This window comes from Sphaerodactylus townsendi, linkage group LG01 (genome assembly GCF_021028975.2).
Source record: "Sphaerodactylus townsendi isolate TG3544 linkage group LG01, MPM_Stown_v2.3, whole genome shotgun sequence".
Taxonomy (NCBI): Eukaryota; Metazoa; Chordata; class Lepidosauria; order Squamata; family Sphaerodactylidae; genus Sphaerodactylus; species Sphaerodactylus townsendi.
In genome coordinates, this window is record NC_059425.1 from 15,128,583 (window position 1) to 15,197,849 (window position 69,267).

At 55.0% G+C, this 69,267-nt stretch overlaps 3 protein-coding genes across 3 annotated transcripts in view; 2 read left to right on the forward strand and 1 right to left on the reverse strand.

The window, feature by feature from the left end:
• The first annotated feature begins 1,799 nt into the window (after nucleotides 1-1,799).
• On the forward strand, nucleotides 1,800-29,770 carry SDHC (succinate dehydrogenase complex subunit C). The gene is made up of 6 exons (XM_048511693.1): nucleotides 1,800-1,888; nucleotides 12,449-12,505; nucleotides 13,670-13,771; nucleotides 18,672-18,733; nucleotides 23,472-23,635; nucleotides 28,733-29,770. Exons 1-6 carry the CDS (start codon nucleotides 1,809-1,811, stop codon nucleotides 28,835-28,837), a joined length of 570 nt encoding a protein of 189 aa, XP_048367650.1. The 5' UTR covers nucleotides 1,800-1,808; the 3' UTR covers nucleotides 28,838-29,770.
• Nucleotides 29,771-33,829: 4,059 nt separating this feature from the next.
• CFAP126 (cilia and flagella associated protein 126) lies at nucleotides 33,830-42,137 on the reverse strand. The gene is made up of 5 exons (XM_048511681.1): nucleotides 42,065-42,137; nucleotides 41,214-41,276; nucleotides 39,921-40,001; nucleotides 38,078-38,254; nucleotides 33,830-34,961 (listed from the first exon to the last, which is right to left on the reverse strand). The coding sequence occupies exons 1-5, from the start codon at nucleotides 42,089-42,091 to the stop codon at nucleotides 34,323-34,325; spliced, it is 987 nt and encodes a 328-aa protein (XP_048367638.1). The 5' UTR covers nucleotides 42,092-42,137; the 3' UTR covers nucleotides 33,830-34,322.
• A 23,602-nt stretch (nucleotides 42,138-65,739) lies between these two features.
• The window catches only part of LOC125436696 (NACHT, LRR and PYD domains-containing protein 3-like), a 24,228-nt gene continuing 20,700 nt past the window's right edge, over nucleotides 65,740-69,267 (forward strand). Inside the window, exons 1-3 of the mRNA XM_048503919.1 lie at nucleotides 65,740-65,773; nucleotides 66,413-66,579; nucleotides 67,561-67,738. Coding sequence (XP_048359876.1) covers nucleotides 65,740-65,773; nucleotides 66,413-66,579; nucleotides 67,561-67,738 — 379 coding nt within the window. The remainder of the gene's footprint in view (nucleotides 65,774-66,412; nucleotides 66,580-67,560; nucleotides 67,739-69,267) is intronic.

A 69,267-nucleotide genomic window follows, 5' to 3' on the forward strand; every position in this document is an offset into this window, starting at 1 on the left:
ATAGCGCCCTTCTTTTTAAAAAAGTTTTTCCCCTTTCGGATGGGGTCGCAGTCTATAAATACCTCAGGGGCACTCGCTGGAATTTATGACGCGGACAGTCAATCTTTGGAACATGGGACTTTGTTCCCATAGAACTGACTGTTATGTGGCTTCTCTGCTAGGAATGAGTGGGAACCCAGTGAAAACTGCCATGATGCTTTTCGTGCTTGCTTGAAATTAAGCCCTCAATGCCATTGGCAGGGCTTTTTTTTAAAGAGTAAACACGTTTAGGCTGCAAGAGTGGGATAAACAGAAGTTAAAAAGGAAGAGATTTTCCCCCCAACTCTGAACGCCTGAACCTCTTGTTTTTACTAAAGACTTTCATAGTCCGTCTCAAGCTTATTTCATGGAGCAGCCATACGGCAACCGTCCAAATAAAGAAACAGTAATGCAGGCAGCAACCTTAAAAACTACTAATTGATTAGTTTAGATCAGTGGTGGCGAACCTATGGCACGGGTGCCAGAGGTGGCACTCAGAGCCCTCTCTGTGGGCACGCGCAAACAGAGTCGCCCCCCCCACCTCCCACACACACACATCTAGGCTGGCCTGGGCCACTGGGCTCGATTATTAGCATTAAACCTAAGACCTAGTTTTGGGGAAGCAGTGTAGGTAACCCTGTTAAGCGCTGTTAAACCCCACTGATTTTCATGCAAAGAACTAAAGTGCAATCCTTTACCTGGGAGTAAGCTTAGTTGCTGGCAGTGGGGCTTGCTTCTGAGTAAACCCTCCTAGGGTCATGATTCACCCGTTGGAAGAGTTGTACTGTTGCTTCAAAGCCAAGCCACTGACTACCACCAAGCTTACTCTCGAGTAACGCAGGCCTCGGAGCCGACCATTTTTTCTAAACTAAAACCTCAGTATTCAGGTTAAATTGCCGTGTTGGCACTTTGTGATAAATAAGAGGGTTTGGGGTTGCAATTTGGGCACTCGGTCTCGAAAAGGTTCGCCCTCACTGGTTTAGATGATTTACATACTGCCTTTCTGGATCTGCTCAGGGCTGAACTGGGAAGTGAAACTCCAGTGAGTATGCAAAAGGGAGGGGGGAGTCTGACGCCATCTGATATTTATATGGTTCCTGATTTAAACACTGGGGTATTGCGTTGGTTTTATATTGTGTTTTCAAGTTATGTTTTTATTGTTGTTGTTCACTGCCCTGAGTCCGGAGAGGGGAAGGGTGGTCTATAAATTTAATTAGATAGATTAGATTGATAGATAGATAAGATAGATTAGATTAGATAGATTAGATAGATAGGACTGCACAAAAAATCTCCCTGCAGTTTTAGAGAAGCTGCATAATAAAATAAAAATAAGTGGGAGCCTAGTGGCAGGGAGATAAATTGAAAGATTGATGGAGAGGGATTGATTGGAAAAGGGGGGAAACTAATCGGAAGTGTGACGGAACAGACACAATAGTTTTCAAAAGGGAAAAACCCCAGAAAAATAGGACTAAATGAAAAATCTCTAAATACTAAAAAAACAGAAAAATACGATTAAATTAAAAATCTGTTAGTACTCAGCTCCACCATAGGTGTGCCTACTTTAAAGAAGTGTGCATGCAAACGAAAGCTTCAACTAAGAGCAGCATTTTGTTGGTCTTCAAGGTGCCACTGGGTTCCCAGCTTTACTCTGCAACAAGCCCCGTAGACATCAACCGGCCTTTCTCCCCAGCAAGGACAAGCCCACCTGCAGCGTCCGCAGCACTGATGAATTCCCTCTCCGTTTCCCTTTTTCCGCCCTTAGCTGCTCCGGCGACGGAAGCGGCTTCTTGATGTCATTCTGTCGCGCCCTCCCCATTTCCGCTTGGGGGAAGGCGTGGATTCTTGGCAAGATGGCGGCGTCTTTGTTGAGGTGACTGGAGGGGACGAGCAAGGGGGACCGGGGGTGGAGAGGCGCAGGCTTCAGTCTGGGCAGGGCAGTGGGGTGAGGAGGGCGGCCCTGAGTGGGAAAGGTGCGCGCAGGGCTGACATTGACCGCCTTTTGCTGTGGGTCTGTTTCCGAGCCTGCAAGCAAGTCCACATTCGTGCATGCATTTGTGACCCTGAGGACGTGCAAGGGGTTTTGTGTGCGCCCCTGTGCCAGGCACACCCTTATGTGCAGAGGTGCGCAAACACCGAAGCGTGCATATGCAGAAACCAGGCATGTGTGTGTTGCATCTTTATAGTGCACACAGAAACGCGCACATGAGGTTTTTGGCACTGTGAAAGGGTGCATCCGTTATGTAGCCCGGTATTCAAGGTTTGTCTTCCCAATACATGGCGAAATGCTTACCCAGGCTTGTGGTATTGGCCAGTACGTGTGGGTGTGAAGTGCTGTCAAGTTCTTCTGACTCATGGCGACCTTATGAATCGATGCCTGCCAGAACATCCTGATCACTAATCCTTAAATATTTTCATAGATTTGTTCGTTTGTGTTGAGTGCCGTCAGACCACTTCTGTCGTATGACAACCATATGAATCAGTGCCCTCCAAAACCACCTGCCATTACCAGTCTTGCTCAGGTCTTGCAAACTGAGGCCATGGAGATTTGACTCTGCGTCTCCTGGATCCTAATCTTCCTAGTGGCTTAATGAAAATGTCAATCCAGTGTGTGGCAGCGGTGAAAGAAACTCCAGTGAAAGAACTCCATGCTGGGGATTAGTGGAAAAGGGATTGAGAATAAAGCATCCAGTATTTTAATTTCCACTTGTTGTGTGGCCTTATCTGGAACACTGTGCAGTTTTGGGCAACCAAGGTGGTTATGGGATTGGGATGCTTTTCTTGTGAGGAAAGGAAGAGATTAGAACTTGGGGGCACGCAATGAAATTGAGGGGCAATAAGCTCAGGACAAGCATACATGGCTTTAAGTGGGGATTAGATGGAAGACAGGTCATCAGTGGCTACTAGCCACTGTGATAGAGGGAACACACATATTCAGACGAAGAGTTTTGGATTTATACCCCACCTTTCTCTCCTGTTACAAGGCTCAAGGTGGCTTACAAGCTCCTTTCCCTTCCTCTCCCCACAACAGACACCTTGTGAAGTAGGTGGGGCTGAGAGAGGTCCAAAGAACTGTGACTAGCCCAAGGTCACCCAGCAGGAATGCAGGAGTGCGGAAACACATCTGGTTCACCAGATAAGCCTCTGCCACTCAGGTGGAGGAGTGGGGAATCAAACCCAGTTCTCCAGATTAGAATCCTCCTGCTCTTAACCACTGCACCACACTGGCTCTCCTCTGAATCCCAGTCATTGGAGGCAACATTGGGGAAGGGCTTGGCCTCCGTACTGTATGCGTTGTTCCTCATGGTAACTGGTTGACTTGCTGGATTAGATGGACTTTTGGTCTGATCCTGCAAGGCTCTTCTTACATTCTTTATTTACTTACTTTATATATTCCTTTAGTTTCTCCTAATGGGGGTCCAAAATGGCTTATATTTTTCTTCTCCATTTTATCCTCACAACAACCCCGTGAGGCTTAGATTGTTCACTGGCTCAAGGCCACCCAGCAGGCTCCCATGTCAGAGGATTGATTTAAGGCAGGGTCTCCCAAATCTTAGCCCTCCTCTAACCACTACAAACACTGCCTTTCTTATCTTTCTCTGTGTGAATGTAAGTTTCTGTTGCTGGGGGTGTGCATTGGTTTGTATATTTAGCCTGATGTGTTTTGTTTTCTCAGATACACATGCCAAAATGTGTATGTGGGTTCTGTACATTGCAGTCATGGATCTGTATTCATTGATTCATGTTTGTATGTGCAAACCAAGATATGTGCATAGGTTTCTGGCACTGTTATCACATCTTGTGTGTGCACATCATTGTGATGCAAATGTGCACAACATGAACGCATTCGTAGGTTTGTGGCAGCTGGGATTATGCATAAATTGGAATAAGCTCAGGAGCAGCAGCAGCAGCAGCAGCAGGCCATTGCTTTCACATCCTGCATGTGAGCTCCCAAAGGCACCTGGTGGGCCACTGCGAGTAGGAGAGTGCTGGACTAGATGGACTCTGGTTTGATCCAGCAGGCTCTTTCTTATGTTCTTAAGCTTGCTTACGTGCCTGTATATGAACCCTGTGTGCGAATGCACTCAGTCTGAAAGGTATTCTTAGGTTTGTAGTGGTCGGTGTGTGCTTAATGTCTGGGGCCTCTTTGGGTTTCTGAGTCTTCCTTTATTCCTTCGTACTTCCTTGCTTGCAATAGTGGATAACAGAGGCATGTCTGGCCTTCGCTGCGAAGGGAGGGGCAGTAGTGCTGTGATGTGTTTGTTCATCTCTTGTATGTAAGTGTAAGCTCAAATTCATATGTAGATTTGTATGGTGCATGAGCATTTTGGTGTGTGTTCATTCCCAAACAAATATATGTGGGACTGAGAATCAGTAACTCCATTTAAACATATGTTCTTGTGGGTGTGTATATATATACACACACAGAGAGATCCATGACTGCAATGTACGGAACCTACATAAATATTTTGGCTTGTGTGTGAGAATGCAAAATATATCAGGTTAAATACACAAACCAATGCACATCCCCAGCTTCAGAAACTTACATGCACACAGAGAAAGGGAAAGGCAGTGTGTTAGGTAGTGGTAGTGTGTTAGAGAGGAGAACTAAGATTTGGAGACCCTGGCTTAAAACATACTTTGTGCACACAGTGTGAAATGCAGACAGAGATTTGTTCCTGTATGTATACAGGTCAGTTTTCACAAGCATGTCTGTCATTTGTAGAATGTGTCATTTCAGCTAGAATGTGCAAGTGGGCCATACAGATATAACTCCATGGATTGAATTTGGAATGGTGGTTCAAAAGAAATTCATTGGTTATCCCCAAGTGTAGTGATATCCAGCCCTGACCTGAATAGCCTGGCTAGTTTGATCTTAGAAGAGCCAGCATGGGATAGTGGTTAAGAGCAGTGGTCTCTAATCTGGAGAACTGAATTCGATTCCCCACTCCTCCACGTGAGCAGCCGCTTCTTCTCTGGTTAACAAGATTTGTTTCTTCCACATGAAGCCTGCTGGGTGATCTTGGGCAAGTCCCAGTTCTCTCTGAACTCTCCTAGCCCCACTTACCTCACAAGGTGCCTGTTTTGGAGAGAGGAAGGGAAATGAGTTTGTCAACTGCTTTGCGACTCCTTATGAATGAGAAAAGCCGGGTATAAACCCGAACTCTTCTTCTTCAAATAGAGTTGGCCCTGGCTAGTGCTTGAATGGGAGACCACCAAGGAAGTTCGCGGTTGCTATGCACAGACAGGCAATGCCAAGCCACCGCTATCCCTCTCTTGCCTTGAAACCTCCAGCGGGTTGTAAAAGTCAGCTGCAACCAGAGATGTCGAATTGTGTTATGTGCCTGTGTGAATCAATCCCAAATTAGATCGATTCTGTTATTTTGGCACTGCCCTGATCTTGGCTTATCCTGATGCCTTGCTCTGATTTTGCATTTCATCTTCTGATTTAATTATGTTGTTTGTTCTATTTGTCCTTCTATTATGTTGTTTGTTCCTTCTATTAGGGCTGTTTTTATTCTATTATTTTATTATCTTCATAAGCTCGAGGTACAAATTCTTTGGAGAAATATATGTGCTGCAGAGAGTAAATTACCTTGTCAGGCTCATCGCTGTCAGCTGATATGTGTGTGGGGAGTCTGTGGCCCCCCCCCAAGGTGTGGGCAACCCCACGGCTTCAGCCTGAAGGTTCATGTGTGGGTAAAGTGAAGCCACATTGCAGTGGGCTTCTGGCAACCCCATTGGGTTTTCAAGGCAAGGGATGTTCGGAGGTGGTTTGCCATTGCCTGCCTCTGCGTCATGACCCTGGTATTCCTTGGTGGTCTCCCATCCACAGACTAACCAGGGTTAGCTGGCGAACCTTTGGCACTCCAGATGTTATGGACTACAATTCCCATCAGCCCCTGACAGCATGGCCAATTGGCTGATGCTGGCAGGGGCTGGCAGCCAATTGGCCATGCTGGCAGGGGCTGATGGGAATTGTAGTCCATAACATCTGGAGTGCCAAAGGTTCGCCACCACAGGCTTATGAGATCGGATTAGATCAGGCCAGCCTGGGCTATTAATTTCACAGTGCCTGAAGGTTTACCATCCAGGAAAAAAGAGTTCTGTTTGATTCTGTTGAATGTGTGGACTCTTATAGTCAAAAGCCAGCCACATCGTATGGCTTGTAAGTCATATCTTCCCAAATGCAGGTACCTCTCCTATGGGGAGTTTAAGAACTATTTATTGATTTCTTTACTGACAGGCTCCTTTCTGCATCAACAGGCCCAGGGGATAACATACAACAGCAAAATCAGCCATCATCCCAATAGGTTACATCACCAGGTTTCAGTGCCGTCACTAATAACTGCTGGGTGGGAGTCAGTCAGGAAGGAATAAGTGTAAAGTGACAAACATAATCAGTACCAGGAAAGAAAATTAAAAGGGACGGGGCAGGGAGAACCTATTGCTGCCCTCAACCATGTGGCGTAGTGGTTAAGAGCAGGTGCATTCTAATCTGGAGGAACTGGATTTGATTCCCCGCTCTGCCACTTGAGCTGTGGTGGCTTATCTGGGGAACCAGATTAGTTTGTGCACTCCAACACACGACAGCTGAGTGACCTTGGGTGACCTTTGGAGCTCTTTCAGCCCCACCCACCTCACAGGGTTTTTGTTGTGGGGGAAGGGCCCTTTGTGTCTCCTTACAGGAGAGAAAAGGGGGATATAAGTCCAAACTCTTCTTCTTCATGTGCCCTGTGGAACACCTCGGCTGAATTGAAGCAATCCTGCTGAATTGAAGCAATCCTGCAGGGCCCAACTGTATCCAGAGGTTGGCCCCCGATTCATGTTTGCAGGGGAGTTCACCAAGAAAGTCCACGGTCGCTAACAGAGGAAGGCTGTGGCAAACCACCTCTGTTCGCCTCTTGCCTTAAAAACCCACCGTTCAGTTGTGGCTTGACGGCATTTCCCACTACCGATCAAAGTGGAAGGCCCTGGCTTTTGAGTAAACATGCAGAAGCTCTTGGGTTGTCTTGGATGTGGCACTGATACAGAACTGTCTGCCCTCAACTGGGTGGTCCATAACTGGATGGTCCAGGGTAGCCTGACCGTGTCAAATTTCAAGCTAGGGCAGCCCTGGTTAATAGCTGACTGGGAGACCTCCCAAGAAATACCAGGGTCGCTATGGAGAGGAAGACAATTGCAAACCACCTCTGTTTCATCTGTGGTTTCAAAACTCTACGGCACAGGTGTCAGACTCGCGGCCCTCCAGATGTTATGGACTACAGTTCCCATCATCCCCTGCCAGCATGATGCTGGCAGGGGATGATGGGAACTGCAGTCCATAACATCTGGAGGGCCGTGAGTTTGACACCTATGCTGGGGTTGCCCTAAGTCAGCTGTGACTTGATAGTACTTATTGTATATAAATTATAGTCCAATGGTAAACAAGGCTCTGGAAGCCAAGCACAAGTGGTTTTCGCGATAAGAATTCCTCTTTCAAAGGATTTTTCTTCACTCCTCATTATACTTGACTCTCAGCGTCTTGTTTAAAATCATATTAGAATATCAAGAGAAGTTGTCTTGAATTGAGATGTGTTTTTCTCCCTGTGTTCAGAGTTCTATTGTAATTTATATATAATAGGTGATTATTGTTTTTATTGCACTGTGACACTTTATTATACATTTCATAAACATTTAGTGGTCGTCTTGTTGTATACAGCAGGGAGTGAATTGTATTTGTATTTCATTTGTACTTGCCGCTCCTCGGTTTGGTGTTTTCTTTACTTGATAGTGCTTCACGAACAGAGATAAAACTGCCTGGTGGAACGCTCTTTCTCCAGCTGTCCGGGCCCTGCGGGATCTTGGTGAGTTCTGCAGGGCCTGTAAGACCGAGCTGTTCTACCGGGCTTTTGGAGAGGCTGGCCGCTGATGTGGCACCCCCCTTTGGAGGTCCCCCCCTTGATGGTCCCCATAACATCTGTGGGACCTACCGTTCCCACCTTGGGAGGGTTTAGCTGTCGGACGCCATATATTATATTATATCATATATTGTTTATTGGGACTCTTTATATTTTAATGGGGCTTTTAGCTGTTTTAACCTTAATAGAGCCATACATATGTGTATTTATTTTTTGTAAATTGTTTATGTTTTTAGATTGTACTCTACTTATATATTTAAAATGGTGTGCACCGCCCAGAGCCCTTCGGGGGAGGATGGCATATTAGACAGACAGACAGACAGACAGACAGACAGACAGACAGACAGACAGACAGACAGACAGACAGACAGACAGACAGACAGACAGACAGACAGACAGACAGACAGACAGACAGACAGACAGACAGACAGACAGACAGACAGATAGATAGATAGATGGGAAGATAGATGGGAAGATAGATGGGAAGATAGATGGGAAGATAGATAGATGGGAAGATAGATGGGAAGATAGATAGATAGATGGGAAGATAGATGGGAAGATAGATGGGAAGATAGATAGAAAGATGGGAAGATAGATAGATAGATGGGAAGATAGATAGATAGATAGATGGGAAGATAGATAGATGGGAAGATAGATAGATGGGAAGATAGATAGATGGGAAGATAGATGGATAGATAGATGGATAGATAGACGGATAGACAGACGGACAGACAGACAGACAGACAGACAGACAGACAGACAGACAGACAGACAGACAGACAGACAGACAGACAGACAGACAGACAGACAGACAGACAGACAGATAGATAGATAGATAGATAGATAGATAGATAGATAGATAGATAGATAGATAGATAGATAGATAGATAGATAGATAGATAGATAGATAGATGGATGGGAAAATAGATAGATAGATGGATGGGAAAATAGATAGATAGATGGATGGGAAAATAGATAGATAGATGGGAAGATAGATAGATAGATGGGAAGATAGATAGATAGATGGGAAGATAGATGGGAAGATAGATAGATAGATGGGAAGATAGATAGATAGATGGGAAGATAGATAGATGGGAAGATAGATAGATAGATGGGAAGACAGACAGACGGGAAGACAGACAGACAGACAGACAGACAGACAGACAGACAGACAGACAGACAGACAGACAGACAGACAGACAGACAGACAGACAGACAGACAGACAGACAGACAGACAGATAGATAGATAGATAGATAGATAGATAGATAGATAGATAGATAGATAGATAGATAGATAGATAGATAGATAGATGGATGGGAAAATAGATAGATAGATGGATGGGAAAATAGATAGATAGATGGATGGGAAAATAGATAGATAGATGGATGGGAAAATAGATAGATAGATAGATAGATAGATAGATAGATAGATAGATAGATAGATAGATAGATAGATAGATAGATAGATAGATAGATAGATAGATAGATAGATAGATAGATAGATAGATAGATAGATAGATAGATGGGAAAATAGATGGGAAGATAGATAGATAGGTGTGAAGATAGATGGATGGATAGATGGATGGATAGATTCTCCTAGTTTCTCCTAGCTAGCGTTGTTTTGTCCCTGCACCATTGCTTTTTCCGTGCTCCTGTCTTTCCTTCCTGCTGAGAACCGAACCCGACTTGGAAGTTGCGGGTCTGGTCAGGAGGAGGGGCAGGTGGCTGGGAAATAATGCTTTGCTCTGTGCTGGCGATCCTCGGCCCCAACACGTTCTTCAGAAGAAGTAGATTCCAGCCCACATCTGCAAACTCTTTGAGCTTCGGCAGGCGGGCTTGTGAGTTTGTTGGGGAGTGTGGGTTTTTAAAAAAATCTCTTTCGTGCCGGCGGGTCACCTTTGAACGTGGACCTGAGAACTGCTTGACCCGATCTGCCTAGAGAGCCTGTGGGGACGTCTGCGTGTGAAACAAAAATTGAAACCCGTAATTTTCCTCTTCTCCACGCTGTGGGTTTGCGACTTAATGCGATGCTCTCTCAGCTGTGACAGTGACCTGCCATCTCGCCAGCGCTTAGCGGGTGACAAACGGCGGCGGCGGCGAAAGAGCGCAATAAAAGCAAGTTTGTTTTTGGATCCCCCCTCCCGCCCGCCACGATAGGAGAATTGCAGACTCTCCATTCTTCAGGCCTTCGGCTCCATCAGCATGAAATGACTGCTCTTTGCTTGGCTGGTTCCCCTTTAGAGGAAAACTTGACTACGTGGCCTCAATAGTTTGGTGTTCTGAAAGCATAAAGGGGGACATTTTCCTTTTACAGCAGAGATGGCTGACCTCTGTATTTTGGGGGAGGGTGTCGTGCGTAGCAGCAGTGGCATAGGAGGTTAAGAGCTCGTGTATCTAATCTGGAGGAACCGGGTTTGATTCCCAGCTCTGCCGCCTGAGCTGTGGAGGCTTATCTGGGGAATACAGATTAGCCTGTACACTCCCACACATGCCAGCTGGGTGACCTTGGGCTAGTCACAGCTTCTCGGAGCTCTCTCAGCCCCACCTACCTCACAGGGTGTTTGTTGTGAGGGGGGAAGGGCAAGGGGATTGTAAGCCCCTTTGAGTCTCCTGCAGGAGAGAAAGGGGGGATATAAATCCAAACTCTTCTTCTTCTTCTTCTGTAGAAGCTGGTGTAAGCCATAGTGGTTAAGAGCCGCAGATGCTAATTTGGAGAACAAGGTTCAGTCCATCCACATCAAGAAGAAGAGAAGAAGAAGAAGAGTTTGGATTCATACCCCACCTTTCTCTCCTGTAAGGAGACTCAAGGTGGATTACAAGCTCCTTTCCCTTTCTCTCCCCACGACAGACCCCTTGTGAGGTAGGTGAGGCTGAGAGAGTTCCAAAGAACTGTGACTAGCCCAAGATCACCCAGCAGGAATGTAGGAGTGTGGAACCACATCTGGTTCACCAGACAAGCCTCTGCCTCTCAGGGGGAGGAGTGGGGAATCAAACCCAGTTCTGCAGATTAGAATCCACCTGCTCTTAACCACTGGCTCTCGAGAGTAGCAGACGCAAATTTGGAGAACCAGGTTCAAGCCCTCCACATGAAGCCTGCTAGATTCTCACCAGACTTTCTCAGCCCATGTTCAGGTAGGCAATGGCGAACCACCACTGAACGTCTTCTGCCTTGAAAATCCTACAAGGTTATCATGTGACTCGACAGAAAAACCACACACGGTGTAAGGATAGGAACTGTCTGGATTCTCTTCCCTGAAGCGACCGGCTCAATAATGAAGTTGCTGATGCCTAAAAGTAAAAAAATGCAATGCTGGACAAATTCCCCAGAGGTCCTTTGGGGTTCCTCAGCTCTCTGTTTTTCCCAGGAAATGTGGAAGAAAAAAATACGGCAAAATCAATACGAATACCTTCCATATCTGTGAGATGTTTAATTAACCTGCACACCTGGATTATGTTTTTGGTAGGGTCAGATCTGAGCTGCCCCTTGCCTCTGTGCCAGGTTAGGCATCCTTGTTCTGCTGTCACGGTTCTATTTTTAGCAGTAGCATAGGTGGATAAACAGTCCAAGGGAGGGGCTGTGGCTCAATGGTGAAACATCTCTTTTGCAGGTAGAAGGTTGCAAGTTCAATTCCCGACATCTCCGGTTAGAACTGATCAGCTGGTTGGTGAGGGGGGCGACTTTTAACCTGAGGCCCTGGAGAGCTGTAGTCAGACTGAGCAAACAGTACTGATCTTGTCGAAGGCTTTCACGGCCGGATTCAACTGGTTGTGGTGGGTTTTCCGGGCTGTGTGGCCGTGGTCTGGTGGGTCTTGTTCCTAACGTTTCGCCTGCATCTGTGGCTGGCATCTTCAGAGGTGTATCACAGACACAGTGTGTAACGGACTTCCCTCTGTGATACACCTCTGAAGAGGCCAGCAACAGATGCAGGCGAAACGTTAGGAACAAGATCCACCAGACCACGGCCACACAGCCCGGAAAGCCCACCAGAACCAGTATTGGTCTTGTTGATCAATGGTCTGACTTGGTATAAGGCAGTTTTATGGGTCCTTTTTTTAAAAAAGTGTTCCCCCTTCCCAAAGAAATACAGCATACCTCTTGAAGGCCTGGAATGGAAATTTTATTTCTACCCTCCCCTCCCCTGGTGAATTGCGCTCAGGGTGGCTTATGTTAATATATGATACACATTTAATATAAAATTATAAAATGTAAAACCACCGTTTGCATTAAAACGCCACTAATGAATAATGCAGTCCCCTACAAACTGCTGCTTAATTCCAAAAGGTATCTCCTTTATAGCATTGGTGTGGGGGGAAGCACTTATGAAACATGGCTCTGCCTCCACACAGCCTCCGGCAGGACATGCTGCCCTCGGTGTTCACGATATAACTTTATTCAGTGTTTTCCAATGTGCTTTATGTGACAACAGCCCTGACAGGTAGGCCGCTACAATGGCTCACCCACCACGTTGGCGGCTGACTGCATGGATGAATATTCACCATCATGAATGGAACTGTTGCTTTTGTCTTTCAGGTTAGCTGGCCGGCGGTGCCTCTGCCTCCGTTTGGGCCCTGGATTCTCCATGCAACAGTAAGTTTCTGGACTGCGAAAGGATAATTAATTCCCCCCCACCCCAGTTGCTTCACGTAGAAAGTAATGATGTTGTGAATCAAGCAATATTTGCAACTGTAGCTTAGCTTTGAGCCCTTGCTGCTGCTGCCCTTGCTGCAACAGTGGCGCAGTGGTTAAGAGCAAGTGCATTCTAATCTGGAGGAACCGGGTTTGATTCCCCGCTCTGCCACTTGAGCTGTGGAGGCTTATCTGGGGAATTCAGATTAGCCTGTGCACTCCCACACATGCCAGCTGGGTGACCTTGGGCTAGTTACAGTTCTTTGGAGCTCTCTCAGCCCCACCCACCTCACAGGGTGTCTGTTGTGGGGTGGGGGAGAGAAAGAAGATCGTAAGCCCTTTTGAGTCTCCTTACAGGAGAGAAAGGGGGATATAAATCCAAACTCTTCTTCTTCTTTCCCCAAATTTCTGCATCGGTTCTGCAAGGCCACATTGTACCCCTTGCCTCATTTATTTTACTGGGCTTATATCTTGCCCTTTTCCATTCAAGGGCAGGCTCAGGGTGGCTTGTAATAAAAGACTACAAAAACGTACATTTAGAAGAAGTAGTAGTGTTTGGATTTCTACCCCACCTTTCTCTCCCATAAGGAGACTCAAGGCGGCTTCTTGATAGCAAAGCAACCTTTGTTGTATTTAAAATTAAAACAAAATCTTACATGCTTAGAGACAACCATTGAGATTAACAAATAAACACTTCGTAGATACGTTGATGGTTATAATGAACATAGATGGATTCCGCACAGTATATTTGTAACGCAGTCTTTATAAATGAACTTGTTTTCCCTTGGGAAAATCCACTGTAGACTTCCGACCTTTGGCCTAAAATGGGAGTTAGCGCCAGATCCATGCCCCATGGACAACGCTGTTCTGGGCAGCTTTGGGCTCGCTCCCTCTTTCAAGACAAGTTGGCAGAGGAGGCTCATTCTTATTGCCTCTCTCCTCCTGGGCTTCCCAGAAGGAATCTGACTGGCTGTCCTTGCAGGAACAAAGGGGTGCTAGAGCAGTCCGACCCTGCAGGGCCTTCTGTTCTTCTCAGAGGGGGCTGAGGCCTTCCTGCTTTGTTCTCTTCGCCCCTGCCTTGCTAGCAGCCCCTCTGACTCGGTCTCGCCTGTGTTTCTCTTCCAGCGTGGCCCCCATGGGGACAACGGCAAAGGAGGAGATGGCCCAGTTCTGGGACAAGAACACTCGCTCGAACCGCCCTCTGTCCCCCCACATCTCCATCTACAGGTCAGTTGCCGTGTTTTCGGGAGGCAGCAAGCGCAGGATGTGCGCATGGGGTGCAGTCAGCAGAACTGCCTTTTGTTTCTTTCACCTTTGAGGTCAGATTCCGCAGAGCCATTCCGCCAACAGCCGCAGTGGAGTCATAGAGGTGGAAGGGGCCATATAGGCTATATTGATCTGGGATTGCAAATGAGCTGAGATTGAGCTGAGATTGCAAAAGCAGAACAGGTGCTTGGGTGGGGGTGGGGGGAGCAGCAGCAGTAGTGTGCGGGGTGGGGGGAGGTGGTGGTGGTGGTTGCTTTCACCTGCATGTGAGCTCCCAAAGGCACCTGGTGCGCCAGTGCAAGTAGCAGAGTGCTGGACTAGATGAACTCTGGTCTGATTCAGCAGGCTCTTTCTTATGTTCTTATTGTCCAAACCCCCCCCCCCCCCCAGTTCGATGCGTCTGCCTAGAACGTCTTGGATGAGAGTTTGTCCAGCCACTGCTTAAAAACTGGGGGAGCTCACCTCCTCCCCAGGCAGCCAATTCCACTGCCGAATTATTGTGTCGCCCCTTACCTGGGTGCAAAGCGCCTTCACCAAATGCCGTACGCTTTTTGCACCAGGGGAAAGAACCACCATTCGCAAAATGCATCGGTGTGATCCAACCCCGTGAGTGTGTTCTGCCCCTCTGAGGAGCAGCTAGATTCAGATCCAGTCACACGAGACTTGGGGGGTATGAGCTTTCAAGCGTCAAAGCTCCCTTCATTAGATACAAGTGGGAATGTAGGTCCCTCAGCCCTTATTTCCTCCCACTTTCTGGCTGAGATGTAAGCGCTCTTCATTTCTACTTATATCTGATGAAGGGAGCTTTGACTCTCGAAAGCTCATGCACCATAAGAACATAAGAAAGAGCCTGCTGGATCAGACCAGAGTCCATCTAGTCCAGCACTCTGGTACTCGCAGTGGCCCACCAGGTGCCTTTGGGAGCTCACGTGCAGGAGGTGAAAGCAATGGCTTGCTGCTGCTGCTGCTGCTGCTCCAGAGCACCTGGTCTGCTAAGGCTTTTGCAATCTCAGATCAAGGAGGATCAAGATTGGTAGCCATAGATCGACTTCTCCTCCATAAATCTGTCAAAGCCCCTTTGAAAGCTATCCAGGTTAGTGGCCATCACCACCTCCTGTGGCAGCATATTCCAAAATATTTGAATCCTCACTCCTACACATGAAGCCTGCTGGATGACTTTGGGCTGGTCACAGTTCTCTCAGAACTCTCTCAGCCCCACCTACCTCACAAGGCATCTGTGGGAAGACGTGGTTCCTTTTGTCAATCCTGAGCGTACTGGGAATAAAATGTAGCCCTTCTGCTTTCCAGTGCAAAAATGAGCTCTTAAAGTCAAGATGGGATGTCTGACTGTGAACTTTCTGAATATATTTAATTGGGTACAAGACATATCATGTACAAATATTGACAAATAGTTCCCCAAAAAGCATAAATTCAGCCAAGTTTAATAATGCAGTAGCATTTTTGGTGCAAACCTGTTCAGACTAGTACTTAAAATGCACAATAAATTTTGTCATAAAATCAAACCATAAAAATGCCAAATTCTACATCTGGGATACATTTAATTTGAGAAATGATGTACATTCCCCAAAATGTGCCTTGACTGACATATTCTAGAGTCGATCATTTGGAGGCCAGTAGCTTCTAGTAGATTTTTAGCTTGTCCTTCTTCCAAGTCAGGTGATATACATGGATCTTTTTTCCCCTGTTCTGCCCTTGCAACAACCCTGTGAAAATCTCGTTGGTCTCTGAGGTGCTACTGGACTCGACTGTTGCTTTTCTACAGCAGACCAACGTGAAGAAGAAGAAGAGGAAGAGGAGGAGTTTGGATTTATATCCCCCCTTTCTCTCCTGTAGGAGACTCAAAGGGGTTTACAATCTCCTTGCCCTTCCCCCCTCACAACAAACACCCTGTGAGGCGGGTGGGGCTGAGAGAGCTCAGAAGAACTGTGACTAGCCCAAGGTCACCCAGCTGGCATGTGTGGGAGTGTACAGGCTAATCTGAATTCCCCAGATAAGCCTCCACAGCTCAGGCAGCAGAGCTGGGAATCAAACCTGGTTCCTCCAGATTAGAATGCACCTGCTCTTAACCACTACGCCACTGCTGCTGTCTTCCTGAAGCTATCTGAGAAAAGTTGCTGCGGGATCTCTTGTTTTATTCTTGCACTGTCCCGTCAGCCTAAGAGGTGTCAATGGGCCAAAAGTCACCTGACACGGGTTGCAGTTAAGCCAAAATATGTCCTCCCATTTTCCCAAAATCTGATCTCCCACCTCTGCTCTAAAACCAGCCCCTGGCCACTGTGGAATGTAAAACTTGCTGTCTGCGTGGCATTCCACAGGTCAAATGTAATGTTCTGGGAGAGATTTGGGCACCTTGATTGCGCTGCTGCGTAAGGGAGCCCAGTCGTTGCCAATCTCTGCTGCTTTCTCTTTAGCTCTGTGCCTTTTCCCCCCTTCCGCCGCCCTCCCGGGATTCCTGCTGTTGTGGTTGTGTCGTTCTTCAGCCGCCTCCGGAAATTCTTCGGGCCGTTCTTCTTCTCCTCTGGCTGGATTCCTTGCATAATTCTGAGCGCAGCAGCAGAACTCGCTGGGAACAGACCAGGGGCTGCTCCTGATCTCCTTCTGGAGTTTCTCATCACAAGCAGAGGGTCTGTGGGATGGATCCGGCAGCTCTTACGGCAGCTGCCTTCCCTGGTGCAAGGAGCTTTCCCCTAATGCAAGCAGAACCTTTTTGCCTAAGAGGAAAGTTCCCAGTAGCGGGGAAAGGCCACTGCCGATAGAAGGAATGGGCCTATGGCAGGGGTCTGCAACCTGCGGCTCTCCAGATGTTCATGGACTACAAATCCCATCAGCCCCCGCCATCATGGCCAATTGACCATGCTGGCAGGGGCTGATGGGAACTGTAGTCCCATGAACATCTGGAGAGCCGCAGGTTGCAGACTCCTGGCCTATGGAATCCTGCCTACTTTTGCAGGCTCTTCAGATCTTTCCCCAAACCTGCAGCTTGCTGTTCACAAAGTTACACGCCAGTTTAGCTCAGTGGCAGAGGCTGTGCCTCACTTGCAGGAGGCTCCAGGTGGCCCCTCTGGTTGAACCGTAGCCGGTGCTGGGAAAACCAGCGTGAGGTAGTGGTTAAGAGCAGGTGGACTCTTATCTGGAGAACCGGGTTTGATTCCCTGCTCTGCCGCTTGAGTTCTGGAGGCTTATCTGGTGAACCAGATTAGCCTGTGCACTCCCACACACGCCAGTTGGGTGACCTTGGGCTAGTCACAGCTTTTCGGAGCTCTCTCAGCCCCACCTATCTCACAGGGTGTTTGTTGGACACAGGGGAAGGGCAAGGAGATTGTAAACCCCTTTGAGTCTCCTTACAGGAGAGAAAGGGAGGATATAAATTCAAACTCCTCCTCTTCCTCCTCCTCTGGCGAGCTGGATTTGTTTCCCTGTTCCTGCACATGAAGCCTGCTGGGGTGGCCTTGGACCTGTCATAGTTCTCTCCGAATTCTCTCAGCCCCAACTCCCTCACATGACGTCTGTTGTGGGGAGAGGAAAGGAAAGTTGTCAGCCACTGTGACCCTTTTAGGAGAGGAAGAGGGGGAGGAGTATAAACGCAAACTCCTCCTCTTCCTCTTCCTCTTCGGCCTGTCAGAGCAGATAATATTGTATCCTTGAACACATGGAGAGCCACCTTACACTGGGCCAGGTTATCAAGAAGGCTGACAAAAGGCCCAGTAACAGGATGAATATTTACAAGTTTCATACGATAAATTATCCAAATGTATTAAAGTGACTGGTTGTCCTCAACGAGGGCCAGAGCCTTTTCAGCTCTGGCCCCAGCCTTGTGGAACACCAGCCATAGATGCGGGCAAAACACTGGGAGGTGAAACTACCAGAGCATCGTCACAGGACCCAGGAATCCCACAACAGCCAGTTGATTCCAGCTGCGAAAAACTTCAACCATACACAAAGCCGGCTCATTGTGAACAGACCGTCGGACTCTTGAGGTCAGCGTTGTGTACTCAGACTGGCAGCTGCTCTCCAGGGTCTCAGGCGGAGGTTTTTCACGTCACCACCTACCTGATCGTTTTACCTGGAGATGCTCGGATCTGAACCCGGGACCTGCAGTATGCAGAATACCGCAGGTTTTGGGAAGAACCTTTCTGCGCCGGATGATTTGGAGAGCTGCCGTGAGTCCCAAGGAGGAAGGGTGGGGCTAGTCGGCTCAGTAGGTTGACTCTTTCTGAGGCTGTTACCTTTTGTGCTCGTTGGGCCAGCACACTGGAAGGTGGGAAGAGGTTGACTTCCTGGCTTGGGTCTCTGTTCATTGGTGCATGCCTCCTTTGCAGAGAATCCCAAGTTCGTTCTAAAACAACTTCAGATGAAAGGGTCTGGGAAAGATGCCACGCCTCCCTCAGCTGATAGGCAGTGGTCCAGAACTGGGTTGGACCACCCACCTAAGATCAAATCATGAACTTTTTAAAATGAGAAGTTCAGTTTTTAAAAGGGCAAAGTAAGAGAAAGCAGAGCCCTGGAGAGGGGAGAAATTTCATTCATTCATTCATTCATTCATTCATTCATTCATTCATTCATTCATTCATTCATTCATTCATTCATTCATTCATTCATTCATTCATTCACATTTGTTCCCCACTCTTTACCACAGTTTCAGAGCGGATTGTTATTCAATTTAAAAACCACTCTCCCCCAACAATTGGGGCTCAGAGCGATGCACCAAAAAATAGATGTGCACAGTGAAAAATGGGGCCCCTGTTTGTCAGTTGTGGCTGGTGGACAATCAGGAAGGTGGTGAGGACTACAGTTTTGGGTCAGCTCCAAATATCATATTTTCCTGTTTTTTCCCTTTCAGGTGGTCTCTGCCTATGATGATGTCCATCACCCATCGTGGCACTGGGGTCGCAATGAGTTTAGGTACTTGCATTTTCTGTGTCGGTTCCATATGGTCCTGCAGTTAGGAGAAGCATCTGCGGGTCATCTGTTGACTCCATGTACTCTGTGCTTAAGGTGGCATTTTTCGTTGTGATCTCCATAGGCCATTTATGCCCTTACATCTTGCCGCGACGTTTGCCTTCAACTGAGCCGCAAGATTTTCCCCCACCGTCTGTGCTTTGAATTTTGCATTTCCCTTTCCTGCCTTTTGTTCTGAATCTGCTGCAATGCCTCCCTGTCATCTATTTTCTCCCCCCACCCCATTTCTGAATGGATTTCCCCTCTCCTTTGCATTAGTGAACAAACTTTAGGGCAAAAAAGCACATGCCGAACTGATTGTGTGCTCTTTGTCAATTTCGCCTAGTATTTGCTGGTGAAACTCTTAAGAAGAAGGAGTTTGGATTTATATCCCCCCTTTCTCTCCTGTAAGGAGACTCAAAGGGGCTTACAATCTCCTTTCCCTTCCCCTCACCCCCAACAAACACCCTGTGAGGTGGGTGGGGCTGAGAGAGCTCCAAAAAGCTATGACTAGCCCAAGGTCACCCAGCTGTTGTGTGTTGGAGTGCACAAGCTAATCTGGTTCACAAGATAAGCCTCCACAGCTCAAGTGGCAGAGTGGGGCATCAAACCCGGTTCTCCAGATTAGAGTACACCTGTTCTTAACCACCACACCACGCTGGCTCTAAGAAAGATATAATGTGTCTGCAGTTAACAAACATATCTTTGCCTTAGAGTTTCACTTGCAAATAGTCAGCAAAACAGGACGCACCATCAGCTTGACTTGTGTTTTGTTTTGGGTTTTTTTAGTCCTAAAGCTAGTTCACTAATTCAAAAGGAGGGGGGGGGGGATCATTTAAAAAACAGAGCCAGGGGCAGAGGGAGAAAATGGCCGATGAAGAGGGTTTTGTTCAGCCATAGTGTATGGAATAAATTCAGCTGCAGAGACCAGAGAGAAAACAACAGTGTGGGGGATGCAAAGGAAAGAGCCAAACGGGCACGGAGCAGGTGGATGAAATGGAGGAACGATCCCCTTCGTGGGTGGGAGGAGATGGGAGGGAGGGAAGACCATAACCCGAGGCGGGCATAGAACACTCTTTCTGCGTCACGTTCCTGGCAAAGCGAAGAAACCGGAAAAAACAAGTCAGGAAATGTGGCGGGACAGCGGCAGCCAAGACCAAATAAACCTGCCACCCAGTCTGCTACAATTCAATTTAGCGAAGGATCAATGCCAGCGCACAAAAAAGCTGCGAGCGGGGGAGTGCACAAAAGCGTAGCTGACACAGAGCAAACAGAACAGCAGCGCCGGAGTAGGAGAAGAAAACAAGCCCGGTGGCTGGAGAACAAAACGAAGTGTCCATCAAGGTAAATCCTTGCAGGAGTCTCCAGAGACTGTGCAAAGTGCAGAGTTCCGAGGATTACCCAGATGGGGCATTCCAGGTCTTCAGCCGCTAAGCAAAGCGGCGTCTGCTTCGTCGGTGGCAACGTCGTCGTCGGTACTGTGAAGCCGCCCACTGGTGGGAGTTCTGAGCCTTTATATGGAATAGGCTGAGACATAGGCCAGGTGTTCCTGGGGCTAGGCCTGTGGTGGCGAACCTTTGGCACTCCAGATGTTGTGGACTACAATTCCCATCAGCCCCTGCCAGCATGGCCAATTGGCAGGGGCTGATGGGAATTGTAGTCCATAACATCTGGAGTGCCAAAGGTTAGCCACCACTGGGCTAGGCAGTAAAGGGATTCTCAGGCCGCTCTGCAAAGCTTATCAAGGGCTGCTTAGCAAGAAGAGCGGTAACGGCAGAGAAGCTGACTCGAGCTACGGCTCGCCGACGGTTGTTGATCTCCCTGCGCAAAGCACAATCATGTAGAAAACTGGGAGAGCTTTAAGATATACCCATGGCTCTCCTGAGACAGAGGAAGAGGAGGAGGAAGAGGAGGAGGAAGAGGAGGAGGAGGAAGAGGAAGGAGGAGAAGGAGAAGGAGAAGAAGAAAAGAAGAAGAAAGGGAGAAGTAGTTTGGATTTATACCCCACCTTTCTCTCCAGAGGTGGAGCTACCGGTGGATCGGGGTGGGTTTTTTTGCACTGGGCGCTTGCCTGCGGGCCCCCCCCCCAGGAAAATCGCTCCTGCGGCACCCCCCTCTTGCACCCCCATGGCACGTTTCCCCCCACACTTACCTTAGTAAAACAGTGCAGTCTGAAGAAGCGGCCTGTTCCCTTCAGGCTGAAAACGGTCTGGTGAAACTTGCGAGCCCCACGGTCTCATGGGAAGTGTAGTTCCCACCAGACTGTTTTCAGCTTGAAGGGAACAGGCTAGTAAGATGGGGGGGGGCAGACACTGGCAGTGGGGGGCGGGTGGAAAACACAGAGTTCACGCCAGGCGCACTCTGGCCCAGCTCTGTTTCTCTCCTGTAAGGAGACTTAAGACATTTTATAAACTCCTTTCCCTTCCTCTCCCCGCAACAGACACCTTGTGAGGCAGGTGGGGCTGAGAGGGTTCTGGAGAACTGTGACTAGCCCAAGGTCACCCAGCAGGAATGTAGGAGTGCGGAAACACATCTGGTTCACCAGATAAGCCTCCGCCACTCAGGTGGGGGAGTGGGGAATGAAACCCGGTTTTCCAGATTAGAGTGTACCTGCTCTTAATCACTACACTACAGGGTGTGGGCATCCCCAACGTGACCCAGAGCATTCCTCGCTATCCTCTGTAGCAGCCTGCGGGTTCTGTGACATGGGAGCCAATACTGAAAGAGCTCCCAGAAAGTAGAAAACTTGCCAGCAAGTGCACTTGAGCAAACCTGAGCATATCTTTCCTACACAGCCCCAGGAACATTTGGGATATGTCTTAACCTATTGGCTTGATTGCTTTTAAGTTTCACCTGCACCGTCACATCAAAAGGCACTTCGCGCCAGGTGTCTTTCGCTTTCCCAACGTGCGTGTTAACGGCTGGCGGAACGACCCCACAGGATCCGACGCAAACGTTTCAACGACACAATCCAAGCACGGGGCTCTTCCGGTTGGAATGACGCAGGAAGCGCCGTCCCCTTTGGCCCTGGCTGCCTCCTCTCGCCAGATGGCTCTCGAACAGCCAAGCCCAGCGTAGGGCGAGCGAAACCCCTCCCTTCCGACCTCACGCACAGCCCCTGGTCAAGCTGGCAATTGCAGAGGGCGAGCGAAGCAGATGTCGAAGCGACGAACGCCGCAGCTGGGATGAAGGGCAGGCTTCTTTTCTGGCCGTGGTTGCAGGTGGAACCATCAGGGAGGGGGGCGCTGACCGAGTGGCCAGGCAGGGAGAAGGGATCAGTCCGGGTTGCCGCTTTGGGCAGCTCTGCTGTCGTTCCCGTTGCCTCCCCTGGCTGGCATCCTTTTGGGAAGCGCCATCTGGAGAAGCCTGGCAGCCTCCAAGTGACACGGAGAAGCGCTCTGGCAGCTCTCCTGGTCGGCACAGATGCTCGGGTCGAGCTGTCTCTACACGTGCCAGCTTCCCCCCCTCGTGGATGCCCGCCTGGCTCTGTGTCCGGCTCTTCTCTGTTTCGGGACTCTCCTCTTGCCCGATCGGTTGAAACGCCAGCGATGGTTTGTCCGGGAAAGAAAGCTTCCCTGAACGGGCAGAAGGAGAGGGCAAGATACCCACCGTGTCCTCTTGCTTGAAGCTCTTGGGGGGCCCTCCTCCAGGTAACGCTTCTCACAGCTGTGTCCTTGAAGTTGAGCTGGAAGATCTGCGGGGGCTGATCTAGTTTAATTTAAGATTAAAGCCTGGTTTTGAAATCCTGGTAGGCCGGTTTTGAAAGATGAAGTTGTGGTTTAGAGAGAGAGGAGGGCCAGTGAAAGTTAGCAAGAGAATGCCAAAAAACAAAGCCCAAGACAAGTGGCTGTTGTGGATTTTCTGGGCTGTGGGTCCGTGGTCTGATAGCGTATTGGCATAGTTGTTAAGAGCAGGCGTACTCTAATCTGGAGGAACTGGGTTTGATTCCCTGCTCTGCCGCTTGAGCTGTGGAGGCTTATCTGGGGTATTCAGATTAGCCCGTGCACCAGCTGGGTGAGCTTGGGCTAGTCACAAATTCTTTGGAGCTCTCCTGGAGCTCTCTCCGCCCCATCCAGGGTGTTTGTTGTGGGGTGGGGGAGAGAAAGAAGATCATAAGCCCTTTTGAATCTCCTTACAGGAGAGAAAGGGGGATATAAATCCAACTCTTCTTCTTAGCTCCTAATGTTTCACCCACACCTAGAAGAAGAAGAGTTTTGATTTATATCCCCCTTTTTCTCTCCTGCAAGGAGACTCCAAGGGGCTTACAATCTCTTTCCCCCACCCACAACAAACACCCTGTGAGGTGGGTGGGGCTGAGAGAGCTGGCATGTGTTGGAGTGCACAAACTAATCTGGTTCCCCAGATAAGCCTCCACCTCCAGTGGCAGAGCGGGGAATCGAACCCGGTTCCCCAGATTAGAGTGCACCTGCTCTTAACCACTATGCCACGCTGGCTCTCGTCTTCAGAGGCACTGTGACATGCCTCTAAAGATGTCAGCCATAGATGCGGGTGGAATATTAGGGGCCTTTGGATCTTTTGGACGAGGGGAAGGGGATTTTCATAGTGCTCCTCAGGTCCCTTGGAGCATTTCTTCATAACAGCAGGCGTGGCCATGCTTTGCAAGGACCTAAGAGAGTGTGAAGAATCTCAGGAGAAGAGGATGCTGGCTTGTCTCGTTTATCCTTTGTGGCTCTCTTTGCAGGTGTGTCTCTCTTTGGCTTGAGCGCCCTGGTTTTTCCAGGCCATTTCCCTGACTCTTTGGAGTTCATCAAGTCCCTTCACCTGCCGGCGGCACTCATCTACTCGGGCAAGTTTGCCTTGGCTTTCCCCCTGACCTACCACACCTGGAATGGACTCCGACACCTGGTAAGGGGGGACTGCGGGGGATGCAGGGGCCGGGTGGGCTGTTTGCATGAAGAGAATTCTGATCTGGGTCCCACAATGCCATTGTGCTAACGTTCATGCTGTCCCTGAGAGCCAGCGTGGCGCAGTGGTTAAGAGCAGGTGCTCTCTAATCTGGAGAACTGGGTTTGATTCTCTGCTCTGCCACTTGAGTTGTGGAGGCTTAGCTGGTGATCCAGAATAGCTTGTGCACTTCAGTACATTCCTGCCGGGTGACCTTGGGCTAGTCACAGTTCTTCAGAGCTCTCTCAGCCCCCACCCACCCCCTTCGTCACAAGGTGTCTGTTGTGGGGAGAGGAAGAGAAAGGAGATTGTAAGTCCCTTTGAGTCTCCTTACAGGAAAGGGACTATTTAAATCCAAATTCTTCTTCAAACTCTTCTTCTAAGTGCTTTGATGAGAACAGTGCCGTTAGAGCATAGGTGTCAAACTCGCGGCCCTCCAGATGTTATGCACTACAGTTCCCATCATCCCCTGTCAGCATGCTGGGAACTGTAGATCCACCTGCTAACATCCTGGAGAACGAGACCAACCCACTTGAGATTATTCTGACAAGGGAACCAATTCACGGGATCTAGCCTTCCACATTTGCAAAATTTTGCTCGAGCTGCCGTCGTTCAGTTCAGTTTCCTGCTTGCTGCTGGCAGACTTCCAGACTTAGGAGCGCATCCTGGCAGGGAGTCGGAGAAAGTAGTGATCCGCAAATCACTCCAGAAAATTGAGTCGTCTGCAGTGTTTTTCATTTATCCTCTTGCCCGGACGTGCTCGTGTTCAGCCATCGGGAACCTCGGGTGAAAAGAACCAGCTGCCTTCCTAACGCTTCCTCGCCCAGAGACAGTTTTCTTCCTGCTGCAAACAAGTGGCATTCACCAACCTGGCACAGCTCATCCGAATTGGCAGAAGACGAGGGATCAAAAGGTGCCAGGCTGGCCGTAGAGAGAGAACAGCCGGCCCAGAGGATTGGTTTTGCAGACCCAGAGAAGACCGAAAGGTGCCTGGGCCTTTGCTGAAAGGCAGAACTCCGGTTTCTCTTTTCACACCATGTGAACCGCCAACCGAAGGGCATTGTGGCTATTGTTACAGGTGGTAGATGTTGGCTTCTGCTAGAAAGGTGGGATTCGGGGCGGGGGCTGAACTAACAGAGGCCCCAGAGTTTGCAAGCCTGAGTTGTGTAGACTTAACAGGATGGAATAGGGCAGCCGGGGAAAGGAGGAGAAGCCATCTGAGAGGGGGGTTCCAAATGTAACATGGTGGAAGAGTGAAGCTACAGCGAGGATCTAGCCAGAAATAAACTCAGAGCTTTACAAAAAAAACCCTGGGAGTTTTACGCTGAGTGCCGCAGAGGAGAAAAAGCAGAGAGATGTGAACATGAAATTCCTTTACACCCTTTGTCCAACTATTTCAGCAGCCCTTTGGGATTTTGAGCACAGAAAGGCCTTTCTCAGCACCTGTGACTTAATATGCTTTAGGAGTGTAGTGGTTCAAAGCAGGTGCACTCTAATCTGGAGAACTGGGTTTGATTCCCCACTCTGCCACTTGAGCTGTGGAGGTTTATCTGGTGAGCTAGATTAGCTTGTGCACTCCAGTATATGCCAGCTGAGTGAGCAGCAGTGGCATAGGAGGTTAAGAGCTCGTGTATCTAATCTGGAGGAACCGGTTTGATTCCCAGCTCTGCCGCCTGAGCTGTGGAGGCTTATCTGGGGAATTCAGATTAGCCTGGGAACTCCCACACACGCCAGCTGGGTGACCTTGGGCTAGTCACAGCTTCTCGGAGCTCTCTCAGCCCCACCTACCTCACAGGGTGTTTGTCGTGAGCAGGGAAGGGCAAGGAGATTGTAAGCCCCTTTGAGTCTCCTGCAGGAGAGAAAGGGGGGATATAAATCCAAACTCCTCCTCCTCCTCCTCCTCTTCTTCTTCTTCTTCTACCTCTTCTTCCTCCTCCTCTTCCTCTTCTTCTACCTCTTCTTCCTCCTTCTCCTCTTCCTCCTCTTCTTCCTCCTCCTCTTCCTCCTCCTCTTCTTCTTCTACATCTTCCTCTTCTTCTTCCTCCTTCTCTTCCTCCTCTTCCTCTTCTTCTTCTTCTTCTTCTTCCTCTTCTTCTTCTTCTTCTTAATGCTGGGGACTGGGCCTTCTCTGCCTGGTGGTTGCTTATCATGGAGTCACCCCAAAAGCCATATTTTCCCAGTCCAGCCGCCCTTTAAACTGGAGATGCCAGGCACTTAACCTGGGACCTTTGGTGTGCCACGCATGTGCTCTGTTGCTGAGCCACGGCCACGGCCCCACACAGTTGGGATTGAGCCCTGTTGAACCCAGTGGGGCTTAGTGCTGATGATATAAAACAGACAGGGTGAGGCAACACGTCTTGAATAACCCATTTCCAGCTTTGCTGACGGTGACAGAAATATGGATTTGACTCTGTGCGCTCTTGTGGTTTTTTAAAAAAATCGACGCTAGTAGGCTTTCTCGACTGGAGATTATTAGTATTTTTTTTTTGCAGCAGGCGAAGTTTTCTGCAAAAGGTCAGGCTCGGGACCCAGGCAGACTCATCCCCCATTATCAGCATCCTTTCCTGTCGTTCCCTGTGCTGTGAGCTGGTGCTTCTCAAAGCGATTAAAACTGTCCGCCTTTTATATTTTGCTCGGAATAAACTGTTCCAAACGCTCCTTCGGGGACTCGGCAGCAGTCCCTTGAGAGGAGCTGCCTGTTTGGTGCTTGCCCTCGGCTGAGACTAGAGAAAAACACTATCCCCGGGAGAAGCGTCTGGTGCGTGAGCCCATTCCCCTCAGAAGCAAGACTGCAGGGACCAGGCGCGGACTCCGCAGCTGGGCTGATGGGCATTCCGGGCCTCCCCAGATAAACTTCTTGGCCTCTTTTTCGTCTCCAGACGAGGCTCCGGTTTCCTTCCCCCGCTGTGCTTTGTCTTAAAGAGGATTGCAAATGCCTTAACAGTCCAGGTGCTTGGGAGCAACAGCCGCAGAAGGCCATTGCTTTCACATCCTGCATGTGAGCTCCCAATGGCACCTGGTGGGCCACTGCGAGTAGCAGAGAGCTGGACTAGATGGACTCTGGTCTGATCCAGCTGGCTTGTTCTTATGTTCTTAAAGAATCTGGAAGCCCCGCTGGTTGAGAACGAGGCACAAACAGGTGTTCCTTCTGCCAGCGTGGCGTAGTGGTTAAGAGCAGGTGGATTCTAATCTGGAGAACTGGGTTCGATTCCCCACTCCTCCACCTGAGCAGAGGTCTCTTGTGTGGTGAACTGGATTTGTTCCCGCGCTCCCCCATGTGAAGCCTGCTGAGTGACCCCTCTCAGCCCCACCTGGGAGCCAGCGTGGTGCAGTGGTTAAGAGCAGGTGGATTCTAATCTGGAGAACCGGGTTTGATTCCCCACTCCTCCACAGGAGTGGCGGAGGCTTATCTGGTGATCCAGATGTGTTTCCGCACTCCTGCGTTCCTGCTGGGTGACCTTTTTCGAAACTCTCTCAGCCCCACCTGCCTCACAAGGTGTCTGTTGTGAGGAGAGGAAGGGAAAGGAGCTTGTAAGAGAAAGGGGGGATATAAATCCAAACTCTTCTGGGGGAGAGATGTATGCCAGTTGATGGGCACCAGTCTGGAAAAAATGGCCTTTCTTTGTGTGCATCAGGGTGCCCTTGGGCATTATTATTCAGAGGTAGACTGCCTCTGTATTTGGAGACTTTGTATAGCTGCCATGATCAAGGTCTATTCTTTGACAGTGGAATATGGTGTCTTGAAGGGGGGTGGAGTCTCCTTCTTTGGAGGTTTATAAACAGAGGCTGGATGAACATGTGTCAGGAGTGCTTTGATTGTATGTTCCAGTGTGGCAGGGGTCAGACTGATCTCTCCATACTCTATGATTCCTTCATGACGCTGTCACTTCTTATGATGCAGTTTGCCTGAATTGATCTGTGTGGCTTTCATGTTTTCATCATTTAATATAATTCAAGTCAATAACCTTTATTAGGCATACAGAATTTTAAAAAAGGTGTTGCAGTGAGTAAATATTAAACAGGTCATGTTCCCTTCTGTTTTAATATATAGGTGCTGATTTAGTTCAGTATCCACTGGGGGCAGCTGACTTCCCAATACCGGATCACCTTATGGTAGATGCCATAAATTGAACCCGGCACCTTCTGTGTGCCACGCATATGCTCTGGGGCTGAGCCGTGAATCCTCCAACCATTTTTATTCATTTATCTATTTATAATCATTTTTATATACCGCCCCTCCCCCAAAGGGCTCTGGGCGATGAACAACACAATAATAGCAATTCAACAATTCACATTAAAACCCCAATTAAAACGGATTAAACAAATTTATCGACATCCAGCATAAAACTTCAAAAGGCTTCATAAACTTCATAAAACTTCCTTGGGGCCTGTAAGGCCAGACTGTTCGCGGACCTTTAGAGGGACCGACTGGCTGATGCCCTTCTTGGCTCTTACATCCGGACGCAAGACCATCTGATGGGACTGCGCCCGATTCTCCCTTTGGGAAAGGATTTAATAATGGGTAGCTGGGCGCCACCTACATCTATAATTATCAGCATCACAGTTAGTCTTTCGCTGCTTTTATAGATTTTAATTAAATTATGATGGTTTTATGATTGTATTTATTATATGTTGTACACCGCCCGGAGCCCTTCGGGGATAGGGCGGTATAAAAGTCTAAAATATAATTAAATAAATAAAATAAAACTTCATAGGCCCACCCTGGAAAGAACAAACCCAGAGAGTTGGGCCCTGTAAAAGTTGAGGGTCCAGAGTGTAAAGGGGGGGGAAGAGGAGGGCATACATCAGCGGCCGGCCCCTCCAGCGGTGGAACAATTAGGTCTACAGGCCCCCTGCGGAACTCTCAAGATCCCACTTGAGACCCGGATCGCTGTAGTGGGATAGTGTTCCACCAGGCAGGGGCCAGGGCTGTAAAGGCCCTGGCCCGGGTAGAGGCCAGCTGCATCATTTGATCCCCCCCACCCTAAGAAGCCCCCAGGAGTGGGGATGGCCACAGTTCACACGCTTGCTGTAACTCCTCCCTGCTCTCTCTTGCAGGCTTGGGACATGGGCAAAGGATTCAAGATACCGCAGGTCTACCAGTCCGGCACCTTGGTCCTGACGCTGACTGTTTTGTCTTCCATCGGGATCGCAGCAATGTGAAGTCCAGAGGCAGGGGCCCCACCCTCGGAAGCCTTCTGCTCCTTCACTTCATGGACATTTTGATCAATTGGGGTCTCGTGGGAGAGAGCATGGGGGGAGGGAGAGGGGGTGCAGGGGGGGCAAGCTCTTCCACAGACGGACACGCACTTGTAAATCAAAACGAAGCCATTCTTCGCAGGATGATTGTCGACCCTCCTTTTGCCGTGTCCCACGCTCGAGGGCACCTTCCCCAAGATGGGATACCCCGGACACTCGACGGCTACGGATCCCCGTGTAGCGATTGGCTGAGAAGCCAGCCTACCCACAATGCGTGGCGAGCCACCGCTTCGCCTGCGGCTTCATGAAACCTGCGTCTCCCTCAGCCGCTGCCTCAGAGCGTGAGACAATACCAGGCTTTGTACCCAACCGGGGGAGGAGGGCGCTCCAGCAGTACAGCGTGTGAGCGAGCGTGTGGGTATATTTTTAAAAGGACAACTGTCCCCATTGATGGCTGGCAGCGGTGGCGGGGCCTCGCTTAACTGTCACCAATGCCTCTCAGAGCTTGGCGCTAATTCGGCCTTTGGCCCGCTTTCACTACATAGCTCTGCACCGTCGCCGCCAGCGTTGCCCTGACAACTTGCTGACACGATGCATTGCTTTCTTCGTAGGTGTGGATCTCTTGCCAGCCTTATGAAACACCAGCAGAGGGAAGGAAGTGATGTATTTTCGGGGTAGCGTATCGGGGCAACGCCTGTGCCGGCCCCAAATCTCTCTGGCGGAGTGGGGGGGGGGGGGCTGACCAGACAGGCCTACTTCAGATCTTTTTGAGGTTCCTCAGCTTCTGTCTGACAAGAGCCACCCTCTAAACCGTAGATGTCAAACTCGCGCCCCTCCAGATGCTATGGACTACAGTTCCCATCATCCCCTGCCAGCGCCGATGCTGGCGGGGATGATAAGAACACTCGAATCCTGTATCTGGAAGGAGCGGATTGTTACCTAATATCTGAACAGTCCTGGCCAAGCAGTGACCCGCTCTGTTAATGGATGCGCCTCCCTTAGGTGTCCGCCGTCAAAATACTAAAACTCTGTCTCCTTGAACCCGGTAACCTCCCTTCGGGGCTGCTGGGGCCATAGCTTTGGGACGCCATTTTGCAAAACGGTTGCCCTTTCTAATAATAAACTCGCCTCAGCTGCTCACGGGGCACGTAGAGGTGCTGACGTATTTTTTCATATGCTGACAAATAAAAACAGTTACAAAGTGGTGGAGTTTTATTGTTAATTTAAACAAAAACTGGCGTAGAATAGAGGTCAGGGCGTCTCTGACAGGTCTTTGATGAGGCTTGGAACTGTGTGGCGGGTTTTATTTAGAGCATTTTTTATACTGCCTTTACAACCAAGCAGGGCCTCCAAGGCCGCGAGCGTTTAAAAAACGACATTCGGACCCTTGGAAATGCGTTTAAAGTTATGAAATAATTCGGCGAAACACACAAACACCACCCCCGGTTTTTAAGAACACAGAGGCACAATTCCACCCCAGGGAAATAGCTGTTTCGAACTTGTGAGCAATTTCCGCAGCCGTGTTAACATCCTTCCTGTATTTCTGTAAGAAAAAGGCAATGCATATTCGATACTACAAATGAAACCGGGGATTAGGACCTGGCTAAATGTGGGGCTTGTATGAAGGGCTACCACCTTGCACGTGACCCATAAGAAATCTGCCATTGCTGTTGATGTCCAGACGACAGAGATCAGTTTCCTTGGAGGAAATGACTGCTTTGGAGAGTGGAGCCTCCATGTGACATCACACCTGGCTGATGTCCCTCCCCTCTCCAGATTTTCCAAATTTCCAGGTGTTGCTCAACTCAGGGTTCTTTTTATCACGATACATGTGTTGCATGTAACATGAGAATTAACAGACAAGTGTACATGGATAGTACTTGTGTTCACCAGAAACTTGTGAATAGGGCTAGTATTGTCGAAGGCTTTCAGATCCTCTGAAGATGCTCTGAAGATCCAGCCACAGATGCAGGCGAAACGTCAGGAGAGAATGCTGCTAGAACACGACCATGCAGCCCGGAAACCACACAGCACCCAAGGGCTAGTATTATTACCTTCAAGGGGAAAAAGACTTTTAACTGAGCGTCTGTGGAATGGCAACAGGTATGTGGTGGGTGTGTGTGTGTGTGTGTGTGAGAGAGAGAGGATGAGGTTCAGCAGCTGCAGTGAATGATGTATCTCTGCCAAACACTTAAAGTAAAAAGGTAAAGTTTCCCCTTCAGTTGTATCCGACCCTGGGGTACCCCTGCAAGCAGTGATTTCATAGGCAAGCTGCTTTTGTGGGGTAGTTTGCCATTGCTTTCCCCGGCTATTCTTTACCCCCTAGCTATGTTCTAGGACAGGTACTCATTTACCGACCAAAGAATGGCTGGCTGGCTGAGTTGACCATGAGCCAGCAGCCAGGATATCTGACCCACAGGGGGCTCGAACTTCTGACCGTGTGAGTGGCAGTACAAGCACTTAACCACTACGCCACATGGCTTCTGCCAAACACTTGCCCGATGTCTCAAGGTTGAAGGGCTGGGCAGGGGTTCCTCACAGGTTTGTAACATTCCCAGAGTTGCTCTTTTTGTGTGATCAAGAAATAAAACCCTGCAGGTAGGAGTAGGCTTGGTTCTGGGTAGTTCGGAACAGGTAAGCGGTTCAGCCCCACCTTCCAGGAGCAACTTGTTTACCTTTTTATCCTTCCCGTCCTGCGGGGCGCTCTGAGCTGCATATCCCGATCTGCCACCCCCTCTACCCGGTGTGCTTCATGCAGGGATTTGAATTCAGGTCTCCATCCACCGCTGGCCTCCTGAGCGCACCTTACTGTACAGAGCAGCAGTGGCGCAGGAGGTTAAGATCTCGTGTATCTAATCTGGAGGAACCGGGTTTGATTCCCAGCTTCCGCCTGAGCTGTGGAGGCTTATCTGGGGAATTCAGATTAGCCTGTACACTCCCACACACGCCAGCTGGGTGACCTTGGGCTAGTCACAGCTTCTCGGAGCTCTCTCAGCCCCACCTACCTCACAGGGTGTTTGTTGTGAGGGGGGAAGGGCAAGGAGATTGTAAGCCCCTTTGAGTCTCCTGCAGGAGAGAAAGGGGGGATATAAATCCAAACTCCTCCTCCTCCTCCTCCTCCTCCTCCTTCTTCTTCTTCTTCAGTGGTTTATCTGGTCTGTTTATTTTATATTAAATTTATATCCCTCCCTCCCCGACTGAAGTCAGGCTGAGGGCGGCCTGCAGGCGTTTTAAAACATTTCTACGAATCCATCAGATTTACTGTACCTAACGAGAAAATGCGCCGAAAGCACAAGATGGCACATTTGAGCCTATGGAAACCATCCGGCCCAGCCCAGGTGGAAATTCTCCTTGAAAACTGAGGATGAGTCAGACCGGCAATAAAGAGCTGTTCAAAGCAGGGATTCCAAATTTCCCTGGTCAGGCAGTGCCTGGGCTTTTGATGCTAAAAATAAAAAGAGTGGGGGAGTGAAGGAGGGTAACCTGTTTATCTCCCCCCCTCCCCCGGCCCCCCTTCCTCTGTGTCTCTATCAAAGGGAAATGAGCTATATATCTCCGGCATCTTTAAAGGCTCCGTTGTTCTTTGATGCTCAAAGAGAATCAAGACTCTCCCGCGATGCCTTCTCTTTTATTAAACCAATTACCTGTGCTCATTACAGGGGTGATTTTCTCTCCCCTTTCCCATTGTGGTTCTTTTCTCTCCCCTCTCAGTCTTCAACACACACCAGCTGTTAATGAGCTTGGATGTCTTTTGGGTTTCAGAACAGATTCCATCATCGTTCGGCAAACCAATTAGCCGGGTATATTGCTGTTCCCCCCCCCCCCCCCCTTATGACAGATTCCCTTTTCCGAACGCTCACCGCCCAACTGGAGAGAGAGGGTGCGCAGAACCCTTTCCACACAATATAGGGTGCGTGCACCTGTGTTTGTAAGGAAGAACCAAGTCCTAATGGCAGATCTGGATTAGAATCGGGTAGCACCTTAGAGATCAACACAATTTCCAGGGCTTTAGAGCAGGAGTGTCCAATTCTGGCCCCCCAGATGTTCATGGACTGTGATTCCCATCAGCCCTGAACATCTGGAGGGTTGGACACCCTTGCTTTAGAGAGTCAGAGCTCCCTTTGTTAGATACCAGTGGGGAGATGGGACTGTTAAAAGTTTACACCCTGAAAATCTTGTTGGTGTCAAGGTGCTACCGGCTTCAAATCTTGCTTAGACCAACATGGCTACCCACCTGAAATTTCCTAAAAATAATCACCATCTAGTCCAGTGATGGCGAACCTATGGCACGGGTGCCAGAGGTGGCACTCAGAGCCCTCTCTGTGGGCACGCACAGAGTTCATCGTGGGGGGGAAATCGCTGGCCTGGGCTGCTGGGCTCGATTATTAGAATTAAACCTCAGACCTAGTTTTGGGGAAGCAGTGTAGCTAACCCTGTTAAGCGCTGTTAAACCCCACTGATTTTCATGCAAAGAACTAAAGCGCAATCCTTTACCTGGGAGTAAGCTCGGTTGCTGGCAATGTGGCTTGCTTCTGAGTAAACCCTCCTAGGGTCGTGATTCATCCATTCGAAGAGTTGCATGGTTGCTTCAAAGCAAAGCCAACAACTACCACCAAGCTTACTCCCGAGTAACGCACGCCTCGGAGCCAACCATTTTTTCTGAACTAAAACCTCAGTATTCAGGTTAAATTGCCGTGTTGGCGCTTTGCAATAAATAAGTGGGTTTTGGGTTGCAGTTTGGGCACTCGGTCTCAATAAGGTTCGCCATCAATGATCTAGTCTTTACCACCCTGGAGAATTTCAGGCAGAGGATAATCACTCACCTGACGGGTGCTCTAGGTTTTGGATTTCCTGCATTGATCAAGGAGCTGAAATAGATGAATTATGTCTCTATGATTTTTTTTTTTCTGGTCAGTCACACAACCTTAAGCGAAACAAAACCTCCAGAAAGAGAACTTTTTTCCTGGGTTAGCTTTTATTTAGTGTCTTATTACTACAAATAACACCAGTTAGGTTATGACAGCACCGTTCTCCCATCAGCTGTCCCCGAGAGTTTTTGTTTTCTTTTTTTAATCGCAAAGCTCAGGTTGCATCGATACCCCTTTGTCTGATCAGGCGTGTCTTCTCCTGGGCAGAGATCCCCCCCCCTTTTCCTGGGGTAAGTTGGGAACTGCGTGGTTATCACGGCCGGGCCGGGTGGCCCTCGTTGGAATGGAAGGTGTTTTCTTGCAGAGACGCTATCCCGTAAACGCAAAACAGAAATGAAATGGGGGGCGTGGTGAGAGCGGAAATGACTTGAGATTGGATGGGGCCCGGATGGGGAAAGCGGGAAGGAAAGAAAGAAAGAAAAGACAGAGGAAGAGACCTGGAACGGCTTCAAACACGTGAGCGGAACAGTTGGTTTTAGTCATCAGCGATAGAATTTTTGATTTGACCTTCAGGTAGACGGTTAACAGGACGGTTCTTCTAGGCAAGACGGAGGCCTTACGGAGCCTTCCCTTTGGGGTGATTTGCTCCGGTCCTCGTCCGCTCCTGTTGGCGTCTTCCGCACCTCCGAGGCTTGGCCCCCCTTTGTAGCAGGCCGACTGGATGCCGTGGCCTCGGGCAAAAGGCAGTTCTTGGGATTGGCTTCCATAGACCCCGGGCGGCACGCAGCCAACAGCTCGGGGGTGCTGACCCCTTTCGGCTTCCCTTCCAGTGACCTGGGCCGGGCCGAAGGGGGGGTTTCGGCAGAGGTGGCTCTCCTGGGGGTGGGCTCTCGGGAGCTTGGGCGGCTGAGAGCCGGGGCTTTGGATGACGTGGCAGCATCTTTGAGACGGATGTCCATGCAGCCTGGCTGGCGAGACAGCGGGATGTCGCTGCAGGCTCTCTGCCTCAGCTCCTTGGTATCCTCAGCATCTAGGAAACCATCTTCTTTGAGTCGGACGTCGATGGTGCCAGGTTGACGTGAGAGGGTGGCTTCGAAGGAACCGGAACCACTCTGCTTGAGCTCTTCTTGGGCGGGCATTTTGGCAGCCGACTCGGGGTGCTGCAAACCTTTACTGGAGGGGCGAACGGCTTTGGCGGAAGTCTCTTTTGGGTCACTGGGCTGCAAGGTGCATAAAACAGTGGGAAGGATTCCATTGATGTTCTGGGTTAAGCGTGATAAAATAATTTGCATCTCATAGCTCTGAAGCTGCCCTCTAAAGCAGCCCAAAACAGCCCCGTCTTTTCCCTTTCCTTACAGACTAAAAATAATCATATGCCAAAAAGGGATGGGCAGAAATGCTCTGATAAGGAAGGTTGAAAAGTCACAGAGGATGCCAGACATGCTTTGAGTAAAAGGACTCTTCCTTGGGGCGAATGAGGGCCGGGATAAATACAGAAACATCAAAACTGCCATTTCTGTGCTCAGTTGACATGACAATGAATTTAAACCCGTTTCAACCTCCAATGCACTCATCTGTCCATCGTCACTCTGACACAGAGTGGTGGATGCAACTACAAAATGGCTGCCGCAGGAAGCCAGTTACAAAATGGCTGCCACGAAAGGTGGAGCCAGGCGTAAACACACACAGGGAAGAGGAGCAGCAGTGGCATAGGAGGTTAAGAGCTCGTGTATCTAATCTGGAGGAACCGGGTTTGATTCCCAGCTCTGCCACTTGAGCTGTGGAGGCTTATCTGGGGAATTCAGATTAGCCTGTGCACTCACACACACGCCAGCTGGGTGACCTTGGGCTAGTCACAGCTTCTCGGAGCTCTCTCAGCCCCACCTACCTCACAGGGTGTTTGTTGTGAGGGGGGAAGGGCAAGGAGATTGTAAGCCCCTTTGAGTCTCCTGCAGGAGAGAAAGAGGGGATATAAATCCAAAACTCTTATTATTGTTATTATTTAAAATTATGGACTGTGACAGAAAAGAGAGAGAGGAAAAAAACTAATTCTCTGGTAGGAGCTGCGGCCGAAACAATGTTATTTTAATCTGCACAGTCAGTCACATCTCGGCAGGAGCCCCCGCCTGGTCCCACCCACACCAGGAAAGATGTCAGCAGGCAACATGGCACCCACGGGGGCCACATTGGTGACCCATTCCTTATTCAGAAGGACCAAAAATGCCAGTGTGATATAATGGCTAGGATCTGGAAGGCCCAGATTTGAATCTCGATTCTGCCACAGAAGCTGGCTGGAGAACTTGGGGCAGTCACATACCCTCAACTTAACATACCTCACAGGGTTGTTGTGAAGAGGAGGAGTAGGAGTTTGGATTTATATCCCCCCTTTTTCTCCTGTAGGAGACTCAAAGGGGCTTACAATCTCCTTGCCCTTCCCCCCTCACAACAAACACCCTGTGAGGTGGGTGGGACTGAGAGAGCTCCGTAGAGCTGTGACTAGCCCAAGGTCACCCAGCTGGCGTGTGTGGGAGTGCACAGGCTAATCTGAATTCCCCAGATAAGCCTCCACAACTCAAGTGGCAGAGCTGAGAATCAAACCCGGTTCCTCCAGATCATAGTGCACCTGCTCTTAGCCACTGCTCTTAGCCACTACGCCACTGTAGTAGAAGAGAGTGATGTTAGCTATTTTGGGTCCCCACTGGACAGGAGAGCTGGGTACCAATGAAGTAAATGCATGCTTTGGATGTGGAAGCAACCAAGCAGCAAACAAACCATTTCAGAGCAAGGAAAAGAGCAGCGATGGTACAATGGGTACTCTGTCGGACAAGGATCTAAAAGACCTGGATTCAAATCCCCTGTCTGCTGTGACTCTGGGCTGGCCGTTCACTCTCTCAGCCTCACTGACCTACTTGCTGTGAGAATGCTGTTGTAAGCCACTTGGGGTGTCCACAAAGCAGAAAAGCAGGGTAGAAACAGCTATGTAAATAAACGTTGGGAGAAACCCAGTTCTCCTTCTCTGACAAACACTAGCTCTTCAGACGGGAGAAATCGTGCATTTCTCCACATGCGCTCCCTGAGCTGCAATTCGTCACAGCCGAACGCGGCCTCCTCCCCTTAAAAGACATTACTCAGACTCACTCTTTATGAAGCAAACCCACCAAGTGAGCCCATTAAATTGATTCTGCTATGTCTTATAAGGGCCTGACAGCTTCTTGCGGGAGCGCTCGTACGGCAGATGCCGCACGGCGGCCATATCCGGTAGTGAACTGTGTTCCTGATGGCCCAACCAAATATGAAGAAACAGCACATCTGGCGAGTGACATCTCTGCGTTACGTAATTGTGTCTAGAAAACGTGTCCCTCAACTTTTGGACGCTGCGGCCACTTTTGGGATCCTGACACAGGACGAGGGGCTCAGCCGCAGAATGGCTGCTGCAGCCTGCCTTCAGTTGCACAGTGCCGATCTTCAGCCAAAACAATGTTGTTGTTGTTGTTGTTGTTTTTAATGCGCGCAGCCAATTAAATCTGCAGTGGGGAACCAGAAGCCTTGCTGGGCAAAAGCCTCTCTGGCCCCGCCTACTTTCTAAAAATGCTTGGCGGATGCCGGGAAAATTGTGAGTAGGTGCCCTGCTACCCATGGGGATCATGCCCTGGTCTGGATGGTATTTAGTGGTTGCGTGGCTATACAGTTACAGGAGGAAGTCCCTTCCTAAAGAAGAAGGAGGAGAAGAGTTTGGATTTATATCCCCCCCTTTCTCTCCTGTAGGAGACTCAAAGGGGCTGACAATCTCGTTGCCCTTCCCCCCTCACAACAAGCACCCTGTGAGGTGGGTGGGGCTGGGAGAGCTCCGAGAAGCTGTGACTAGCCCAAGGTCACCCAGCTGGCGTGTGTGGGAGTGTACAGGCTAATCTGAATTCCCCAAATAAGCCTCCACAGCTCAGGCGGCAGAGCAGAGAATCAAACCCGGTTCCTCCAGATTAGAATGCACCTGCTCTTAACCTCCTACGCCACTGCTGCTCCTGGCTGGTTTTCTGGCCAAGCCACTTGGCCATGCCACCTGAGGCCCCTTCCACCCATGCAGAATAAGGCACATTCAATCTACTTTCACAATGGTTTGAAAGTGGATTTTGCTCTTCCGCACAGCACTGAAAGTGGATTTAAAGTGTATTATTTTGCATGTTTGGAAAGGGGCTGAGAGATGCCGATGCCCTTAAATGGCTCTCCGGTGGCATGGAAGTTGATGGGCACTGCCTCCTGGGCCCACCACTAGCAGCGGTGAAGCCCCGAGGTGACTTGTGTGTGTTGCAGCACAATATCGTAAAGCCCGCCCCGTTACCTTGCCGGTTATCTCCGGGATCATGCCGTTGCAGGCGTCACTCAGAGCCTTGGACTTGTTGATCCACTCCGTGAGCCGGGCAGCTGCATCGACTGAGCGGGACGTCAGGCTCACTTTGGCTGGAGGAATCTTCAGTGGCATTTCCCAGGTGCCCATGTAGGTGCCCCACGGGGAAGCCTGTGCCAAGGCAGCGGCATGAGAAGAGGAGGAGTGTGGATTTATACCCCACTTTTACTCAACTGTGACGAGGCTCAAAGCGGCTTACAAATCACCTCGTTTTATTTCAGATTTCTACTTCGCCCTACCCTGGTCAAACCGGACTCAGGGCGGCGAACAACATCGTTCACGGCTAGTACAAAAACACACAGTGAAACATCTAAAGAGAATACATTCCACTTTACAATCAGTTCTACATCAAAAAGCTGGCAACATAAAACTTCAGCTTCCCAGTTTATAGGACCGAAGGGGGCCTCTACAGGACCGCCTTTAAATTTTCATAGAATCATAACAGTTGGAAGAGACCCCAAGGGCCATCAAGTCCAACCTCCTGCAATGCAGGAACACACAAACAAAGGACTCCCGACGTATGTTCATTCAGCCTCTGTTTATAAGCCTCCAAAGAAGGAGACTCCACCACTCTCCGAGGTGGTGCATTCCACCGTCGAACAGCCCTGACTGTCAGGGAGCTGTTTTTCCTGATGTTTAGATGGAATCTCTTTTCATAAGAACATAAGAACGAGCCTGCTGGATCAGACCAGAGTCCATCTAGTCCAGCACTCTGCTACTCGCAGTGGCCCACCAGGTGCCTTTGGGAGCTCACATGCAGGAGGTGAAAGCAATGGCCTTCTGCTGCTGCTGCTGCTCCTGAGCACCTGGTCTGCTAAGGTATTGGCAATCTGAGATCAAGGAGGATCAAGATTGGTAGCCATAGATTGACTTCTCCTCCATAAATCTGTCCAAGCCCCTTTTAAAGCTATCCAGGTGAGTGGCCATCACCACCTCCTGAGGCAGCATATTCCAAACGCCAATCACACCTTGTGTGAAGAAGTGTTTCCTTTTATTAGTCCTAATTCTTCCCCCCAGCATTTTCAATGAATGCCCCCTGGTTCTAGTATTGTGAGAAAGAGAGAAACATTTCTCCCTGTCAACATTTTCTACCCCATGCATAATTTTATAGACTTCAATCATATCTCCCCTCTCCAAACTAAAGAGTCCCAAACACTGCAGCCTCTCCTCATAAGGAAGGTGCTCCAATCCTTCAATCATCCTCGTTGCCCCTTCTCTGCACTTTTTCTATCTCTTCGATATCCTTTTTGAGATGTGGCGACCAGAAATGAACACAGGACTCCAAGTGCGGTCGCACCACTGCTTTATATAAGGGCATGACAATCCTTGCAGTTTTATTATCAACTCCTTTCCTAATTATCCCCGGCATAGAGTTTGCCTTTTTCACCGCTGCCATGCAGTGAGTTGGCATTCCCATGGAACTATCAACTAAGATGCCCAAATTTTCCTTCACCTTGAACCCATGACTCCTGGTCCTAGTCTCTGGAGCACTGAGGACTGAGACAAAGTTTTTTTTTTACATTTCCTCCCATGTGATCCTTTTACCCAGGGGGACGAACCTGAGACCTTTTGTGACCTAAGCAAGCGAACTACCACTGAGCTACGTTCCGTCCTTAGAACCAATTTGTTCCCAATCTGTTCTTCTCCATCTGTTCCTCCCCATTTTTACAGCTCAAAACTAGCAGACAGGCACGACACGATTCAGAATGAACGAAAGGGACTGAGCTGGACACTTTCTAGCATCTCAACTTAGGTTTCAAAAGGAGAACAGACTTACCTTTGAGCGGGGGACTGCAGGCAGTAAATGTCCCCTGTCATTGGCTACGAACTGCGTGTAACCTTCCCGTGCAGAAGGGCGCTGGATGGAAAAGACAGGAGCATCAGATGGAACGGGAGGAAGAGAAGAAAGAACATCAAGATTGCTTTGCTGGCGCCGATCCATCTGGCTGTCTTATTTATTTATTTATTTATTTGATTGATTTACTTATTTATTTATTTGCTTACTTACTTATTTATTATACTTGTATACCGCCCTCCCCCGGAGGGCTCAGGGCGGTGAACAACAAGTTAAACAGGATACACAGGTAGACCACAGATAAAATCAGTAAATATCAAAATTAATTAATAATAATTATGGCTCTATACTCATTAAAACCAAACCCCATTAAAGTGCAACATTCTTGTGATTATCAAACAGCCAAGGGCCTCTAGACAGCTCCGAAGCCAGACACAGGCATCCCCTGCCGCTGGTCGTCAGCATCTGAAACTTCGTGATACACTGCCCCTGAACTGTGAGGCTCAATTTATTATTCCATCTATTTGTACAATTTCTTCAGAAAAGCAAAAGAAGGACCTTTGTTTGCTACGAAGTCACAGCTGACTTACGGTGACCCCCTGGGGCAAGAGACATTGAATGGTGGTTTGCCATCGTCACATCCCTGATATTTCTTGGAGGTTTCCCATTCAAATACTTGCCAGGGCCAAGGTGGGTGACTGGCCCAAGGTTACCTCAGCAGGTCTCCAAGGCAATGTGGGTATTCGAACCTGGGTTGTCCAGGGCCTAGTCGAACACCTTAACCACTACACCACACTGGCATAACAAATAACCAAGGCTTCATTGGAACAAACAAGAAGAACAGAAGAAAGAAGAGGAGGAGGAGTTTGGATTTATACCCCCCTTTCTCTCCTGTAAGAGACTCAAAGGGGCTGACAATCTCCTGTCCCTTCCCCCCCCCTCACAAACACCCTGTGAGGTGGGTGGGGCTGAGAGAGCTCAGAAGAACTGTGACTAGCCCAAGGTCACCCAGCTGGCATGTGTGGAAGTGCACAGGCTAATCTGAATTCCCCAGATAAGCCTCCACAGCTCAAGCGGCAGAGCGGGGAATCAAACCCAGTTCCTCCAGACTGGAATGCACCTGCTCTTAACCACTATGCCACTGCTGCTTTGAGTTCCCTCAAAGCTCTCCAGAAGGGGGATACCCATCCTTTTGAAGGGAGGGGGGTCTGTTAGGGAGTGGGAAGGAGCTGCACCTTCCAGCATCAAAACAATCCATCTTTGAGGAAAACTCACCTGCTTGCACACTCTGGGAAGGTTCCAGTTTTGCAGATTCCGGGGATTGTAAGCATCTTCATACTATAAAAAAAGGGAAATGCGTGGGGTTAATTTGGGGTGGGGAACAAAAGTTTCAAGGCAACAGTTCTGGGGAGGGGAAGGGTCTTCGGCTGTGTTACAGAAGCATGAACTGGGTGCTAGATGCAGCTCCCGGCATTAGGTCAGTAGAATCTCAACTTAGTTTTTTTAAGAAAGAAAAGAAAAGGAAGTTTCTAGGCCTCAAGGCTAGGAAGCCAGGCTCAGAAGGCAGATGGAGTGGGCTCATAGTGGGGATTCATCTTTTTGTTCCTCTCTATGATGAAGATAATTATGCAAAAATGAAGGCTTTGTGGGTGAATGAGAAAGGGGTTTTTTTTGGGGGGGGGGAGATATCAGTGTCTTTCCAAGGGGGTCTCCTGTCAACCAGAGGCAGCTTGGGAATAAGGGGTTTTTTCTTCCTGTGTGGCAGGATAAAAGATTCCCAGAAGGCAGAGCTGGGGTTTGACTGGAGGGAGGAGGCAGAGAAGGGTGCCTAATTGGGGGGGGGGGGGGGGGTAGGGATCTCTTAGTGAAGGGAGCTGGTCCCCATGGGGGGGGTGGGGGTGAGCCCAAAGGTTTGGCAAGGTAGACTGGGCACAAAATGGGCTTCCCATTTGGAGATGGAGACTTCGGGGGAAGGGGAAAATTATTTAGGGAGATTCTCTCTAAACTAGGGGAATCCATAGAAAAGCTAATTCTCCCATTATCAATGAGAGAGGGAAATGAGGGTTCTCCTGAAAGGAAAAGAGGGGGGGTCCCCATGGGGGGGGCTATCCCCCCCCAACTCTCACCTGCCCAGAACTGTAATGCGTTGCCATACTGGCTCCTTAGATCCTTTGTTTGGGTCGGTCTCCTAGCAACCCTGGGCTAGGGATTGAGGGGGGTGGGGAAAGACACTCCAGCCAATAGGAAGCGAGGCTTTTAAACCACGCCCTCATTTCCCTTTCTCCCCGCCCCCTTTCCAATTTAGGACTGGGGAAATATAGCATTTGCCTTTTAAAAGCAAAAGGGGGGATGCTGAGGAATTTGAATCCGGTTTCCAAGAAGCCTCCTGTGCTTTGGCGGGGCCAGAAGCGACCCGCGCCTTCACCTCCCTGACCCTGGAGTTGCTTGTAGTCGCTAAGAAGCCATAAACCCCCTCTCTTGCAACCGAGACTCTTGGGGGTGGAGGGGCGGGGTCTCTCTTTGTCCTGGGACAGGTGCAGTAATTAATGCCGCGTGCCTCTGAGCATGCGCAGAGTTCTTCTCCCTTGCAACGACGGCCTGCACCGGGGCAGAGTGGTGGAGGCGTGCCTTCAGGTTTACCTCCGAATCCCCCTCCCAAAATAATAATAATAAATGATTGGGTTGGGGGCTTTGACTTCTGTAGGGCTCGAGGGTCGCCCCATTGGCTCCACTTGTTTCCCTGCAGCAGCGCAGTTTGTCTCGGGGGTCTGCAACCTGCGGCACTCCAGATGTTCATGGACTACAAATCCCATCAGCCCCTGCCAGCTTGGCCAATTGGCCATGCTGGCAGGGGCTGATGGGAATTGTAGTCCATGAACATCTGGAGAGCCGCAGGTTGTAGACCCCTGGCTCTGCTCTTGAGCTGCCTGCCGGCAGTCGTTCAGTTGCCTGTGTTTGCACCGGGTAGGTTGTGGTGGAGAAATATAAAAATGGATTGACAAGGCTCATTAAAGTGGCCAGCCTTGCTAATGAGCTGCTCCAGCTTGAGCGACGCGTTGCTAGTCGGACCAGGCCAAGCCAAAGTGGGCCGGATTTGGTCCGGGAAGCCACAGCCATGCCCGTGCAAGCAGGGTCTGGCCTGCTGCCCTGACTAAGCCTCCGGGAGCACGTTCCTTTGCTGAAGTTCTCCAGCCTCAGCCTCAGATAGACTGCTCCCAGGGACGTCTGCTCTTGCACAGGAAGCAGTGGTGGGATCCAAAAATTTTAATAACAGGTTCCGATGGTGGTGGGATTCAAACAGTGGCGCCGCCGCACAGACGCACCTCCAGTCCCTATTGGGCAGGGAGGTTGCTTTAGTAACCTCTTCTCAGAACTCAGAAAAAATTAGTAACCACTTCTAGAGAAGTGGTGAGAACTGTTTGGATCCCGCCTCTGACAGGAAGTATTCTGAATAAACGTTTTCAAAGGTCGTTTGGCTCTAGGGTTGTCAACGTCCAAGTGGTCCACCTTAATAATCAGTGCGTAGGTGCCCCAACAGGTTAATCCGGTACCAATCTGCACTAGTTTCTGGCGGCTCCCTTGAACCCAATATATTTTAACAAGTTTTTAAAGTTACCTATATGATCTCTAACGATATAGCCTTTCTTTTTCCTTACAGGTATAGTCTCACATCAGTGGGAAACCCACTGGGGGGGTTCTGTATATTGTAAGTTTAAAAAAACCCTCAGGAAACAAAAGTATTTAATTGCTGAAATTTGTTTAATAAAAAGAATTACAGTCTTCCAAGTGGCAGCTGGAGGGCCTCCTGAAGTTACAACATCTCCAGGTGACACGAGGTCACTTCCCCTCGAGAAAATGGCCACTTTAGAAGGTGAAATCCAGGGCATTATTCCCCATTGAAGTCCCTCCCCTTCTTAAACCCTGCCCTCCTCAGGCTCCACCCCCAAAATCTCCAGGGATTTCCCAACCTGGAGTTGACACCCTCTGTAGATCCAGGTAGGGTTGTCAAATCTGGGTTAGAAAATCCCTGGAGATTTTGGGGGTGGAGCCTGATGAGGGCGGGGTTTAAGAAGGGGAGGGACTTCAATGGGGAATAATGCCATAGAGTTCACCTTCTAAAGCGGCCATTTTCTCCTGGGGAACTGATCTCTGTGATCTGGAGATGAGCTGTAACTCTGGGGGATCGCCATAGCCCACCTGGAGGTTGGCAGCTGTACATTCTGGATGTAATACAGAGTAACAACCTCCCAGCAACGCATCTCCAGTTTCTTCCCTCTCTGCCCTGTTTCAAAACTTAATTTATACCTTGTCCCCCACCCCCCACTACCAAAACTGAGAACCCAAAGTAGCTTCCCTCTTTCTCCTCTCCTCCATTGTAGCCTCACAACAGTCCTGTGAGGTAGGCAGGTCAGACTTAGTGTGTGTGACCCACTCAAGGACAGCCAGCAAGCTTCCATGGCAGACTGGGAATTCAAAGCTGGGTCTCTCAGATCCTAGCCCAATATTCTAACTCAGTGGTTCCCAACCAGGGGTACAAGCCAGAGTATTTGCGGGTACATGAAAAAAATTATGTATGGGTTTGCTAATATGGGGGGGGGGTACAATTTTAGGGAAATGGTTGGGAACCATTGCTCTAACTGCTACACTGAGTCTGCTGATTTCAGGAACTGTAAGAAGCTACCATGTTTCCCCGAAAATAAGACAGTGTCTTATATTAATTTTTGCTCCTAAAGATGCGCTATATCTTATTTTCAGGGGATGTCTTATTTTTCTGTGTTCTGTTCGTTGGACATGCTTCCAAACAAAAACTTTGCTATGTCTTACTTTCAGGGGATGCCTTATATTTCACACTTCAGCAAAACCTCTACTACGTCTTATTTCTGGGGATGTTTTATATTCGGGGAAACAGGGTACAACAGGGTCTGACTCTGACCTGCTGCCCTGACTAAGCCTCTGAGAGCACCAGCCTGTGGCTTTTCATCGATGTTCCTGCTCAGTGATTCCTTATAAAAACAAAGCCTTCTTAAATTTGCTGGTATTTCAAGAAGCAGCCAATCTGTTTCATATGTATGCAAAAGATGGGCCTCCCCCGCACCTCGATACTCACCAGACCTCCGTACCAGAAATTCAATAAGGTGCCTTTATAGAATATTTACTTGATTAAGTTCAACTTAATCAAGAAAAGCTACCATCATCTAGGAAGGAAAAGCCAGATTTAATATTTCATTTGACATTTCCTGTACCATACCAGAACCAAAATAGCCACTGGTAATAAACTGCACAGGCTCTTCAATCTCGCTCCCACTGATTACAGATTGTCATCTGGTGTCAGGGTGACAACGGTCCACAACGTGGGTCCCAAACTTCACTGCCTTGAAGCTTGCTGGGAGACCTTGGGCCAGTCACTTCCTGCTACCTCGCAGGGCTGTAGTATCCAAATAGGAGAACCAGAAGGCTGGAACAAAAAAAAGGTGCCAGATAGATTAATCAACTAAAGGTGCAGTTGATTCATCTGCTGCTGCAAGTAGCAAATTGCCCTCTTGAATGTAAGTTGCTCATTGTTTTAAATTCCATGGATCTGTGAATGTTTTCTCGGGGAGATGAGCCACAGGGCTCAGACCCTTCAGATCTGACCTTTTGTTTCACAGTCACGGCAGACCACGGTCGATATGGCCACCAGCCAGCAACTGCCACTGGAAACCGAACAAAAGCCTTGCCAATCATCCTCTGACAAGGTCCTAGTTTTTCCCCACCTGCAACAGCAAGGCCAAAGAGGAGGTTAGCGCTAAAGAGAAATATTTTTATGCAGCACAATAGTGCCCCCTTGTGGCTAGTTGGATACTTACATGCGGTAGCTGATAATATTAGAAAGTTGGGGGAGGGGGTGCAGAATGCTAGGGAAGCATGTAATTTTACCCACAGTGTGGAAAAAGCAAAACAGAACAACTTTGTACCCTTTTCTTGCAATTAGGGCCCTCTAGAGGAGGAGGAGGAGAAGAACAAGAGAAGGAGGAAGAGAAGAAGGAGGAAGAGAAGGAGGAAGAGATGGTTTTTATGGAGTGTTGTGGGTTTTCTGGGCTGTATGGCCATGTTCCGGTAGCATTTTCTCCTGGCGTTTTGCCTGCATCTGTGGCTGACGAAACGCCAGGAGAAAATGCTACTGGAACTGGGCCATACAGCCCGGAAACTCCACAACACTCCAGTGATTCCAGCTGTGAAAGCCTTCGACAATACATTGGTTTTTGTACCCAATTTTTCTCTGCCTTTGAGAAGTCTCAAAGCAGCTTACAATCACTTTCCCCTCCACACGTCAGACACCTTGCGAGGTAGGTGGGACTGAGAATGTCCTGAGAAAACTGTGACTAGCCAAGGTCACCCAGCAGGCATCTTGTGGAGAAACAAGGAAAACAAACCCAGTCCCCCAGTTTAGAGTCAGCCGCTCTTCACCACTGCAGCACGCTGAAGTTAATTATTGGTTGCCATTGCTGTGTAACGTGACATTAGCTTACGGGACTCACTGCCACAAGATATGGTGAAGGTTGGTACATTAAAAAAAACAAGAGCAGATAAATTCATGGATATTTTTGGATAGGTGCATGACTTATTAGGGCTATGACCTATTATGGCTGAATTAAGCTTCTCAATTGAATCTCTGAAAACCAGATGCTGGAAGGCGAGTGGCAAAGGAGAGGTTTGCAGAAGGTGAAGTGCGCCCGTAGCTGCCTGCCTCCACCCACAATAAGGAAGAGAGATAAGAGGGCAGAGTCCAAAGGTGTGTGAGGGAGAAACAGGTAGCGTGAACTCAGCAAGGTATGTGGCAAAATGGCTCTTTTCTCCTCTGCGTGTAGCTGCCGTCAGACACAGAGACTGAGGCGGTTTTGAAGAGAACCGGTGGCCCTTCAAATACTTTCTCCTTTCAGGGATGAGACAACTTCCTTTCTTCTGGTTTTGTTGACAAAGACGGGCAGGCTGAAGAGGAGGTTTATCCACCATTGAACCGACCACTTGTGAATGGTCGGTGAGCTGCGTTTGGGTTGGTTAGGAATGAGACGGTCCATGCCGGATGCTGGGAACATTTGCTTGGAGGTAAGTCCCATTTTGCCCCACAGATCTTACCCTCAAAGAAGTGTGGGTCCCATTTTGCCCACAGAACTTACCCTCAAAGAAGTATGGGTCCCATTTTGCCCCACAGAACTTACCCTCAAAGAAGTGTGCCCTCCCAATTTATTTATCTATAGAAAATACTTATACCCTGCTTGTTTCCACAAAACGGGGGGGGGGGGGGGGGGCTTGCATCATTCTCCCCGCCTCCACTTTATTCTTACTACAACAACCCTTTGAAGTAAGCCAGACAGAGAGACAGTTCCTAGCCTAGGGTTCATAGGGATGCCAGCTTCAGGATGAGACATTCCTGGAGATTTTGTGTGGGGAGCCTGGGAGGTAAATTTGGGGAGGGGAGGCACCTCAGCAAGATATTTTTTGCCGTAGAGTCCACCTTCCAAAGCAGCCATGATCTCCAGGAGAACTGATCTCTTTGGTCTGGAGATCAGTCATAATTCTGGGAAATCTCCAGGCTGCATCTGGAGGATGGCAACCATTGGCTAGTCTAAGGTCACCCATGGGAATCTGAAACTAGTTCTTTTGCAGCATATGCCAGTAGCGTCACCAGTGTGCTCAACTTTGGCTCTGCAACAATTCACAGACCAAACAAGGGATCTGGACAGCCCTCATGGCTCCATCAAAGAATAGGCTATTGAAAGTGAAACCACTTGGCTGAATCGATGGTATTTTTGTTTCCTCCTCTGGCTGCTCTCATAGAATCATAGAGTTGGAAGAGATCCCAAGGGCCGTCAAGTCCAACCCCCTGCAATGCAGGAACACCCAATCAAAACACTCCTGTCAGATGGCCATGCAGCCTTTCTTTAAAAACCTCCAAAGAAGGAAACTCCACCACTCTCCGAGGTAGTGCTCACTGTCGAACAGCCCTGACTGTCAGGAAGTTTTTCCTGATGTTTAGGTGGAATCTCTTTCCCTTCACCTTGAACCCATTACTCCTGGTCCTAGTCTCTGGAGCAGCAGAAAACAAGCTCGCTCCCTCACCAACATGGCATCCCTTCAGAAATCTAAACATGACTATCATGTCACCTCTTAAGTTAACCTTCTCTTCATGAAACTAAACATCTCCAGCTCTCTAAGTCTCTCCTCGTAAAGCATGGATTTCAGACCTTTTACCATTTTGGTTGCCCTCCTCTGGACCTGTTCCAGCTAGTCAATATCCTTCTTGAATTGTGGTGCCCAGAACTGTCTAACCAATACAGAATAGAGAGGTACAAATAGCAGGTGTCACCCATCCTATATCTGCATCTCATTTTTTCTGCCTAAGTGTAGTATCTTACATTTATCTCTGTTGAAATTCATTTTGTTGGTTTTGGCCCAGCTCTCTAATCTGTCCAGGTCATTTTGAATCCTGACTCTGACCTCTGGGGTATTAGCTACTCCTCCTAATTTGGTGTCATCTGCAAATTTGATTAGCATGCCCTCTATTCCATCATCCAAGTCATTGATAAAAAATATTGAATAGCAGTAGGCCCAGGACAGAACCCTGTGGCACCCCACTAGTCACTTCTCCCCAGGATGAAGATGAGTCTTTGATGAGCACCCTTTGAATTCGGCCAGTCAACCACTTAGAACTCCATCTAACAGTAGCATTGTCTAGTCCACATTTCACTAGCTTACTTGAAAGAATATTATGGGGCACCTTGTCCAAAACTTTACCAAAATCAAGGTATGCTACGTTCACAGCATTCCCTTCATTTACCAAGCTTGTCACTCTGTCAAAAAAAAAAAAAATAGATTGTTTTTCAGAAACCCATGCTGAATTTTTGTGATCACAGTATTCTCTTTTAAGTTCTGGCAGACTATCTAATGATTTGTTCCAGAATCTTCCCTGGCATCGATGTCAGTAATTATTAGAGTCCCCCTTTTTGAAGATGGGTATAACATTAGCCCTCCTCCAGTCCACTGGGACTTCTCCTATTCTCCAAGAGTTTTCAAAGATTGTAGCAAGTGGTTCTGAGATTACTTCTGCCAGTTATTTTAACGCCCTGGAATGTAGCTCACCAGGGCCTGGAGATTTGAATTTGTTTAAAGTAGCCAGGTGTTCCTGCATTACCTCTTTATTTATTCTGTGCTGAATTTCTCCTACTGTATCTTCTGTTTCATTTTCCCCTGGATGAGTACTGTTTCCTTGTTGGGAAAAGACTGAGGCAAAGAAGGTGTTGAGTAGTTCTTCCATTTCCCTGTTAGCATTTTGCCATCTTTTCCATGTAGTTCATTCCTAAGAAGCCACAGGCCCGGTTGAGCTGGCCCAGGTCATAGTGACTGTTGCCATGACCTTGGTACCTAAAGATTGGCTGGAGAATCAGTGTGTTGTAGTGGTTAGGAGCAGCAGACTCTAATCTGAAGAACTGGGTTTGATCCCCCACTTCTCCACATGAGCGGGAAACTCTGGTTCTGGTGAGCTTGATTTGTTCCCCCATTCCCCCACATGAAGCCTGCTGAGTGGCCCTGGGCCAGTCACGGTTCTCTCAGAACTCTGTCAGTCCCATCTGCCTCTAGGGGCGGAGCAAGGGGGAAGTGCACCTGGGGAACCCATGTGCCCCTGCCACGCCCATGCCCCTGCTCATGCCCTCGCACAGGTGTGCACCCGGGGCATCGTGCCCCTCCCCATTGGCGCTATGCCACTGCCTGTCTCCCAAGGTGTTTGTTGTGGAGAGAGGAAGGGAAAGGAGTTTGTAAGCCCTTTTGAGGCTCCTTACAGAAGAGAAAGGTGGGGTATAAATCCAAACTCTTCTTCTTCTAAAGGGAATCTTCCCATCTGGTGTGACAGTGGATGCCACAAACATAGACAGCCTTAGATGGGGTTTAGACAAATTCATGGTTTTCAACCAGCTGTCCTCCCTTTCTTTCCCTCCTTCTGTTTCCCTCTTCCCTTTCTATTTCCTGCCTGCTCCCCATTTTCCTTTTGCTCATGTATCTAATCGGGTTAAGAGCTCGTGTATCTAATCTGGAGGAACCGGGTTCGATTCCCCACTCTGCCGCCTGAGCTGTGGAGGCTTATCTGGGGAATTCAGATTAGCCTGTACACTCCCATGCATGCCAGCTGGGTGACCTTGGGCTAGTCACAGTTCTTCGGAGCTCTCTCAGCCCCACCTACCTCACAGGGTGTTTGTTGTGAGAAGGGAAGGGCAAGGAGATTGTGAGCCCCTTTGAGTCTCCTGCAGGAGAGAAAGGGGGGATATAAATTCAAACTCTTCTTCTTCTCTTCTTCTTCCTCCATTTTTTGAATGGTTATAAAGATTTCTGGTTTATAAGGGGTTTCTGAGGACGTTCCATTCCTCTCGGGTTGATTTGTACTGGTGCCGAAAAGTTGGCAGAATTATTGCTGCTGGTTTTGATGTTTTATTGTAAGGACTGTTGTAAGTTGTCCTGAGCCCATGTGGCGAAGGGTGGCCAATTAGCTGAATGAAATAAAATAAATAACATAAATAAGTCTACCAGTGGTTACTGACCATGGGAACCTCCAAAGCCAGAGGCAGTCAACCTCTGAATTCTAGTGCCAGGAGGCAACGTCAGGGGAAGGCCTTGGCCTCTATGTTTGGCCCTCCAGAGTAACTGGTTGGCCGCTGTGTGGGACAGGATGCTGGACTGGATGAACCACTGGTCTGATCCAGAAGGGTTCGTCTCATGTTCTTGTGTTATGTTCACTCCACATGGAATTACGCACTTAAGGCCTCCCGTAGAGGAATCTCTGGGTGTTTCAGAGGATTCAGTTGTATTCTGGAATACACAAAGCAAAATTTAATTTCAGCCACAGTTTCGGTCTCTGAGAAATAGTTTCTGATGTCAGGGATGAGGACCTGAATTTCAAGATGACGGTCCCTTTGAGGATGTGTACAGCGCATTCCCCACAAGCGTATCACCACCACCACCTCCACCACCACCACCACAACAACAATAATAAGGGCACAAACCAGCTGAGGTCGTCGCAGTGGTAATTGGCACGCTGGGCGCCATCTCGAAAACACTAGGGCAGCACTTAAAACATCTTCGAATTGACAAAATTAACATCTGTCAAATTCAGAAGGCAGCCCTGCTGGGATCCGCACGAATACTACGCCGATACATTACAACTTCCTAGGCTTCTGGGTGAGGCTCGAATTGTAATGAAGGCCAACAACCATCTAAAGATCCGGCAGCTGTGAAATCTACCATATAATAATAATAATAATAATAATAATAATAATAATAATAATAATAATAATAATAATAATAATAATAATAATAATAATAATAATAATAATAATAATAATAATAATAATAATAATAATAATAATACAAGAAAGTCAAGAGCCAGCATTGAAAGAAGTCCACAAGGCTGAGATGCTGAAAGCCAAAGAATCAAAAGAAGAGTATAGAGTCCAACAGTTTAAAAAAACATCTAAAGGAGGGAAAGCTAAACAGTTTTCACTCTACGGGCAGTACCAAGAACATTGAAGGGAAGATTGACAGCAAGAAAACATGGGAGTGGCCCAGAAGGGGAACTCTAAAGAAGGAAACTGAAGGCCTGATTTTTGCTGCCCAGGAGCAAGCACACATGGACAAATGCACAGACACGAATCGAAAAGTCCTGGCCATCGACCCAAAGTGCCGCCTCTGCAAAGAGTGTGATCTAAAACCGCGGAGCACATCATCTGCAAGAAAATAGCCCAAACTGACTATATCGAACATCACAATAGGCTAGCAGCTATGGTACACTGGAATCTTTGCAAAAAGCACGGCCTGGCCCTGGTAGCAAGAACTGGTAATTTGAAGCATCAGCTTTGGAGAAGTCCACAGAAAAAAAAAAAAAAAAAAAATGAAGAAGCAAAAATACTCTGGGACTTCTTATGAATACAGATTAGACAAGGTGACACCTGGGCACACAACACCCCAGACATAACAGTGATAGAGAAGAAACATGTTTGGATCATCGACACAAGCTGTGCCAGGTGACAGCAGGGTAGAGGACAAAGAGCTGGAAAAGATCACAAAATACAAGGACCTACAAATTGAAGTTGAACGATTGTGGCAAAAAAGAACAACAGTAATCTCACCAGTAGCCTGGGTGCTCTAGGAGGAATCCCAAGAAATCTTGAAAAACATCTGGAAAGCCTAAACTTGGACAGAACATCAGTCCACATGCTGCAGAAAGCAGCACTTCTAGGAACTGCACATATTCTACGCAAATACCTCTAATATCCTAGGTCCTTGGGAAGGACTCGATATTCAGAGATGAATTCCAGACACTTGTGCTGTGTTATTATGTGTATAATAATAATAATAATAATAATAATAATAATAATAATAATAATAATAATAATAATAATAATAATAATAATAATAATAATAATAATAATAATAATAATAAAACATCTGTCAAATTCAGAAGGCAGCCCTGCTGGGATCCACGTGACGAATACTACGCCCATACATTACAACTTCCTAGGCTTCTAAGTGAGGCTCGAATTGTAATGAAGGCCAACAACTGCTACAGTGATTCAGAAGCCAGGAAATCTACCATATAACAACAACAACAACAACCAACAACAACAACAACAACAATAATAATAATAATACATCTGTCAAATTCAGAAGGCAGCCCTGCTGGGATCCGCACGAATACTACGCCGATACATTACAACTTCCTAGGCTTCTGGGTGAGGCTCGAATTGTAATGAAGGCCAACAACCAGCTAAAGATCTGGCAGCTGTGAAATCTACCATATAATAATAATAATAATAATAATAATAATAATAATAATAATAATAATAATAATAATAATAATAATAAAAACATCTGTCAAATTCAGAAGGCAGCCCTGCTGGGATCCGCATGAATACTATGCCGATACATTACAACTTCCTAGGCCTCTGGGTGAGGCTCGAATTGTAATGAAGGCCAACAACCAGCTAAAGATCTGGCAGCTGTGAAATCTACAATAATGATAATGATGATGATGATGATGATGATGATGATGATGATGATGATGATGATGATGATGATGATGATGATAATAATAGACCGCCCTACCCCTGAAGGGCTCAGGGTGGTATACAATAAAACCTAACAACAAACAAAATAAACATAATATAACAATATAAATCAGTAGGTATGTTAAAAACCCATTAAAATCAGTAGCAGCATCATAACTCACATACCGGTAAGCCCATTTTTACAGAGGTGGCGTCCAAACCCCAACTGTCTCGCAGTTCTAACTACGGCACACCCCTCGGCCTTTGCCCACAGCAGGGGAGAGAGATAAGAGAGTCTAAAGGTGTGCCTGGAATAACTGAGAGACATTGGCTGCAAGGGCGTGTGTCTGGCAAATGTTCTGTCATCTGCATGGATTCTGCCAGGTGAAGAGATCAGAGGCACTTCTGCACAACACTGGGGGGGGGGGGGCGGCGGCGGCGGCTCAAGCCAAATGCATCTCGACAACTTTCTTGTGGTTTGCTGGGAGCATCTCGCACTCACACCCACTGGCGTGCGACAAGGAATGGAACACAAATTGGCAAACTGTGTCTGAATTCATAAGATTGTTCCAGGATGTCCGGATTTGCTGGGTTTGGATTCTCTTATACCAGGGGTAGGGAACCTGCGGCTCTCCAGATGTTCAGGAACTACAATTCCCATCAGCCCCTACCAGCATGGCCAATTGGCCATGCTGACAGAGGCTGATGGGAATTGTAGTTCCTGAACATCTGGAGAGCCGCAGGTTCCCTACCCCTGTCTTATACAATCCACTTCAGACTTCTGCGCCTTCCCTACATAAAGACTTTTTTTACTGGTTGTTGTGGGTTTTCTGGCCGTGTGGCCGTGGTCTGGTAGATCTTGTTCCTAACATTTCCCCTGCATCTGTGGTTGGCATCTTCAGAGGGGTATCACAGAGGGAAGTCTGTTACACACTGTGTCCACGTTAGGAGCAAGATCTTCCAGACCACGGACACACAGCCCCGAAAACCCACCACAACCAGTTGAATCCAGCCACGAAAGCCTTCGACAATACTTTTTTTTTTCCTGTTTATTGGGAAAGGCCCGTATAGTTTGCCAACTTGGCTGCGCCTGTACTTGACCTATTCACATATTTTAGAAATATATTTGTATTTGTTTACAGTGTGACATTATCATACAGCCAGGAGTTTGTGTTTTGTTGATTGCTGTTGTGTTCACACTTGGCCCATTTATTTGGGTTAATTGTTTGAGTGATCAAGATCCCAGAAACAAAGCAGGGTCAGACCTGGTTAGTACTTGGATGGGGGACCAACACAGAAGTTCCACCACAGAAGTTCCACCATCAGGAGTTCCACCAGCAGCCCAAGGCAGCCTGGGACAGAGCCTCCCTGTTGGTTTGCCTGCCAGCCAGCCCAACAGAAGTCAACCTGGTGAGCTGCCGCCTGCTGCCCATAGGAAGGAGTGAGAGTCCTTCCCTACCCACTCCATTGGAAACATCCGCAGGGAGTGAAGTCTGGCAGCTACAACAGGAGTTCCACCAGCAACCCAAGGCAGTTACCTCGGGCAGCGGCCGAAGGGCGGCAGCACAAGGATGCCACCCGTAGTGGGCCTGTTTGGGGACTGTTTGGTTAGGGTTATGCTGTAGGTCAGTGATGGCAAACCTTTTCAAGACCGAGTGCCCAAACTGCAACCCAAAATCCACTTATTTATCGTAAAGTGCCAACACGGCAATTTAACCTGAATACTGAGGTTTTAGTTTAGGAAAAAAAGGTTGGCTCCGAGGCGCGCGTTACTCAGGAGTAAACTTGGTGGTAGTCGGTGGCTTTGCTTTGAAGCAACCGTGTAACTCTTCCAACGGGTGAATCACGACCCTAGGAGGGTTTACTCAGAAGCAAGCCCCATTGCCAGTAACCGAGCTTACTCCCAGGTAAAGGATCGTGCTTTAGTTATTCCCATGAAAATCAGTGGGGTTTAACAGCACTTAACAGGGTTACCTACACTGCTTCCCCAAAGCTAGGTCTTAGGTTTAATGCTAATAATTGAGCCCAACGGCCCAGGCCAGCCTAGATGTGTGTGTGGGGGGGAGACCCTTTGTTTGTGCGTGCCCACAGAGAGGGCTCTGAGTGCCACCTCTGGCACCTGTAACCCTGCCCTGTATATCCTGGCTTAGGAAATATTGGATTTCATGTGGGGGGGGGGGGGGGTGGGGGGGGGGGGGGGTGGGGGGGGGGGGGGGTGGGGGGGGGGGGGGGTGGGGGGGGGGGGGGGTGGGGGGGGGGGGGGGTGGGGGGGGGGGGGGGTGGGGGGGGGGGGGGGTGGGGGGGGGGGGGGGTGGGGGGGGGGGGGGGTGGGGGGGGGGGGGGGTGGGGGGGGGGGGGGGTGGGGGGGGGGGGGGGTGGGGGGGGGGGGGGGTGGGGGGGGGGGGGGGTGGGGGGGGGGGGGGGTGGGGGGGGGGGGGGGTGGGGGGGGGGGGGGGTGGGGGGGGGGGGGGGTGGGGGGGGGGGGGGGTGGGGGGGGGGGGGGGTGGGGGGGGGGGGGGGTGGGGGGGGGGGGGGGTGGGGGGGGGGGGGGGTGGGGGGGGGGGGGGGTGGGGGGGGGGGGGGGTGGGGGGGGGGGGGGGTGGGGGGGGGGGGGGGTGGGGGGGGGGGGGGGTGGGGGGGGGGGGGGGTGGGGGGGGGGGGGGGTGGGGGGGGGGGGGGGTGGGGGGGGGGGGGGGTGGGGGGGGGGGGGGGTGGGGGGGGGGGGGGGTGGGGGGGGGGGGGGGTGGGGGGGGGGGGGGGTGGGGGGGGGGGGGGGTGGGGGGGGGGGGGGGTGGGGGGGGGGGGGGGTGGGGGGGGGGGGGGGTGGGGGGGGGGGGGGGTGGGGGGGGGGGGGGGTGGGGGGGGGGGGGGGTGGGGGGGGGGGGGGGTGGGGGGGGGGGGGGGTGGGGGGGGGGGGGGGTGGGGGGGGGGGGGGGTGGGGGGGGGGGGGGGTGGGGGGGGGGGGGGGTGGGGGGGGGGGGGGGTGGGGGGGGGGGGGGGTGGGGGGGGGGGGGGGTGGGGGGGGGGGGGGGTGGGGGGGGGGGGGGGTGGGGGGGGGGGGGGGTGGGGGGGGGGGGGGGTGGGGGGGGGGGGGGGTGGGGGGGGGGGGGGGTGGGGGGGGGGGGGGGTGGGGGGGGGGGGGGGTGGGGGGGGGGGGGGGTGGGGGGGGGGGGGGGTGGGGGGGGGGGGGGGTGGGGGGGGGGGGGGGTGGGGGGGGGGGGGGGTGGGGGGGGGGGGGGGTGGGGGGGGGGGGGGGTGGGGGGGGGGGGGGGTGGGGGGGGGGGGGGGTGGGGGGGGGGGGGGGTGGGGGGGGGGGGGGGTGGGGGGGGGGGGGGGTGGGGGGGGGGGGGGGTGGGGGGGGGGGGGGGTGGGGGGGGGGGGGGGTGGGGGGGGGGGGGGGTGGGGGGGGGGGGGGGTGGGGGGGGGGGGGGGTGGGGGGGGGGGGGGGTGGGGGGGGGGGGGGGTGGGGGGGGGGGGGGGTGGGGGGGGGGGGGGGTGGGGGGGGGGGGGGGTGGGGGGGGGGGGGGGTGGGGGGGGGGGGGGGTGGGGGGGGGGGGGGGTGGGGGGGGGGGGGGGTGGGGGGGGGGGGGGGTGGGGGGGGGGGGGGGTGGGGGGGGGGGGGGGTGGGGGGGGGGGGGGGTGGGGGGGGGGGGGGGTGGGGGGGGGGGGGGGTGGGGGGGGGGGGGGGTGGGGGGGGGGGGGGGTGGGGGGGGGGGGGGGTGGGGGGGGGGGGGGGTGGGGGGGGGGGGGGGTGGGGGGGGGGGGGGGTGGGGGGGGGGGGGGGTGGGGGGGGGGGGGGGTGGGGGGGGGGGGGGGTGGGGGGGGGGGGGGGTGGGGGGGGGGGGGGGTGGGGGGGGGGGGGGGTGGGGGGGGGGGGGGGTGGGGGGGGGGGGGGGTGGGGGGGGGGGGGGGTGGGGGGGGGGGGGGGTGGGGGGGGGGGGGGGTGGGGGGGGGGGGGGGTGGGGGGGGGGGGGGGTGGGGGGGGGGGGGGGTGGGGGGGGGGGGGGGTGGGGGGGGGGGGGGGTGGGGGGGGGGGGGGGTGGGGGGGGGGGGGGGTGGGGGGGGGGGGGGGTGGGGGGGGGGGGGGGTGGGGGGGGGGGGGGGTGGGGGGGGGGGGGGGTGGGGGGGGGGGGGGGTGGGGGGGGGGGGGGGTGGGGGGGGGGGGGGGTGGGGGGGGGGGGGGGTGGGGGGGGGGGGGGGTGGGGGGGGGGGGGGGTGGGGGGGGGGGGGGGTGGGGGGGGGGGGGGGTGGGGGGGGGGGGGGGTGGGGGGGGGGGGGGGTGGGGGGGGGGGGGGGTGGGGGGGGGGGGGGGTGGGGGGGGGGGGGGGTGGGGGGGGGGGGGGGTGGGGGGGGGGGGGGGTGGGGGGGGGGGGGGGTGGGGGGGGGGGGGGGTGGGGGGGGGGGGGGGTGGGGGGGGGGGGGGGTGGGGGGGGGGGGGGGTGGGGGGGGGGGGGGGTGGGGGGGGGGGGGGGTGGGGGGGGGGGGGGGTGGGGGGGGGGGGGGGTGGGGGGGGGGGGGGGTGGGGGGGGGGGGGGGTGGGGGGGGGGGGGGGTGGGGGGGGGGGGGGGTGGGGGGGGGGGGGGGTGGGGGGGGGGGGGGGTGGGGGGGGGGGGGGGTGGGGGGGGGGGGGGGTGGGGGGGGGGGGGGGTGGGGGGGGGGGGGGGTGGGGGGGGGGGGGGGTGGGGGGGGGGGGGGGTGGGGGGGGGGGGGGGTGGGGGGGGGGGGGGGTGGGGGGGGGGGGGGGTGGGGGGGGGGGGGGGTGGGGGGGGGGGGGGGTGGGGGGGGGGGGGGGTGGGGGGGGGGGGGGGTGGGGGGGGGGGGGGGTGGGGGGGGGGGGGGGTGGGGGGGGGGGGGGGTGGGGGGGGGGGGGGGTGGGGGGGGGGGGGGGTGGGGGGGGGGGGGGGTGGGGGGGGGGGGGGGTGGGGGGGGGGGGGGGTGGGGGGGGGGGGGGGTGGGGGGGGGGGGGGGTGGGGGGGGGGGGGGGTGGGGGGGGGGGGGGGTGGGGGGGGGGGGGGGTGGGGGGGGGGGGGGGTGGGGGGGGGGGGGGGTGGGGGGGGGGGGGGGTGGGGGGGGGGGGGGGTGGGGGGGGGGGGGGGTGGGGGGGGGGGGGGGTGGGGGGGGGGGGGGGTGGGGGGGGGGGGGGGTGGGGGGGGGGGGGGGTGGGGGGGGGGGGGGGTGGGGGGGGGGGGGGGTGGGGGGGGGGGGGGGTGGGGGGGGGGGGGGGTGGGGGGGGGGGGGGGTGGGGGGGGGGGGGGGTGGGGGGGGGGGGGGGTGGGGGGGGGGGGGGGTGGGGGGGGGGGGGGGTGGGGGGGGGGGGGGGTGGGGGGGGGGGGGGGTGGGGGGGGGGGGGGGTGGGGGGGGGGGGGGGTGGGGGGGGGGGGGGGTGGGGGGGGGGGGGGGTGGGGGGGGGGGGGGGTGGGGGGGGGGGGGGGTGGGGGGGGGGGGGGGTGGGGGGGGGGGGGGGTGGGGGGGGGGGGGGGTGGGGGGGGGGGGGGGTGGGGGGGGGGGGGGGTGGGGGGGGGGGGGGGTGGGGGGGGGGGGGGGTGGGGGGGGGGGGGGGTGGGGGGGGGGGGGGGTGGGGGGGGGGGGGGGTGGGGGGGGGGGGGGGTGGGGGGGGGGGGGGGTGGGGGGGGGGGGGGGTGGGGGGGGGGGGGGGTGGGGGGGGGGGGGGGTGGGGGGGGGGGGGGGTGGGGGGGGGGGGGGGTGGGGGGGGGGGGGGGTGGGGGGGGGGGGGGGTGGGGGGGGGGGGGGGTGGGGGGGGGGGGGGGTGGGGGGGGGGGGGGGTGGGGGGGGGGGGGGGTGGGGGGGGGGGGGGGTGGGGGGGGGGGGGGGTGGGGGGGGGGGGGGGTGGGGGGGGGGGGGGGTGGGGGGGGGGGGGGGTGGGGGGGGGGGGGGGTGGGGGGGGGGGGGGGTGGGGGGGGGGGGGGGTGGGGGGGGGGGGGGGTGGGGGGGGGGGGGGGTGGGGGGGGGGGGGGGTGGGGGGGGGGGGGGGTGGGGGGGGGGGGGGGTGGGGGGGGGGGGGGGTGGGGGGGGGGGGGGGTGGGGGGGGGGGGGGGTGGGGGGGGGGGGGGGTGGGGGGGGGGGGGGGTGGGGGGGGGGGGGGGTGGGGGGGGGGGGGGGTGGGGGGGGGGGGGGGTGGGGGGGGGGGGGGGTGGGGGGGGGGGGGGGTGGGGGGGGGGGGGGGTGGGGGGGGGGGGGGGTGGGGGGGGGGGGGGGTGGGGGGGGGGGGGGGTGGGGGGGGGGGGGGGTGGGGGGGGGGGGGGGTGGGGGGGGGGGGGGGTGGGGGGGGGGGGGGGTGGGGGGGGGGGGGGGTGGGGGGGGGGGGGGGTGGGGGGGGGGGGGGGTGGGGGGGGGGGGGGGTGGGGGGGGGGGGGGGTGGGGGGGGGGGGGGGTGGGGGGGGGGGGGGGTGGGGGGGGGGGGGGGTGGGGGGGGGGGGGGGTGGGGGGGGGGGGGGGTGGGGGGGGGGGGGGGTGGGGGGGGGGGGGGGTGGGGGGGGGGGGGGGTGGGGGGGGGGGGGGGTGGGGGGGGGGGGGGGTGGGGGGGGGGGGGGGTGGGGGGGGGGGGGGGTGGGGGGGGGGGGGGGTGGGGGGGGGGGGGGGTGGGGGGGGGGGGGGGTGGGGGGGGGGGGGGGTGGGGGGGGGGGGGGGTGGGGGGGGGGGGGGGTGGGGGGGGGGGGGGGTGGGGGGGGGGGGGGGTGGGGGGGGGGGGGGGTGGGGGGGGGGGGGGGTGGGGGGGGGGGGGGGTGGGGGGGGGGGGGGGTGGGGGGGGGGGGGGGTGGGGGGGGGGGGGGGTGGGGGGGGGGGGGGGTGGGGGGGGGGGGGGGTGGGGGGGGGGGGGGGTGGGGGGGGGGGGGGGTGGGGGGGGGGGGGGGTGGGGGGGGGGGGGGGTGGGGGGGGGGGGGGGTGGGGGGGGGGGGGGGTGGGGGGGGGGGGGGGTGGGGGGGGGGGGGGGTGGGGGGGGGGGGGGGTGGGGGGGGGGGGGGGTGGGGGGGGGGGGGGGTGGGGGGGGGGGGGGGTGGGGGGGGGGGGGGGTGGGGGGGGGGGGGGGTGGGGGGGGGGGGGGGTGGGGGGGGGGGGGGGTGGGGGGGGGGGGGGGTGGGGGGGGGGGGGGGTGGGGGGGGGGGGGGGTGGGGGGGGGGGGGGGTGGGGGGGGGGGGGGGTGGGGGGGGGGGGGGGTGGGGGGGGGGGGGGGTGGGGGGGGGGGGGGGTGGGGGGGGGGGGGGGTGGGGGGGGGGGGGGGTGGGGGGGGGGGGGGGTGGGGGGGGGGGGGGGTGGGGGGGGGGGGGGGTGGGGGGGGGGGGGGGTGGGGGGGGGGGGGGGTGGGGGGGGGGGGGGGTGGGGGGGGGGGGGGGTGGGGGGGGGGGGGGGTGGGGGGGGGGGGGGGTGGGGGGGGGGGGGGGTGGGGGGGGGGGGGGGTGGGGGGGGGGGGGGGTGGGGGGGGGGGGGGGTGGGGGGGGGGGGGGGTGGGGGGGGGGGGGGGTGGGGGGGGGGGGGGGTGGGGGGGGGGGGGGGTGGGGGGGGGGGGGGGTGGGGGGGGGGGGGGGTGGGGGGGGGGGGGGGTGGGGGGGGGGGGGGGTGGGGGGGGGGGGGGGTGGGGGGGGGGGGGGGTGGGGGGGGGGGGGGGTGGGGGGGGGGGGGGGTGGGGGGGGGGGGGGGTGGGGGGGGGGGGGGGTGGGGGGGGGGGGGGGTGGGGGGGGGGGGGGGTGGGGGGGGGGGGGGGTGGGGGGGGGGGGGGGTGGGGGGGGGGGGGGGTGGGGGGGGGGGGGGGTGGGGGGGGGGGGGGGTGGGGGGGGGGGGGGGTGGGGGGGGGGGGGGGTGGGGGGGGGGGGGGGTGGGGGGGGGGGGGGGTGGGGGGGGGGGGGGGTGGGGGGGGGGGGGGGTGGGGGGGGGGGGGGGTGGGGGGGGGGGGGGGTGGGGGGGGGGGGGGGTGGGGGGGGGGGGGGGTGGGGGGGGGGGGGGGTGGGGGGGGGGGGGGGTGGGGGGGGGGGGGGGTGGGGGGGGGGGGGGGTGGGGGGGGGGGGGGGTGGGGGGGGGGGGGGGTGGGGGGGGGGGGGGGTGGGGGGGGGGGGGGGTGGGGGGGGGGGGGGGTGGGGGGGGGGGGGGGTGGGGGGGGGGGGGGGTGGGGGGGGGGGGGGGTGGGGGGGGGGGGGGGTGGGGGGGGGGGGGGGTGGGGGGGGGGGGGGGTGGGGGGGGGGGGGGGTGGGGGGGGGGGGGGGTGGGGGGGGGGGGGGGTGGGGGGGGGGGGGGGTGGGGGGGGGGGGGGGTGGGGGGGGGGGGGGGTGGGGGGGGGGGGGGGTGGGGGGGGGGGGGGGTGGGGGGGGGGGGGGGTGGGGGGGGGGGGGGGTGGGGGGGGGGGGGGGTGGGGGGGGGGGGGGGTGGGGGGGGGGGGGGGTGGGGGGGGGGGGGGGTGGGGGGGGGGGGGGGTGGGGGGGGGGGGGGGTGGGGGGGGGGGGGGGTGGGGGGGGGGGGGGGTGGGGGGGGGGGGGGGTGGGGGGGGGGGGGGGTGGGGGGGGGGGGGGGTGGGGGGGGGGGGGGGTGGGGGGGGGGGGGGGTGGGGGGGGGGGGGGGTGGGGGGGGGGGGGGGTGGGGGGGGGGGGGGGTGGGGGGGGGGGGGGGTGGGGGGGGGGGGGGGTGGGGGGGGGGGGGGGTGGGGGGGGGGGGGGGTGGGGGGGGGGGGGGGTGGGGGGGGGGGGGGGTGGGGGGGGGGGGGGGTGGGGGGGGGGGGGGGTGGGGGGGGGGGGGGGTGGGGGGGGGGGGGGGTGGGGGGGGGGGGGGGTGGGGGGGGGGGGGGGTGGGGGGGGGGGGGGGTGGGGGGGGGGGGGGGTGGGGGGGGGGGGGGGTGGGGGGGGGGGGGGGTGGGGGGGGGGGGGGGTGGGGGGGGGGGGGGGTGGGGGGGGGGGGGGGTGGGGGGGGGGGGGGGTGGGGGGGGGGGGGGGTGGGGGGGGGGGGGGGTGGGGGGGGGGGGGGGTGGGGGGGGGGGGGGGTGGGGGGGGGGGGGGGTGGGGGGGGGGGGGGGTGGGGGGGGGGGGGGGTGGGGGGGGGGGGGGGTGGGGGGGGGGGGGGGTGGGGGGGGGGGGGGGTGGGGGGGGGGGGGGGTGGGGGGGGGGGGGGGTGGGGGGGGGGGGGGGTGGGGGGGGGGGGGGGTGGGGGGGGGGGGGGGTGGGGGGGGGGGGGGGTGGGGGGGGGGGGGGGTGGGGGGGGGGGGGGGTGGGGGGGGGGGGGGGTGGGGGGGGGGGGGGGTGGGGGGGGGGGGGGGTGGGGGGGGGGGGGGGTGGGGGGGGGGGGGGGTGGGGGGGGGGGGGGGTGGGGGGGGGGGGGGGTGGGGGGGGGGGGGGGTGGGGGGGGGGGGGGGTGGGGGGGGGGGGGGGTGGGGGGGGGGGGGGGTGGGGGGGGGGGGGGGTGGGGGGGGGGGGGGGTGGGGGGGGGGGGGGGTGGGGGGGGGGGGGGGTGGGGGGGGGGGGGGGTGGGGGGGGGGGGGGGTGGGGGGGGGGGGGGGTGGGGGGGGGGGGGGGTGGGGGGGGGGGGGGGTGGGGGGGGGGGGGGGTGGGGGGGGGGGGGGGTGGGGGGGGGGGGGGGTGGGGGGGGGGGGGGGTGGGGGGGGGGGGGGGTGGGGGGGGGGGGGGGTGGGGGGGGGGGGGGGTGGGGGGGGGGGGGGGTGGGGGGGGGGGGGGGTGGGGGGGGGGGGGGGTGGGGGGGGGGGGGGGTGGGGGGGGGGGGGGGTGGGGGGGGGGGGGGGTGGGGGGGGGGGGGGGTGGGGGGGGGGGGGGGTGGGGGGGGGGGGGGGTGGGGGGGGGGGGGGGTGGGGGGGGGGGGGGGTGGGGGGGGGGGGGGGTGGGGGGGGGGGGGGGTGGGGGGGGGGGGGGGTGGGGGGGGGGGGGGGTGGGGGGGGGGGGGGGTGGGGGGGGGGGGGGGTGGGGGGGGGGGGGGGTGGGGGGGGGGGGGGGTGGGGGGGGGGGGGGGTGGGGGGGGGGGGGGGTGGGGGGGGGGGGGGGTGGGGGGGGGGGGGGGTGGGGGGGGGGGGGGGTGGGGGGGGGGGGGGGTGGGGGGGGGGGGGGGTGGGGGGGGGGGGGGGTGGGGGGGGGGGGGGGTGGGGGGGGGGGGGGGTGGGGGGGGGGGGGGGTGGGGGGGGGGGGGGGTGGGGGGGGGGGGGGGTGGGGGGGGGGGGGGGTGGGGGGGGGGGGGGGTGGGGGGGGGGGGGGGTGGGGGGGGGGGGGGGTGGGGGGGGGGGGGGGTGGGGGGGGGGGGGGGTGGGGGGGGGGGGGGGTGGGGGGGGGGGGGGGTGGGGGGGGGGGGGGGTGGGGGGGGGGGGGGGTGGGGGGGGGGGGGGGTGGGGGGGGGGGGGGGTGGGGGGGGGGGGGGGTGGGGGGGGGGGGGGGTGGGGGGGGGGGGGGGTGGGGGGGGGGGGGGGTGGGGGGGGGGGGGGGTGGGGGGGGGGGGGGGTGGGGGGGGGGGGGGGTGGGGGGGGGGGGGGGTGGGGGGGGGGGGGGGTGGGGGGGGGGGGGGGTGGGGGGGGGGGGGGGTGGGGGGGGGGGGGGGTGGGGGGGGGGGGGGGTGGGGGGGGGGGGGGGTGGGGGGGGGGGGGGGTGGGGGGGGGGGGGGGTGGGGGGGGGGGGGGGTGGGGGGGGGGGGGGGTGGGGGGGGGGGGGGGTGGGGGGGGGGGGGGGTGGGGGGGGGGGGGGGTGGGGGGGGGGGGGGGTGGGGGGGGGGGGGGGTGGGGGGGGGGGGGGGTGGGGGGGGGGGGGGGTGGGGGGGGGGGGGGGTGGGGGGGGGGGGGGGTGGGGGGGGGGGGGGGTGGGGGGGGGGGGGGGTGGGGGGGGGGGGGGGTGGGGGGGGGGGGGGGTGGGGGGGGGGGGGGGTGGGGGGGGGGGGGGGTGGGGGGGGGGGGGGGTGGGGGGGGGGGGGGGTGGGGGGGGGGGGGGGTGGGGGGGGGGGGGGGTGGGGGGGGGGGGGGGTGGGGGGGGGGGGGGGTGGGGGGGGGGGGGGGTGGGGGGGGGGGGGGGTGGGGGGGGGGGGGGGTGGGGGGGGGGGGGGGTGGGGGGGGGGGGGGGTGGGGGGGGGGGGGGGTGGGGGGGGGGGGGGGTGGGGGGGGGGGGGGGTGGGGGGGGGGGGGGGTGGGGGGGGGGGGGGGTGGGGGGGGGGGGGGGTGGGGGGGGGGGGGGGTGGGGGGGGGGGGGGGTGGGGGGGGGGGGGGGTGGGGGGGGGGGGGGGTGGGGGGGGGGGGGGGTGGGGGGGGGGGGGGGTGGGGGGGGGGGGGGGTGGGGGGGGGGGGGGGTGGGGGGGGGGGGGGGTGGGGGGGGGGGGGGGTGGGGGGGGGGGGGGGTGGGGGGGGGGGGGGGTGGGGGGGGGGGGGGGTGGGGGGGGGGGGGGGTGGGGGGGGGGGGGGGTGGGGGGGGGGGGGGGTGGGGGGGGGGGGGGGTGGGGGGGGGGGGGGGTGGGGGGGGGGGGGGGTGGGGGGGGGGGGGGGTGGGGGGGGGGGGGGGTGGGGGGGGGGGGGGGTGGGGGGGGGGGGGGGTGGGGGGGGGGGGGGGTGGGGGGGGGGGGGGGTGGGGGGGGGGGGGGGTGGGGGGGGGGGGGGGTGGGGGGGGGGGGGGGTGGGGGGGGGGGGGGGTGGGGGGGGGGGGGGGTGGGGGGGGGGGGGGGTGGGGGGGGGGGGGGGTGGGGGGGGGGGGGGGTGGGGGGGGGGGGGGGTGGGGGGGGGGGGGGGTGGGGGGGGGGGGGGGTGGGGGGGGGGGGGGGTGGGGGGGGGGGGGGGTGGGGGGGGGGGGGGGTGGGGGGGGGGGGGGGTGGGGGGGGGGGGGGGTGGGGGGGGGGGGGGGTGGGGGGGGGGGGGGGTGGGGGGGGGGGGGGGTGGGGGGGGGGGGGGGTGGGGGGGGGGGGGGGTGGGGGGGGGGGGGGGTGGGGGGGGGGGGGGGTGGGGGGGGGGGGGGGTGGGGGGGGGGGGGGGTGGGGGGGGGGGGGGGTGGGGGGGGGGGGGGGTGGGGGGGGGGGGGGGTGGGGGGGGGGGGGGGTGGGGGGGGGGGGGGGTGGGGGGGGGGGGGGGTGGGGGGGGGGGGGGGTGGGGGGGGGGGGGGGTGGGGGGGGGGGGGGGTGGGGGGGGGGGGGGGTGGGGGGGGGGGGGGGTGGGGGGGGGGGGGGGTGGGGGGGGGGGGGGGTGGGGGGGGGGGGGGGAAACCACACAGCACCCCAGTGATTCTGGCCGTGAAAGCCTTCGACAAGCCTTTAAATTACTGTTATACCGATATTTCTATTATTGGAGTTACATTGATATTGTAGCCATTTCCAAAAATAATCCCCCCACCCACCCATGAAAGAGGCAAAGCAATTCCCTGGACCGTGTGCTGCTGAAGAAGGGGAATGTGTCCTAGAGCTGATATTCTCTCCCCCTCCACACAAACACACATATTTCCTGTCGCTGCTGCTGCTGTGGAAGGAGAGAGAGGCTTGTTATTTCAATATTCCTATATTAGATCTATCATTATTTTGATAGATCTAAAATGATAACTATGCCTGAAGTTGAAATAAAGTTTTAAAAAGTCCTCCCAGGGGAGGGGGGAAGTAGAGCAGGGGAGGTGGGGCGGAGCCAAAAAGATGCTTATACTATCTTTTAAAAATACATACATTATATTTTTAGTGATCCCCAAGTGAACCATTTCCCCAATGGGACCATCTCTTTCTGTCTCTCTCCCTCAGACTTCTGTGAAAGACTTCCTTGTTGGAGCCTAACCACAATGTCCTTCGACAATAGAGGCCCCGTAACGGAAGGTAGGTTTCTGTATGTATCTTTGTATTCCTGTCTGACATGGATTGATTAAATTTGTACCCACCTTGAACATTTAGCGGCAATGCTGTATCACAAACGTCCATGGAAATTCACGGGAAGGTTCGTTTCGACTGGCTTATTTTAAATGCAGCTTGGTTTTCAATTTTTTTTTAATTTTTAATTTTTACTATGGAAACATTCGCAGGCTTCCAAAATAGCTATATAAATAAAACTTTGGAGAAAGTTGTACTCCCAAAAGTCCTGATGGAATAAGCTGTTTAGAATTGTTTTCTAAAGGCCCAAAAGGAGATAGTTTCATAGTCCTTGTGAAATCGAATATCCTCTAAGTGGGGAGCCACTACTGACAAGGCCCTGCTGCTAAGAGATGCCACTCTCCCTTCTGAGGGAAAAGGGCAGGGCAAGCGGCCAGTGTAAATTACTGCCTTTCTTTATTGGCTGTCATTCTGTGCCATCAATAGCAACTAATTAAACAGATTTCTGAGGTACAGAGATAAAACTATGGTTGCGAACTCCCTCCCTGAAATGCCTTGCATTCAGAGATGATAGTTTCAAGAGACCTATCCCAAGACAACAAGTTATGGGTTTTAGTGATGTGCAACTTCATTGCCCTTTCTCCTTAGCGGATGTTGAAGCCTTCGTCCAGCATCTGAGGAATTTCTCATCTGGACAGCTGCTGAGGCTCAGTGAACATTTCCGGCCGGAGTTTATCTACGTCATTGAAAATGATATTCCTATGGTGCTTCAGGAACTGACAACCAGGAGGGTCATCGATTATCAAAAAGCTCAGGTAGCCGTGCTTTGCAGTTCTTTGTAGGAAAGGCTAGAATCAAACACTGCAAAGGGTGGAACCTGGGAGCTATACCACCATCTCCCTGGAGGAAGCAACATCTCTTAACTCTAAGGTGACCAGACGTCCCGCTTTTGGCGGGACAGTCACGCTTCTGAGCAATTTGTCCCGCGTCCCGCGGGTTTTTTAAATTCTCCCGATTTTTTTAAAGCTGCCGCACTGCCTTCTGGGGCGCTTCCCAAACCGGGGAGCGCCGGAAAAGGCAGTGCGCTCCTGCAGCCGCGTGCACGCGTGCGTCCCGCGTTACAAAGGTGAAAATCTGGTCACCTTACTTAACTCCAGTATGCCAAGATGGGCCTTGTTGTCCTCTCTAGTCACCGTTCTTCAGAACTCTCTCAGCCCCACCTACCTCACAAGGTGTCTGTTGTGGGGAGAGGAAGGAAGGGAAAGGAGCTTGTAGGCCACCTTGAGTCTCCATTCAGGACAGAAAGATGGAGTATAAATCCTCCTCCTCCTCCTCCTCCTCCTCCAGCCCTGTTCTCAAGTTACATGTCTCCATCTGTTTGTAAGAAAGAGCCAACAGATGATCACTTTGCAAATGAACCTGGAGACGAGGACCTGAATAAATGCATAGTTTCAATCATATATTCACTTGTACATGCTAAAGTTGCCAACTCTGGGTTGGGAAATTCCTGGAGATTTGGGGAGTGGGGTCTGGGAGAGGGGAGGGATCTCAGCAGGTTGGCGACCCCATTTCCTCTCACAGGCTTCAGACCTGCACTTCATGGAGGCTGGCAGCGTACTTGATCCTCTGGGAGCAGATGTTTCAAAGCGCAGGAGGGTGGTCCTCAAAAGAGCCACCGAGGCCTGACAGCCACAGCTTTAGCGCCAGATGATGGTGTTTCCCACTTCACCTCATGGGCAGACGGTCGTGGCTGTGAGGGCTGCTGGCCGTTTTTGACTTTGCTCCGTTCTGTCCAGATTTATGTGGATCTGGAGAAACGTCAGGATTCAACCAAAGCTGCAGAGACGCTGGTGAACGACATTCTTGCTGAGAGGCAAGACGCCGCCCTTGGCCTGTGGACGTGCTTCTTTGCTCTGAGGAACAGATGGGCTCACCCCAACCTCCAAGGGATGGTGGAGGAAATCATCCACAACGGTAAGCAGCAGGAGCAGCAGTGGCGTAGGAGGCGAAGAGCTCGTGTATCTAATCTGGAGGAACCGGGTTTGATTCCCAGCTCTGCTGCCTGAGCTGTGGAGGCTTATCTGGGGAATTCAGATTAGCCTGTGCACTCCCACACACGCCAGCTGGGTGACCTTGGGCTCGTCACAGCTTCTCTGAGCTCTCTCAGCCCCACCCACCTCACTGGGTGTTTGTTGTGTGGGGGGAAGGGCAAGGAGATTGTCAGCCCCTTTGAGTCTCCTATAGGAGAGAAAGGGGGGATATAAATACAAACTCCTCCTCCTCCTCCTCCTCCTCCTCCTCCTCCTCCTCCTCCTCCTCCTCCTCCTCCTCCTCCTCCTCCTCCTCCTTCTTCTTCTTCTTCTTCTTCTTCTTCTTCTTCTTCTTCTTCTTCTTCTTCTTCTTCTTCTTCGGCACCGTTCCCTGCTCCTTATTTCCCTGGATCTTTCTTGTAGGAGCAGCAGTGGCGCAGTGGTTAAGAGCAGGTGTACTCTAATCCGGAGGAACCGGGTTTGATTCCCCGCTCTGCCGCTGGAGCTGTGGAGGCTTATCTGGGGAATTCAGATTAGCCTGTGCACTCCCACACACGCCAGCTGGATGACCTTGGGCTAGTCACAGTTCTTTGGAGCTCTCTCAGCCCCACCTACCTCACAGGGTGTTTGTTGTGAGGGGGGAAGGGCAAGGAGGTTGTCAGCCCCTTTGAGTCTCCTACAGGAGAGAAAGGGGGGATATAAATCCAAACTCTTCTTCTTCTTCTTCTTGATGGGACATATTGCTTTGCTCCCTTTTTGGACAAATTTTGTTATCAATCAAAATGCAGGAAGCATGGGGAGCTAGAAATAATCAATCAGGCTGCAGCCAAACAGGAACAGCCAGTTAGAATGCAGCAAAAATGGGCTGGCTCTGTGGATTTAAATGTTTGCGCCTGCGTAGCTGCGAATGCATTGTAAAACAAATGTTGTTGTTTTTTTAAGTAGCGGGTTTGTGTGAAGGGTAGAAAGAAACAGGTTATTTCCATCACTGGGTGGAAGTGAACTAGGAGTTCAAATGATTCGGGGGGGGGGGGGGGGTTAGACTTTTTCAAATTTCACTGCCAACTATTGCTCTTTGTTTTCCAAAGGTGATGCACTGTTAGAAGAGATTCTCCTGAATGAAAGTGGATATAACCTTGATCAGGACATAAAAGGTACTAGAGCGCCAGAGACTTTCGTAGTAATATTTCTGGTTCCAATTGAGTATGTTGAGCAATTAACATAAAGAAATTAAGCATAGTACCAAAGAAATTTGGAAAGGCATCAGTTGCTCCCTTACTTTGTACTGGTCTCATGCCTTATTTATTAGTACTCATTTCTTTAAAATGGTGCATCCTGCCATTCTATTAAAATAGTAAAATATCAGTGCAACTAAAAGGGCTTAGGATCTGGCTTAAAAAACACAATAACTGCTAGATTGCTATAGTGTTTTAATGATGCCTTTCCACAATCTACAAGTTCATTCTCAGCTTT

Bases quoted from the DNA above. Each gene is read 5' to 3' on its own strand.
- SDHC (XM_048511693.1), top strand. From the start codon at position 1,809: ATGTCATTCTGTCGCGCCCTCCCCATTTCCGCTTGGGGGAAGGCGTGG. The intron at 18,734-23,471 runs GTACTTGCATTT...CTCTCTTTGCAG, and splicing joins TGGGGTCGCAATGAGTTTAG to GTGTGTCTCTCTTTGGCTTG. The intron at 23,636-28,732 runs GTAAGGGGGGAC...TCTCTCTTGCAG, and splicing joins GGAATGGACTCCGACACCTG to GCTTGGGACATGGGCAAAGG.
- CFAP126 (XM_048511681.1), bottom strand. From the start codon at position 42,091: ATGGCAACGCATTACAGTTCTGGGCAG. The intron at 41,277-42,064 runs GTGAGAGTTGGG...CTTTTTTTATAG, and splicing joins CGCATTACAGTTCTGGGCAG to TATGAAGATGCTTACAATCC. The intron at 34,962-38,077 runs GTAACGGGGCGG...TGCACCTTGCAG, and splicing joins TCCCGGAGATAACCGGCAAG to CCCAGTGACCCAAAAGAGAC.